This window comes from Heterocephalus glaber, unplaced genomic scaffold (genome assembly GCF_053883595.1).
Source record: "Heterocephalus glaber isolate CG9 unplaced genomic scaffold, H.glaber_assembly_v1.0 deba00000621, whole genome shotgun sequence".
In the NCBI taxonomy this organism is placed as follows: Eukaryota; Metazoa; Chordata; class Mammalia; order Rodentia; family Bathyergidae; genus Heterocephalus; species Heterocephalus glaber.
This window is the reverse complement of record NW_028258153.1, coordinates 33624528-33676845: the sequence shown is the minus strand read 5'-3', so window position 1 is coordinate 33676845 and position 52318 is coordinate 33624528. Positions and strand designations below refer to the sequence as shown.

At 37.9% G+C, this 52318-nt stretch overlaps 1 long non-coding RNA gene and 2 pseudogenes across 2 annotated transcripts; all 3 read left to right on the top strand.

Annotated features, from left to right (window-relative positions):
- Positions 1-248: 248 nt before the first annotated feature.
- LOC110346788 (uncharacterized) lies at positions 249-24715 on the top strand. The gene is made up of 2 exons (XR_002391014.2): positions 249-21204; positions 22264-24715. It is a non-coding gene; the product is annotated as an uncharacterized LOC110346788 (long non-coding RNA).
- An 824-nt stretch (positions 24716-25539) lies between these two features.
- LOC110346784 (E3 ubiquitin-protein ligase RNF220 pseudogene) lies at positions 25540-31443 on the top strand (annotated as a pseudogene). Its single transcript, XR_015449122.1, has one exon. The product of XR_015449122.1 is annotated as an E3 ubiquitin-protein ligase RNF220 pseudogene (transcript).
- Positions 31444-31610: 167 nt separating this feature from the next.
- LOC101722433 (RNA-binding motif protein, X chromosome-like) lies at positions 31611-34050 on the top strand (annotated as a pseudogene).
- Positions 34051-52318: the final 18268 nt, after the last annotated feature.

Below are 52318 nucleotides of genomic sequence, written 5' to 3'. Positions count from 1 at the left end.
TCTATATCCTTTTAAATTCTGTAAAATCTGTGGTAATGTCTCCTAGATCTTGATATTGTAATTTTAAAAATGTGTAACTGCTATTGTGTAACAGGAAGAAAAGGTCTAAAAGAGCAGGGGAATTGGGAGGGCTAGGGGAAGGGAAAGAAAGGAAAGGAAAAAATATGAGAAGAGGGAAAAAAATGGAAACAAGGTCTTTGCAAATAGGGAGGGGTGGAGGGGGTGGAGGGAGGGCAAGGGAAGGGGAAAAAAATAAGAACCAAGATACTCATGTAAAGGTACAAGATCCCAATGATGAATGTAACTATTTTATACTGAAAATGTACCAATAAACTTAAAAAAAAAAACAGCTCACAATGTGGGAAAAAATTTTCACCTGCTGTTCCTCAGACAAAGGTATAATATCTAGAATAAATAAAGAACTTTTAAAAATCAGAACTCCCAAATTTAAAGATCCTGTCCAAAAATGGGCATCTGAAATGAACAGACATTTCTCTGACAAAGAAGTAGAAATAGCAAGTAAACATATGAAAGAAATATTCAACATCACTGGTCATTTGACAGATGCAAATGAAAACAACACTGAGATTCCACCTCACCAGAGAAAGAATGGCTGCTATCAAGAAATCAACAAATAACAAATGCTGGCGGGGGTGTGGGGAGAAAGGAAACCTTCTCCATTGTTGGTCAGAGTGTAGATTGGTGCAACCACTGTTTAAATCAGTATGGAGATACCTCAAAGAAATAGGACTAGAGGTCCTATTTGACCCAGCTATTCCCCTGCTGGGTATCTTCCCCAAAAATTTTAAAGAATCATAACACAGTGATGTATGTGCATCCATGTTCATAGTAGCACAGTACGTGATAGCTAAAACTTGGAAACAGCCCAATTGCCCATCAACTGGAGACTGGATAAAGAAGATGTGGGGTTTTTTTTTTGGTTTTTTTTTATAAAATGGAGTACTACTCATCCATAAAGAATGAAAAACTAGAGTCATTTATAGCTAAATGGATGCACATTGTGGCCATACTCTTAAGTGAAATAAATAGGACACATATGTGTAAATACTGAATAGTTTCTCTGGTGTGAGAAACTGAAAGTGTAAAGAAGGATCCAAATGTATAATAGATAATGTGAAATAGGAAGAAAACGTGCAGAGGGGAAGGGGAAATGAAAGGGGTAGCTGAAAAGAAAGAAGGGAATGGAATTAACAGGAAAAAATGGAAACAAAGTCTTTGTAAATAGGGAGGGGTGGAGGGCTTGAAGGGAGGGCAGGAGAATGGGGAAAAAATAACCAGATATATCATGTAAAGTTACAAGTCTCCAATGATGAATGTCATATTGTATACCTAAAATGCACCAATAAACTTAATAAAAGAAAAAAAAATCTTCACTCTAAGAAATGTTAAATGATGTTCTTTGGACAGAAAGAAGATGATGGTCCTACACAGAAATCTGAGCCTAAGCAAATGAATGAAGGGATCCAGAAGGGATAACTACATGGATTCTTATTTAAATATCTTTAAGAGACCATTGTTTATCAACTGTTTATCAGAATATTTACTGTATTAGCTCAGGCTACCATAACAAAATACCATAGATTGGGTGGCCTAAATAGTAACTTTTCTCACAGTTTTGGAAGCCAGAACTTAGATCAGTGTCAGGTCAGGTGGATTGGTCAGGTTTTGATGTAAGCTGTCTTACCCTGGTTTGAATATGGATACTTTCACACTGTGTCCTCACATGTTGGAAAGACAGCGAGCACTTTCTGATGTCTCTTCTTATAAGGGCAGTATTCATATCAGGACCCTGCCTGGAGACCTAATTAAACTGTAATTGGCTCCTTGTAGGTTGTTTCCAAACTACAGTCAACATGTGTGGTGGTGTGACAGACATCCCTGCCCAGTATTAGCAGGCCATACCTGGCTCATGCTTCTTCCTTTCCATAATTTGGCTATATTGTTTTATAATAGGAGTCAGACCAAAGACTTATGTAACTCAAATGGGCATTTCAGATGGCAGACTGGGCCAGTACAGCCCTTTCCTCAATGGCTGCCACAGATACCTAAGACCTGTTCTGTGAAGTGGCAGGGCTCTGCTTAGTTAACGTGCAGCTGAGGTCAACTTGACCTCAATTCAAATCTTTTCTCTTGAATTATGACTTCTCACTGACCAGATGAGTTGCTGGTTAATTGTGACCCAATCCATTTGCATACCCCTTTGTTCTCTCCAAGCAAGATAAGCAGTGTCTCCCTTTTTACATCCCTGCTTGAATATCCACTATCAGGAGATGCTTCACACTCCATCACTATTTGTCTTCAAAGCCTACTCTGCTCACCTTTCCACATTTGTAATCAATACTGTATATCCTTGGTGCCCTTTGTCTTTGTTGCCCAGAGCAGTATAGATCAGTCCAAGGCCCAATTTTCTCTAAATCTTGTCTCTTTGTTCCTGTTAGCTTTCATTGCATTGCCTCATAGGAGACTGAGACACCACCACCAGTGCTCTCGGTGATGTTTCTTATTGGGGGGGGGCACAATTTAGTCCATAGAATGTGTTGTGGGGTTCATAATACATATATAAATAAACTATATACACATGAGAACAGCGCAAAGGCTTGGAGAAGAGAAACAAAAATACATTGTCATAAGATTCTTTTACATGTGAAGTAACATATCAATTGAAAGACTAGCAGGTGCTCTTGCCTTGTGCACTGCTTCCTGGCTACCATAAAGTGAGTAGCCTTTTTCTACCATGCCCTTCTGTCATTATGTTTCTCCCTCAGAGCCAACTGACCATGAACTCTCTGAAACTGTAAGCCTAATTAAACTTCTCCTTAAAGTTGTTGTTGTGAGGTATTTTGTACCAGCAACAGGAAAGTTGACCAATACTAAGATGAGTTAAAGATGTATGCTACAACCCTATGGCATTCACTAAAATAAGACCAAAGATGATAGCTATTAAAACAAAGAGATTGAACTAGGTCATAAAAAATATTTTCTTAATCCAAACACTTAGAAAAGGAGAGAAAAAGAAAGGATATACAACAAAGTAGGATAGTAGGTTTAAATCACACCACATCACATTTGGTCTAGGACAGTGGTGGCAAACCAGTGGCATGCATGGTGCAGCCAGCTTTTTATTATTACTGAAAGCTCTAAAAGATTTGCTATCTCTGGTCTACAACTGCTGAATCTAGAAAGATGGAGTAGAAATACTTTTCCTATTCCTCCTACTAAGTAGAACTAAGGCATTGAACATTGTGTATAGAAAAAACATGAGGCTTTGAAAGGTGGGGAGAAGAGACAGACTGGTAGGAAAAACACAGTGGTACCTTCTGTGGGCTTTCTTTCTGCCTCATATATCTAGAATATGCTGCAGAAGTTGGCAATGTGGAAATAATTGGGAATAGACAATAAAAAACTATAGTGGAAGCCAGCTTTCTTTCTAATTGAAGGATCAGGAAAGGGACAAGCCTAGCAAACAAAACAAGAAAACTTTTAGACAGTAACCACTTACCACTTTACTTCAGCCAAGCACCACACAAGAAACTGCAGCCAGATGCCCAGCCCCACCAGAAAAGTCTGACAGGGGAACCTAATCTTCCATGTATACCAGTCATTAAAGAGACCCCAATTTATCTATCAAGGTTATTTCAGATAAGCCCAAGTGGGGACTTGGGACTTTCATTCTTGCCAAGAGGTGGAGGATGAGGCCAGAGGATTGCAAATTTAAGGCCAGACTGGGCAACTTAGTGAGACTCTTATCTTAAAATATTAAAGAGGGCTGAGAATACAGCTGGGTGCAATGTCCTGTGTTCAACCTTAGTGCTGCCACACACACAAAATCCAGTGTCCTGTAACAAATGTATGTTTCAAATATCATTTATCATAAACCAAAGAAAATCTCATCCTGAATGAAAAAGACAATAAAGAGTTGCCTACACCAAAATGATAAGAGATGGTGTAAGTATTTGACGTGAGTTTTGAGCTGCTATCATGAAAATGCTTCAGTGAACATTCTTAAACACATGGAAAAACAAGTTTCAGCAAAGAAATAAGATATGAAGAACCAAATGGTTCACACAAAAGTGCATGAAAAAAATCATGACTGAAAAAGTCCCAGATTTGGCAAGACTTGACATAAGCCTACAGATAAAAGAAGCTGAATAAGCCCCAAAGAGGATAAACTCAAAGATATCTATAGCAAAATGTGGAATAGTCAAATTTCTGAAAACTTGACAAATCTTGAAAGCAAGAGAGAAATGAAATTTTACCAAAGGAAGAAATAAGTTAAAAAGACAATAGTTTTCTCATTAGAAACTACGGAGGCCAAGAGGAGGTGGCAAAATATTTTTCAAGTGCAAAAACAAAAGAACTCGGAATTCAGATTACTAAAGGAATGATGTAAGAATCAAGATATCTTCTTGATGTCTTGTTGGCACCAGATCTCCTCTGAAAGAATGAGTGAAGAGATTTCTCTAATAATAAAAGATGAAATCATAGAAATCATTAAAAGCAAATAAAAATGAGCAAAAAAATACATATTTCTCATATTGAGTTTTCTAAATAAGATATCGTGAATCAAAAAGATAATATAAAAGTGATATATGTACAGAAAATATAAAACAAATATTTAAGACAATTACCCTGTAAATGGGGGAGAACAAAGAGAAGTAAAGCTGTACATTTCACCTGAACTAGTAAAATGACACCAGTAGAGACTAAGTCATGTAAACAGAATTTAATACTTAGGCCAACCACTAAAGAAGGTATACAGGGAGTCACAAAAACATAGATACATAAAAGAACTCACAAGATGACCAAATAAGCAGACAGGGAAGATAAACAGAAAACAAGAATGAAAAATTAAGGGGCAAACTAAGTTCTAACATGTCGATAATTACATATAAATGGTTTAAGTACACTAATTAAAGACATAGTTTAACAGACCAAACCATATGGTAGTTACGAGAAACATTTCAAATACAATGATATAAGTAGGATGAAAATTAAAAATTAGAAAAATATGCCATGTAACCATTAATCAAATAAAGTAAGTTTTATTTTAATATTAGATAAATACGTTTCAGGAAGAAAATTACTAGAGACATTACATAATGATATAAGGGGATATACTCCCAAGAAGATACAGCAGTTCTAAAGGTGATACACAAAAAACAGCTGCAAAATATATGAATCAAAAGCTGATAAAAGGTCCATGTGGTGCCACGTGTCTTTAATCCCAGTAATTTGGAAGGCTGAGTCAGGAGCGTTGCAAGTTTGAAGACAGCTTAAGCAACTCTGTCTCAAAAAATAAAAAGGCATGAGAATATGTCTCCGTGGTAGAAGACTTACCTAGCATGAGCAGGCTCTGGATTCAATCCTCAGTACTGGAGAATAAAAGAGACAACTCCACAATTGCAGTTGGAGACTACTCTTTTCACAGTTGATAAACTAACAAAATCAGCAAGCATATTCAGCACCACTAACAAGATCTAGTCAACATTTATCTAAAACTACCCTGCACCAACAAAATACACATGCAAGTACCCACAGAACACATATCTAAAACACCATATCCTGGCAAATGAAACAAACTTCAACAATTTTAAACAAATTTAAAACATATGTGTTCTTTGATAACAAGAGACTCCAATTACTAATAACAAAGTAACATAAATCCCCATACATTTGAAAACTAAACAACATTGTAAGTAATGGATGGGTCAAAGAAATCCCAAGGGAAATTAAAAAGATATTGAGCTGAATGACAATGAAAATAACAACTTACTATATTAAAGTTTATGGGAATCAGGGAAGTGCTGAAAGGAAACTTTATAACTAAATTCTTACATCAGAAAAGAGGAAAATCTAAGGTCCCATTTCAAGAAACTTGAAAAACAAAGAGTTATAGATCTAGAGCAAGTAGAAAAATGGAGAAAATAATTCCCACCAATGAAACTGGAAACCAAAAATAAAGAAAAGAAAAAAAGTTGGTTCTTTGAAAAGATTGCTAAAATTTATAAACTTCTTGTAAGAATGACAAGAAAGAAGACACATATTACCAATATCAGAAATGAAACTGGCTACCACTATAGCCCTACAGACATCACTGGCTAAAAAGAGAATTACAGAAACTACACACATTAGTTTGGCAACATAAATGAAATGGACAAATTTCTTGGAAAGCACAGATACATTTCTCTCAATATGAAACATAATTTGAAGGGTCAGGGATGTAGTTCAGTGGCACAATGCCTGCCTGGCAAGCATGAGGCCCTGAGTTCAATTCCCAATATGAAAAAAAAAGAACGTAATTTGAATAGCCCAATAACTGTAGAGACTAACCTAAAAAGTTCTTTTAAAATAAATTTACAGATCCAGATGATTTAGTGAGAAAATTCTACCAAAGTTCTACAAATTTAGCATCAATACTACATAATCTCTTCTAGAGCATAAAAGAGAAGAGAATACTCATTATTATGAACTGAACATTAATGTCCCATTCTACTTTACTAATAGAGTGTCAGGACTTCCTAACTCTAACTTCTTAACTCTAGTGCCTTTCAAAGAAGAGGCCCCAGAAGTACCCTGCCTTCTTTCTCTCAGATGAGCATACAATGAGAAGTTGGCAGTCTAAAATAAGAGGGTTCTCACCAGAACTTAACCTGAGACTTTCAGCCTGCAAAACTGTGAAAATAATTTTTTTATTAAGTCATCTAGTCCACTGTGCTTTGTTCCAGCAGCTCCAAGTCAATTACCAAGAAATTTTATCACCCAAGCTTACCATGTTACCAAAAGACAGTATAAAAATGAGAAACTACACACCAATATGCTTCATGAATATAGATGTGAAATATTGAAGAATATATTACCAAATGGAAACCAGCAATATAATGAAAATTATACATCTTGACCAAGTGACATTCATTTGGAAATTTAGGCCTAGTTCAATCAAAATCAGGGTAAAAGAAAATTTACATGATTATATCAATTAATGCAGGAAAAAAAGACTGACAAAATTAAGGCCCCACTGATGAGAAAAACTAGAACTAGAGAAGGAACTTCTCCATCTTGATAATCTATCAAAAACAAAACAAACCACAGCATCTGCAGTTAATAATATATTTAATGGTGAAAGATTGAATGATTTTCCCCAAAGATGAAGAGTAGGGCCCCCCCCAAAATTCATTCTCATCACTATTATTTAACAAAATACTAGAAGTTCCAGTCAGCATGATAGGAAAGAAAAGGCACTCAGATAGGAAAGGAAGAAATAAAATTGTGTCATAATTTAAAAACTATAATGGCCAAGTGTGGTGGCACATGCCTGTAACCTCCTGCCTGGAGCAGGAGGATGAAAAGTTCAAGGTGGCCTAAACTACACTGTGAGACCCTGTCAAAGAAGAAAAGGAGTGGGGGGAGAGAAGAGAGTATAGAGGAGAAAAGAGAGCTACAACTATAAAACTCTTTCAAGAAAACATAGGTGTAAATCTATCACCTTGCATTAGGCAATAATTTAAGTACAACACCAAAAGAACAGGCAATTAAAAAGAAATAGATAAATGAGACTATTAAAACTTAAAATTTTGTTCATCAAAGGACTCTATCAGGAAAGTAGAAGACAACTCAAAGGATGGGAACCTATATATTGAAATCAGCTTTCTGGAAAGAAGGAAATGGAATTAATATGAGAAAATGAAAAAATGGAAACAAAGTCTTTGAAAATAGGGAGGGATGGAGGGGTTGAAGGGGAAGGGGGAAAAATAAGAACAAAGAGATTATGTAAAAGTGCAAATTTCCAATGATGAATGTCATTATATTGCATACCTAAAATGTACCAATAAAATAAATTTTTTTAAAAATCAGCTTTCTAATAAGTCATTAGTATACCAAATATATGAAGAAATTTTTTGACTCAAGCACAAAAAACATCCCAATTTAAAATTGTAAAGGATTTGAATATACACATTTCTCCAAAGATGGTATGTAAATAGCCAATAAGCATAAAAAGATACTCAACAGTACTAGCTGTTAGATAACACAATTAAATGTCATAAGACACATGCTAGAATGGCTACAATGTTTTGAAAATGGAAAATAACAATAATTGATGATGTGTAGACAATATACATTGCTGATGGGATTATAAAACATGGTAGCCATTATCAAAAGTGTTTTATTTCCTCAGAAAGATAAAAATTTAATGACTAGAAGAACTTGCCCAGCTCTCCACTCAAGTATGTGTATGTAAGGAATTTAAAACAGACAGTCAGACACACTAATGTTCATAATACCATTATTCATAAAAGTCAAAAGCAGAAGCATCCCAAATGCCTACTAAAAAATGAATGGATAAATAAAATATGGCATATCATACAATGGAATGTTGTTAGCTATAAAAAAGAAGGCCGGGGATGCAGCTCAGTGGTTCTGGACCCTGCCTCACAAGCGCGAGGTCCCGAGTTTGATCCCCAGTATGAAAAATAAAAATAAAATAAAATAAAAAATTAAAATATCAAGATTTAGAGGGCATTACCACAGATTTTACAGAATTTAAAAGGATATAGAAAGCATATTACAAAAATCTTTTTTGAAATAAATTTGACAACTTCTATGAAGTACCTTGGAAGACAAATTAATGAAACTGACTCTGGAGGAAATATAAAATTTGAATAGCACCTATTAAAGAAAGTATATCCCTAGCCTGAAAACCTACCTATATGACAACAGCAGGCTCATATACCTTTTAACTGATAATTTATTTCAAACATTTAAAGCAGAAAAAAGAAGGAACACTTCTCCCCTCATTTTAGGAAATCAACATTGTGCTAATACTAAAACTGGATAAAGATAATAGAAGAAAAAAGTATGAACATAGATAAAAATTTGTTTAACAAAACAAATTATTAGAAGTCAGATGTGGCAGTATGTAGTAAGTGGTATTATTATAGGGATGGCAATGTTGGTTCAGTATTGGAAGATCCACCCCCATAAGTCATCTTTTTAACAAAGGAAAGGAAAAAGCCATATGATCCTATCAGTAGTTGCAGGAAAAGTATTGGACTAAATTCTACAGCTGTTCATGGTAAAAGCTATCAGGAGACTAAAAGTACAACAGAACCTTCTCAACAGATAAAAGACATGTACTCCATACTTCCAGCAAAAACACCTTATATCAGTGGAAAAGACACAATGCTTTCTCCCTAAGGTAGGGAACAAGGGGAGATATGCCTATTCTTTATCTGTCCATTAAACTTATTATTATTATTTTTTGGTACCGGGGATCAAACTCAGGTCTTTGTGCTTGCACAGCAGGCGCCAAAACCACTGAGCTAAATCCCCGGCCCTTGTCCATTAAACTTTGAAACATAGGCCCAAACCAAAATAGTCTCACAATAAAAAGAAACAAATAGCATAGGATTGGCAAGGTATAAGTAAAATCTTTATATGTAAATGAAATGATCATCTACAGAGAAAATACTAAGAAATCTCTAGCAGCCCCTAGAACTTGTATTTTAATTTAGCAGGATTACAACACACAAGGTAAATATAAAAATTCAGATCTATGTCTACTTGCTATAAATGAAGAATTGGATATTGAAACTTAAAAGTTATGTAGGAGTACAAGGGACCTGGAAAATTTTTTTTTAAAATACAGAGTTGGAAGACATTTATTACCTAAGTTGAAGACTTCTTCTAAAGCTACAGTAATCAAGGCAATGTTGGTGTAAGGAAAGACAGATGAGTGGACTAGAACAGAATCTAGAAATAAAACCACACATTTATGGTCCACTGATTTTTGAAAGATTATTTAACATTAACATTTTATAGAAAATAACTCAAGATCAGAGGAAAAGATCTTTTCAATAAATGGTACTAGAACACCTGTTACCTGTATGTAAAAAATTAACCTCAACCCTTTATTTCCATGTATAAAAATAACTTGAACTTGAATATATGAACCTAAATATGAAAGACTAAAACTATAAAACTTTAAGAAGAACTTATAAGGGAAAATGATCATGAATTTAGGGTAGGCAAGAATTTCCTAGGATATAAGAAAACATGATGTATAAAAGCACAAAATTGATAAATGAGATTCCATCAAAACTTAGAACTTTAAAAGACATCCTTAAGAAAATGACAAATACATTCGAGAGATGCAGATGAAAACAACACTGAGATTCCACCTCACCCCACAAAGAATGGCTGCTATCAAGAAATCAACCAATAATAAATGCTGATGGGGGTGTGGAGAGAAAGGAACCCTTCTCCACTGTTGGTGGGAATGTAGATTGGTGCAACCACTGTGGAAATCAGTATGGTGATACCTCAAAGAACTAGGACTACAGGTCCCATTTGACCCAGCTATTCCCCTGCTGGGAATCTTCCCCAAAGAATTAAAAGAATCATACCACAGCGATATGTGTACACCTATGTTTATAGTGGCACAATTTGTCATAGCTAAAGCTTGGAAACAGCCCAAATGCCCATCGACTGGAAACTGGATAAACAAGATGTGGGTTTTTTTTATAAAATGGAGTACTACTCAGCCATAAAGAATGAGAAACTAGAGACATTTATAGCCAAATGGATCCACATTGAGGCCATACTCTTAAGAGAAATAAATAGGACACACGTGTAAATACCGAATAGTTTCTCTAGTGTGAGAAATTGAAAGTGTAAATAAGGATGAAAATGGTTAAAATGAATAATTGATAATTTGAAATAAAAGGTCCAAGGGTTTGGGGATGGTGGAAGGGAAAGGGGAAAGGGAAGAAGGGAAAGAAAAAAATTATGAGAAAAAAAATGGAATCAAACTCTGTGTAGATAGGGAAGGGTGGAGTGGGTGAAGGGTGCACAGGTAATGGGAGAAAAAATAAAAACTAAGATGCATCATGTTCTAGTACAAACACCCAATGATAAATGTAAATGTATTTTATACCTAAAAAGTACCAATAAATATATTTTTTTAAAAAAAGAAAATGAGAAATAGACCTTAACCAGAACATATTTATAATACATATAACCTATGACCAGAATATATAAAGAACTCTTACAGCTCATTAATAGACAACCCAATTAAAAAGTAGACACAAGAAGATGATAGCACAAGGAAAGGTGTGCAACACTAGAATCAGAAAAATACTAATCAGTACAATAACAAGATCATATTTTACACTCATTAGGGAGATTAAGTTAAAAGTTTTAAAAGAACAAATGTCAGCTTAGGTGTGAAAGAGTTAGAACTTAATCTTTTTTTCCCATTAAGTTTATCGATACATTTTATATATAAAATACAGTTACATTCATCATTGGGATCTTGTACCTTTACATGATATATCTTGGTTCTTATTCTTTTCCCCTTCCCCTGCCCTCCCTTCACCCCTGCCAACCTTCTCTATTTGCAAAGACTTTATTTTCATTTTTTTCCTTTTCTCATATTTTTTCTATTCCCTTCTTTCCTTTCCCTTACCCCTCTCACTTCCCATACTCCTTTAGACCTTTTCTTCCTATTACACAATATCAATTATACATTTTAAAAATTATAATATCAAAATTTAGAGGACATTACCACAGATTTTAAAGAATCTAAAAGGATATAGAAAGCATATTACAAAAATCCTTTTTGAAATAAATTTGACAATTTCTAAGAATCACCTTGGAAGACAAATGAAACTGACTCTGGAGGAAATGTAAAATTTGAATAGCACCTATTAAAAAAGATATATTCCTAGCTTGAAAACCTACCGATATGACAACAGCAGGCTCATAAACATTTTAACTGATAAATTATATCAAACAAAGCAGAAAAAAGAAGGTACACGTTTCCCCTCATTTTAGGAACTCAACATTGTGCTAATCCTAAAACTGGATAAAGATAATAGAAGAAAAAAGTATGAACATAGCTAAAAATTTGTTTAACAAAACAAACTATTGGAAGTCAGATCTGGCAGGATGTAGAAAGTGGTTTTGTTATAGGGATGGCAGTGTTGGTTCAGCATTGGAAGATCCACCCCTAAAAGTCATCATTTTAACAGAGGAAAGGAAAAAGCCATATGATCCTGTCACTAGTTGGAGAAAAAGTATTGGACTAAATTCTACAGCTGTTCATGGTAAAAGCTATCAGGAGACTAGAAGTAGAACAGAACCTTCTCAATGGATAAGATATATACTCTGTACTTCAGCACAAATGCCTTATATGAATGGAAAAGATACAATGCTTTCTCCCTAAGGTGGGGAACAAGGGCAGATATGCCTACTCTTCATCTATCCATTAAACTTTGAAACATAGGCCCAAACCAAAATAGTCTGGCAATAAAAAGAAACAATTAGCATAGGATTGGCAAGGTCTAAGTAAAATCTTTCTATGTAGATGAAATGATCATCTACAGAGAAAATACTAAGAAATCTCTAGGAACTGTAGAACTTGTATTTGAATTTAGCAGGATTACAAAACACAAGGTATATACAAAAATTCAGGTCTATGTATACTTGCTATTAATGAAGAATTGGATATTGAAATTTAAAAGTAGAAAAGTAAAAAAAACCTGTTGGAATACATTTATTACCTAATTTTGGGGGACGGGTACTGGAGATCGAACTCAGGACCTTGCACTTGCGAGGCAGTGGGTAGAACAACTGAGCTAAATCCCTGGCCATTATTACCTAATTTTAAGACTTCCTGTAAAGCTACAGTAATCAAGGCAGTGTTGGCATAAGGAAAGACCTATAGATCATTGGAATAACACAGAAAATCTGGAAATAGAACCACACATATATGGTCCAGTGAGATTTGAAAGATTATTTAACATTAACATTTTACAGAACATAAACTCAAGAGCAGAGGAAAAGATGTTTACAGCAAATTGTACTAGAACACCTGTTATCTGTATGTAAAAAATTAACCTCAACCCTTTATTTCCATACATAAATATAACTTGAACTTGAATCTATGAACCTAAATATGAAAGACTAAAACTATAAAACTTTAAGAAGAAATTATAAGGGAAAATGTTCATAAATTTAGGGTAGCCAAGAATTTCCTAGGATACAGAAAACATGATGTATAAAAGCACAAAATTGATAAATGAGATTCCATCAAAATTTAGAACTTTAAATGACATTGTTAAGAAAATAAAAAGTAGTCCTTAAACAGACCATATTTATAATACATGTAACATATGGCCAGAATATATAAAGAACTCTTACAGCTCATTAATAGACAACCCAATTAAAAAGTAGACACAAGAAGATGATAGCACAAGGAAAGGTGTGCAACACTAGAATCAGAAAAATACTAATCAGTACAATAACAAGATTGTATTATACATTCATTAGGGAGATGAAGTTAAAAGTTTTAAAAGAACAGATGTCAGTTTAGTTGTGAACCAATTAGAACTTTTGAATACTGCTAATGTGAATGTAAAATGATAAAACCATTTTGTAAAACAATATAGAAATTTCTTGTATTACTGTTAAGAACCAACAGTTTTGTTCTTAAGTTTTTATTTAAGAGGAATGAAAACACATGTTGACAATAGATTTGTACATACAAGTTGACTATCCCTTATCTGAAATTCTTGGGACCAGAAGTGTTTCAGATTTTAGTTTGAAATCCACTTGATCTGCAAAGAGGATAGCTACTCCTGCTTTTTTTCAGGTTCCTGTCACATGGAGTATTGTTTTCCACACTTTAACTTTCAGTCTATGAGTTTCTTTTTGAATTGTGTTTTTTGTATGCAGCATATTGTTGGATCTTGCTTCTTGACCCATTCTGTCAATCTATTTCTTTTGAATGGTGAATTGAGACCATTAACATTGATGGTTATAACTGATACTTATTGACTTATCATTGTCATGACTTTTTCTTTTGGATTCTCCCCCTTTGCATTTAATTTCTTGTCGTGCCCAATGGATTAATTCTGCTGGCCTTCCTGGGGTTGTGATTTTCATTGTCTTTTTCTAGGATATTGTCTAAAATTTTTTGGAGTGCTGGTTTGGTATTCATGAAGTTCCTAAGGTGCTCTTTGTCATGAAAGTATCTTATTTCACCATCAAATTTGAAAGATAGTTTTGCAGGGTACATCACTCTGGGTTGGAGGCTGTTTTCCTTTTGGGCTTGAAATACGTCACTCCAAGCTCTTCTAGCCTTGAGGGTTTGTGTTGAGAAGTCTGCTGTGATTCTGATGGGCTTTCCTTTGTATGTGATTTGTTTCTTTTCTCTAACTGCTTGTAGAATTTTGTTCTTCTGTTGGGTTTCTGGAATCCTAACTATTATATGCATATGTGTCGATTTTTTTTTTTTTTTTTTTTGGTACTAGGGATCAAACTCAGGTCCTTGTGCTTACATAGCAGGTAGCAAAACCACTGAGCTAAATCCCCAGCCTGATGTGTAGACTTTTTTTTGATCAAGGCTAGTTGGAGTCCTATATGCTTCCCTTATCTGTATGTCAAGTTCTTTTCCCCCCCTTGGAAAGTTTTCTGCCATCACTTCTGTGAACAGTTTTTTTATGTCATCTGCACTCTCTCCTGTTTCTTCATTGACTCCTATCAGTCTTATGTTATTCTTCTTTGCATCATCTGGTAGCTGCTGGTTTGATTTCTCATGGTCCCTTACTATTTTAAAGAAATTTTTCTTTTCCTGGTCACTAATTGAAATCTTATCTTCTATATCTGAAATTCTGTCCTCACATTGGCTCATTCTGCTGCATAACCTTTCAGTGGAATTTTTAATCTCCTGGAAATCTGTTTGCATCTGTTTTATGGATTCCATTTGTTTCCTCTGTTGGGATTCCATCATATTCCTCAGCTCCTCTATTTTTTTATCTGTGTCCTCTCTAGATTTATTAATCATGTCTTGCACTATGGGCGCAATCTCTGCTGTTATGTGAGAAATTATTTCTGATTTCATTTTTTTCTGTATCCTTTTTTGTTGCCAGTTCAGGGAGTCCAGGTGGTTGAGTATCAGATTTTTTCATCTCATTTCCCTTTGGGGTTGCCTTAGGTGGTCTGGAAGTCTGGTTTTGAGGCTTGTTTACTTGTCTCCTGATTTCAACAGATGCAGCCTGCAGTGCCTTTGTTGAGGCAACTTTTTGCTCACTCAGTGGTCTTCAATTCTCAGCAAGCCGCAGAGCTGCCTTTTCTCTGCTGATCACCAATACACTAATTTCTGGGTTTAGAAAGGTGGCCTTCTGGATCCCTGAGCTGACCTGTTGTCTGGGTGGGCTTTTGCCTGGGGCCTGTGCACACTTGGGATGATATCTAGGTGTGCCACTGCCTAGGGCCCCTATGTAGCTGTTGTCTGGGAGGGCTGTTGGCTGGGAGCTGAGCACCCCTGTTCCTGTTGTGTGAGCAAGCTTCTGGCTAGGGTCTCATGCATTTAGTGATGGTATTGGGGTGTACCTTTGGCTGTTGCTTGTGTGCCTTTGCAGCTCTTTTCCAGGGACACCCTTGCCTTGGGCCAATGTGCCCCAGCCTCTGAGGTCAGGACAGAGCCCTAGCTGGGATCTGTTTGCAGCCATACTGCTCTGGTCCACACCACTGCTCCCACAACTAAGGTGGTCTGGTGTGTCTTTATTGCAAAGATTTTCTTCACTTTTCCAGAGGGCTTTAATTTTCATCAGGGGGCCTCAGAGAGGCCCTCTTTCTGTTGTTCACTTCTACTCTATCTTCTCAAGCTCAGAACAATGTCCTTTATGACTCCTGCACCTCTGCGGTGTGGATCCAGGTAATGGCTCGGCACAGCCAGGGGTGGGGTGCTGGTACCCAAGAGGCTCACCTCCTTGCTGCTCTGGGGTGGTGGTATGGCAGCTGGAGAGGCTCACCTGGTCAGCCCTCTGGGGTGGTTTACCACAATTTTTTAAAGCTAAGATCATAATATAATCTTATAATTTAGTTTGTCCTTTATATAGGTGAAATATATTTAAATTATGTCTCAATAAAGCTGTTTTTGACATTTCTCAGACAAAGAAGTAGAAATAGCAAATAAATACATGAAAAAATGTTCAACATCACTGGTCATTCGAGAGATGCACATGAAAACAACGCTGAGATTCCCCCCTCACTCCAGAAAGAAAGGCTGCTATCATGAAATCAACCAATAACAAATGCTGGTGGGGCTGTGGGAAAAGAGGAACCCTGCTCCACTGCTAGTGGGAGTGTAGACTGGTGCAACCACTGTGGAAATCAGTATGGAGATACCTCAAAGAACTAGGACTGGAAGTCCCATTTGACCCACCTATTCCCCTGCTGGGTATCTTCCTTCCCCAAAGAGTTAAAAGAATCATACCACAGTGATATATGTGCACCCATGTTCATAGCAGCACAGTTTGTGATAGCTAAAACTTGGAAACAGCCCAAATGCCCATCAACTGGAGACTGGATAAAGAACATGTGTTTTTTTTTATAAAATGGAGTGCTACTCAGACATAAAAAATGAGAAATTAGAGACATTTATAGCTAAGTGGATGCACATTGAGGCGATACTCTTAAGTGAAATAAATAGGACACACATGTGTAAATACCGAATAGTTTCTCTGGTGTGAGAAACTGAAAGTGTAAATAAGGACTAAAAGGTATAATAGGTAATGTGAAATAGGAAGAAAAGGTCCAAAGGGGTAGGGGTAGTGGGAGGGGCAGGGGAAAGGAAAGAAAGGAAAGGAAAAATGCTGAGAAATGGAAAAAATGGAAATAAAGTCTTTGTAAATAGGGAAGGGTGGAGGGCGTGAAGGGAGGGCTAGGAATGGGGAAAAATGAGAACCAAGATGCATTATGTAAAGGTACAATTCCCAATGAGAAAGGTAATTGTGTTGTATACCTACAATATACCAATAAAAGAAATTAACAAATAGATAAATAAATAAAGCTGTTTTTAAAAACCTCAATGAGATACTACTATATCCCTGTTAGAATTCCTGCAGGGAGAAGACTCCTCATTTTCCAGTGCTGGGAAGAATGTGAGGAGCTGCAACTCTCATGCAATGCTTGTGGGAGAACAATCTGCAACACTTTCTTTAAAAGTGGAGCCAGAGAGAGAGAGTGTGTTCTTTTTTTTAGATACTTTTTTCTGTCTCTCATTCCTGACCTAAAGGGAACCCTCTTCATGGATAAGTACTGCAAAGGCCAAACCTTGGCACAATGAGCTGTACCTGTGAAGGGAAACCTGTCTTACCACTCAGAGGAAGCAGGAAGAAGTGACCCTGTGTTCAGAAGAATGTGGGAGGAATTTACATTTTTTTCCTGTTTTCCACCTGGGAGTAATTCTTTTGGAAAAGGCAGGGGGCATTAGAAAGGGGGAATATAGTACTCAGAGAGGAATTTCATCTTTCTAGCCAGAACACAAAGCAAGGAGGCCTACTGGGAGCAAAAGAGGCTGGGAAGATGCTGAGTAGAAGAGACCTAGGAAGGGGATTCTCTGCTTCTGTGCAGACTGGAGAGAGACAGAGGCAGCGGGCAAGATTTGCCTTTGCATTATTGGGTTCACAAGGAGCTCGACTAGGGAGTTCCTTGACAGGGGCAGTCTTTATATCAAACCGCAGAGAATTAAGAGAACAGAAATCTGGAAAACACATTCCTATATGCGTGGCTTCTTCATATTTTGACACCTCCTCTTCCCCTTTCCAATTCACTTGCCACTGATTACTTGTCAGAGTCCTCAGGAAGTCAATATTTAATTTTGTCCAGAATTTCTCCGATGAGTGGGAGAGATAAAGTGCTTTCACTCCATCCTGGCCAACATGAGCAGTGCTAAAACTTTACATATCTTGTAAAATTTAAGCTCGAGGGTAAACACTTTCTCTTTCCCTAGCAACAGGCATTTTAAGAACAGTTTGTTTGGCAGGTGAAGACTCTGCAATGTGATGGTTCTTTATGACAAAATGGGAAACTTCATTTTAGCTTTATTTGCTTCCCAGTCTAATAGAATTTAACATTAGAATTTTGTGAAGATTTTTGTTTGCTTGTTTGTTTAGTTTTGCAGTACTGGTGACTGAACCCAGGCCTTTACACTGAACTACGTCCCAGCCCTTTTTTATTTTTCAGACAGGGCCTCACTAGGTTGCCCAGACTGGGCTCAAATTTGTGATCCTCTTAGCTCAGTGTCCTGGAGTGCTGGCATTTCAGGTGTTGACTTTAAAGATGTTTTTTAAGTTTTTGATACCTCGCAATGTCATAGTACGATATTATGAATCCCAAATTGGCTTTCCCTATGTATTCAAATTTGATATAAGGTAATGTGAAGAATACTTTATCATTCTCTTTCTATTCTAAACACTGTATGAAGGAATCTATTTTGAAAAGGTATTTTAGAGGTTTTCTAATAGCTTAAATTGTGTCTATTTTCTTCATTTGAAGTTAGTAGAAAAAGATTCACCTTATTTCATTACAAAGAATCTTTTTAAGTAAAAGGATTGTTTCAAAATCAAATCAGTGTGCAAATTCTAATAAGAAATGTTTATTTCTTAAAAAATATATTTATTTTGAATCTTGCTGCAGTTTAAAGATACAAAATTTTACTGTCTCGCCATACAAGAAACTGTATCTGTATTTGTTGGATAAATACAAGTAGTGGATGCTCTGGTCAGCTCTTTTGTCATTTGCTACAGAGAGGAAGAACTTGTTAACCTGTCGCTAAGCAACAGTGTTTCATAGACAAGGACTTCTGGACACCAAAGAGAGGGCAAGGAGATGAATTGTCCAAATTTACAAAGGGAAAGAGAGGGTGCAGTGCACAAATGAATAGAGATCCAGGAAACCACCTTTTGAAAACTAAGCAGAGGCAATTCAAGAGAGTATTTGAGAAATAAACAAAAAGCTCAATTCTCAGTTCTTCCATGCACATAGTACCTATTACAGGGCCAAAAGATTAACCTCAATATAGCTCAATGAAATCAAAGTGAAAAATAATAAAGTGATTTTTATTAACATGTCTAATTAAGATTTTGCTAAAAGTACCATCCTCACAGGTAGTAAAAGAAAACACTAACATTTTACTAGGATCCTTAAATTTCAAATCTGAAGCACAAGTCAGGCAAATTAAGCTGCATTGTTATAGATTTGAGAACTGGAATTTCTCTTAAATTGTTAATCCTATAGAGAAAATGTTGACTAAAAAGTACAAAATATTTCTGTTTTCTTCAACTATGAAGAACTTATAATTTTCATATCTCCTTAGAAAATCTTAAGTGTGTAAACACAGCTTCTTTCAAGCAGAACGACCAAGTAGTCCTTAGCACAGCATTCCTGGCCCTAAAGAGAAACTGAAATGAAAACCTGGACAGAAGTTGGAATGGGAGATACCATTATCCCAAGTTTCTGTGGTTATCAAACAGTTTCCAATTCTCTCCAAATGAAGCCTACATAACCAAGTTTGTATTGTGGCCTAGCTCATGCTGCCCATCTTTGCCTCGCCTGATCCCTTTGCCATTCTCTGTCCTTCTCTGGCTCAGGGTCTGGGGCTGACCCCTGTGGGTTGCATCCCACAAACTTTTGCTTTTGGCCAAGTTTGGTCAACAGGTGTAGGTTAAAGAGCAAGAAGAGAGTAGTGCCAGGTTTTTTCTATCCCAGTCTTCTCTCCCTGTCAGGGATGGAATCCTATTATGTTGACAGCTCCAGTGCTCACTGGTAACAACACTATTCTTGCCCTTTGCTGTATCAGGCCATCCCTCCTGGCCCCTGGGTCCCCCCACATCCCTCCCTGGTTTCCTTTAGCCTGGCCCACATCTCTGTAAATAGCCCCATCATGGATTTTCTTCTCTTCTGAGAAGAGAACACGCTCTATTTTTTTGAAGAATTGTGACAAGTGCCTAAGAAATTAATTACTATTGAATAAAGGTAAAAAAATAAATCAACTGATACCTTTAAAAATAATTAAGTTTGCATAAGACAAAGCTAAGAATTTTTGTTTATATTCTTAAATGTAGAAATAAGTTTCTCAGAAATTACTATCAACCAAATTTTCATTTGTGCCTTTTAAAGGTAGGAAAGTTTTCCCTGGAAAGTTTGCTATCAACCAATCAAATTGTATTAGCAATCATGAGAGGAAAATAATCAGTCACATTAGGTTTCTTGTTATTGTTCATAATCTATCTTTTAAAAACAGGTAAAATAGGGCCAGAGATTCAGCTCAGTGGTTCCACCACCTGCCTCGTAGGCACAAGGTCTTGAATTTGATCCCTGGTACTGATGATAATAATAATAATAATAATAATAATAACAACAACAACAACAGGTAAAATAATCAAGTACTTCTCTATAAATAATGCTGAAAGAAAATCATATATTACTTTTCATATATTGTACTAAATATGATAGATACAAATTATATTGGAATTATATAGGCATGGTTATAATAGTTGATACTATATTACTTTTTCTAAGCAAAAACTAGGAATAGGCTATATATAAAGTCTAATAGAGGACTTCTGGATGTCAGAGCAGTCACTTTCCTTTCCTCTTCCTTCCTAGACTTCACTAAAATTAGAGCAGAATGAAGATACATTCATAGCTGCAGGTGTAGCTCAGAGATAGAATGCTTGCCTAGCTTGTACAAAGCTCTGGGCTCAGTCCCCAGTACTAGGGGGAAATATTTTTAAGAACACAGAAAAAGAAATATCAACAGTTATTTTTGGAGAAGAATAGTGCATAGAGCAGAGCTAACTGGCTTCATGGAATGGAAGGGAGAGCTACTGGCTTGCAGGACTACATGTGGCAGCACTGAACACAGGTTCTCCCTAACACACCCTGCACCAGGACTGGCTGGTGGTCTATAGAAAAAGGCTGGCCCCCTTGATCACTTCTCCAAATCAAGCAACCAGATTACCACTCACCTTGCTTCAAGAGAGAGCGTATAGGCTTATGTAGATACAGAAGGGTAGCAGCTCCACATATGAGCACCAGACACAAGGGGAAGTGAGGCTCTGAACTAAAGAAAAGGAAAAAAGTAAAAGAAAGAGAAAGGAGGGAAGAGGAGGGAGAAAGGGAGGGAAGGAGAGTGAAATTAAATCTGCATACTGAATGTGAAATCCTGTTGCTCTTCTTTCACCTGCTCATAGATCGTCTTTGTTACAATACATACTATTGTTACAGACTAGTGGGGACTCTTAGCCACATGTAAGATGGAAATTAGACATCAATTGATTCTTCAGACAGCTGATGACCATCATGATTGTCTACCCTTTTCATTAGGGGCCTCTAAAGGTGAGTTGGGCGGCGTCCTTGAATGTTCTAGGATATTACCAATATACTGACTTGTCAAGGTGTTTGAGACATCTTCAGAAAAAGTATCTTTTGTGGACCATCTTCTGTGTCACTGCCCCTAACTCTCCTGATCTTTCAAAGAGAAAAGTTTGGCTTTCTACTTGATCATCATGCAGCAAAGCCCACAACTGAGAAGCCCTGGTCATCCCCTGACACCACTCCCTTTTGAATGAGAAGGTACTACAAGTATCAGTACTATGTGAAGAACAACAGAACAGAATTTATCAGAAACAAGTGATGACTAGAACAGAGCAAAACTTTTTAAAAATCTTTGACATCTAACAAATAAGACATTACATTCACACAAAAGAACAGGTGTGGGCCAGGGATTTAGCTCAGTGGTTCCGCCACCTGACTCGCAAGCGCAAGGACCAGAGTTCGATCCCCAGTACCAAAAAAAAGGAGAAAGAACAGGTGTGATGATATAAAAGGAAACAAGAGAAAACTTAAAATCACAGCAACTGAACTGAAACATCAAAAGAAGGTTGGAATGTAAGAGTAAATTTCCCAGGAAATAAAACAAAAAGAAAGTACAATGGCACATACGTTCACAAACTTAATTCATTCTATGAACAAATTGGTTGCAAACTGAATCAAATTTCCCCATAAGGTTCAATGTAAATAAAGTTAATCTGTTCTGATCCCTAAGAATGTGGTCGTGAACTGATTTTGGTTGCAAACCAAATCAAATTTTCCCATAAGTTTCAATGTAAATAAGATTTATCCATTCTGAACCATATGTATTTTTTAACCACAAAAATATGAAACAAAGTACAGTATGGAGAAAGAACACTAACCTTGCTTGATGCGATGTCTGGTGTGGAGCACAGAAAGGTGAGTGGGGAGGAGGTTATTGTTTGGAGAGAGAATTGCCTCCATCAGGACAGCAGGGAGATCTTCAGGGGTTTACTCTCTTCTTCGTCTCTTAGCTGCAGGGTCAATTTTGATGAAAAATTTGTCTAATGTCATTGTTTTTTCCTGTGCTTCATAACTTTCCAGAAATGAGAGACCACATTATCATTCATCAGATTCAACACTGTTCATTACAAGTTATGTTGAGGTGGTGCTTCTCAATGAAATCCTGACACTTATTCCATTTTTCCACAATGGATTTGATCACATCGCTGCTAACCTCCTCCCTGTCTTGCTCTTCCTCAGTGGAATGCACCTCAACAAGCATCTTCTGTGTCAGTCTGGAGTTCAACAAGTTCTTCTGTCATCAGCTCCTCCTTATGGTCCTCAACAAGCTCCTCTATGTCTGCACTGTTGTAGTCCAGACCCATACTCTTGCCCATGGACACAATCTCCTCCATTACCTGTGCATCAGATCCTTCAAAGTCACATTCAGTGACACATTCTGGCCACAGTTTCCTCCAGGCTGAGTTTAAGGTTCGATATGTGACATCTTCCTGGACTTTGTCAATGGGATTAATGCAGTGGAGGACATTGAAATGTTTCTTCCAGTACTTTTTCAGAGTCAAGGACATCTCTTCAGTGACATTACAACATCTGGTGTAGAGTGCCTTTGTGCACAGCCTCTTGAAGTTGCAGATCACTTGCTGGTCCGTGGGCTGAAGAAGAGGTGTCATGTTGTGGGGAGGAACTTGATCTTTATGAAGTCATACTCAGCATCCATATCATCCACCAAGGCTGGAGGGTGTGCCAAGGCATTGTCCATCAGGAGAAAGCACCCTTCAGGCAGTTGGTTGTCAGAAAGATATTTTTTAACGGAGAGTGAGAATACCTCATGCAGCTATTCCATGAGCAATTGTCCTGTGACCCAGGCTTTTCCATTGGCCTTCCACATAACAGGAAGTCTGGCCTTGTTCACATTCTGTTCCTTGAATGCACAAGGAGTCTAGGAATGGTACACCAGTAGTGGCTTAATCTTCATATGAGTGCTTTTGTTCACATACACCAAAAGGTCAATCTGTTCATCATATACTTATGCCACAGCAGTGCCTTTTCCTTCTGCATGATATAAGTTCTATATGGCATCTTCTTCCAGAGGAACCCTGTTTCATCACAGTTGAACACTTGTTGAGTGACACATTCTTCTGCTTTCATGAAGTCTGCAAATTCTTCTTTGTAGGCTTCTGCAGCGGTCTTGTCAGAACTGGAAGCCTCACCCATGTCTTATCACAATGTGGATGCCACTTCACTTGCATAATTTATCAAACCACCCTACTGGCTTTAAATTCATCACTTGTTGCACTTGTAGAGAGGTTTTCTTGCAGTAAATCACTGTACAATTTTTTGGCTTTTTCTCAGATCATAGCATTACTAACACTATCACCTGTCAGCTGTTTCTCATTCAGCCACACTAACAAAAGCTTTTCCACCTCTCCCAGCACTTGTGTCCTCTGCTTGGCTAACAATGTATTCCTTTTGCCATATCAGCTCCCTTGATGGCATCTTTATTCTTCAAAATAGTTGAGATTGTCGACTTTGCCACCCTGTACTCCAAAGCCAGATCAACCATGTGAATACCATGAAAATGCTTTTCTTCAATTTCCTTCAATTCAATGGTTATTTTCTTTTAAACCTTTTTCTTACCATTCTTGCTCTGCACATTCTGGTTACCTTCATTATTGCCCTACACATTCTTGTCACCTTCATTACCACTCTACATTTTCTTTTTACCACCATGTTTACTCGGCACATTCTTTGGAGCCATGCTAGGTTGAATAATACTGTACAGTACTGTATGTGCTAAAAAGCACACAAGCTTCACAGCAGGTGTGCACAAGTCTGCCTGTGACTGTAATCTCAACTAGAGGAATCCACAACCACATGTCAGAGTGGGGAGGATGGTTGCATTTGTATTTGTGTGGGGAAGATGGCCATGGTTGTATTCATCACCTAATGTGGAGTTTGTGAATGGAAGCAAAATTTTGCCAAATACTTCTGTTGGTGAACCAAGACATACTGTAAAAAGAAAAGGATAATAGAGAAAGAATAATTAACTTAAAGAATCAATCCAGAAGGTCCAATATCTAACTCATAGGTGTTTCAGAAAGAGGAACTGAGAAAAAGATGGGAGGAAATGACATAATAACAATAATAGCATTATTATTATTATTATTATTATTATTATTCAAGACTATCTCTCAAAATTGCAGTGTGTGAGTCTCTGGATTGAATGGATGCCCAGCATAACAATGCAAACAACCCACATTGATTGACCTGCACCTTTAGTACATGAGAAGTCAAGAGAAAAGGTCACTCTGCCAAGTGTGGCAGTCATTTGTTACAAGTGACTGTGCAGCACTTGGAATGGGGCTCATCCAAGCTGAAATGTGCTACAACTGTAACAGACACCAGATTATAAAGGCTCTAGTATACACCAAAAAAAATTACAATGCTACACTAATAATTTAAGTATTGAGCACATGTTGAAATCATATATTTTTAACACATTGGTTTAAATAAAGCATGTCATTAAAATTAATTTCCCTTGTTTCTTTTTATTTTGTTTTAAGGTAGCTACTAGAAAACTTAATTACATGAATGGTTTGTGTCCTATGCATCTTGGAAGTGCTGACAGAAAGAACCAGACAGTTGGTGTGAGGACACAGAAGCCAGATTATGTATGACTTCCCCAGCAGTTCTAGGAAAATGAAGAGAAAAGATTCTTCGTATTCCAACGGGAATGATTTTCAACCTAGCAATACCCATTCAGCCAAACTTCTAATCAATCCAAAGACATTGCTAGATGTGCAAACATTCCAAAGTTTAAAGTCCTCGAGCGCTATTGAAGGAAATGCTCTGGAAAGGCAGTGTATAAACCAACAGGGAAGGTGGCTGTCAACAGAGCAAGCAGGTAGCAGCTCCAGGAGACACAAACCAGTGCAGAGCAAGTCGATGGAGGACCCAGGGAGAAGTGACTGAACCAGTGAATCTGCTGCCATAGAAAAACTTGACAGTTCATACAGCACAGAAAACTGCAAGGACAGGTTTGTAGAAAGCTGAGTTATTTTTAAAGAAATAATAATTCACTTTATGAAAAGAACTATACTCCACCTGGTTCATGTAAATAATATCTACAGGATATGAATAATAATGTAAACCCAAAGCTGTAGTTTAATCATCATGGAAGTATGGAGAAGGGGAACAAAGTGGCCTAAATCTGTTTTGGTTAAGAGAGGAAGACACCAAAGTGGTCAGGGCCAACCAGACTGCTGCCTGGGGACCAGACCACTGGGAGGAGCAGGAGACTGGGCAAGAAGGAGGAAGTAGATCTTCCTCCGAGAGTCTTCCAAGTTGGGAAAATGATTAAACTTTTTTTTTTTTTTTTGGTACCAGGGATCGAACTCAGATCCTTGCACTTGCGAGGCAGGTGGCGGAACCACTGAGCTAAATCCCTGGCCAGAAGTTGGGAAAATGAAACAGGAATCCAGATGAAGGACAAGTATGTCCCCTGTGCGAACGTTCCCTAGCAGGATGTGCACAGGAGATGAACAGGCATGTGGAGCATGGTCTTTTTAAGAGGGAAAGCTCCTGAATGGCTGAGGGTGATGCCATGGACATCAAGCGCTAGAACAGCTTGAATATACACCGTTACCCTCCTGGAAGGTGGTTCAGAAGCTCTGGTGTCACTGTGTGCAGCGGCCAAGAGAAGCTGGACAGTGATGCTGGCTTGGATGTGGTGGGGGGACACTCTAGGCACAGGAAGTCACACTACCCCAAAGGCTGGTGTCATCTCCTGCATGTGCAGGCAAGGAGCCTGGTGGCATTCAGGAGAGGCACTCCTACAGGTAAAGTGCAGTCCTAAATGGTGGGCTCCCAGTACCTGTGTCACACCTGAGTCCTCTAAATGGATCAGTGATGAGATGTCATCTACCAGCGTTGGTGAAAACAGGCCATGCAGAAGACCTGTAAGAAGAGGGACATTGAGAAAATCACCAAAGATTCAGCTGCAACCATGTTTGAGCCCTTGAAGACTCAGATCAGGGAGCTTGAATGGCAGCTGTCTGGGGTGGGGCATACAAATATCTCATCTGCATGGACCTGGAATGGATGCCCTTAATGTCCATCCAGTGTTGTCATGTGCACTGTGAGGAATGCTGGCTGTGAACCCTGGGTGCCAGGAAGCTCTGCTGTCAGTGCAACATGATCACAGCACCTGGAGATCTGTGGAGGGTGTACTTGTGAGCTAGCCACCCAGGCAGGCCTTGCCTGGTGCAGCCCTACCTGCCCCAAGCCTCTGGCTGTGACCCTGTCCTCTTGTGTGTACTCGCGCACAAGTTCCCCATGTACCTACCTGCACATACACACATGGACACATACACATATACACACAGGATGGTGGAACCAGAGTGGCCCTGCCTGCTGGCTGTCACCAAACTTGGGGACAATACCTGACCCAGCCTCTGTTCCCAGTATAGGACAGAAAGTAGCAGGTAAAGATCCTGAGATCCAGCTTCCAGATGGACACACATACAAACACCAGACTGAAGCACATGTAATACGGACTGTGTGTGTTTACAATGTCATGTGTAAGTGAGACAACACCTTCACCTCTAGCCCCTCTCCCACTGGTCTTACGAGCCTCTTCCTCTTCTTCTCCTTCTCCTTCTTCTTCTCCCTCTCCCTCTCCTTTCTTTCTCCTCCTTTTCCTCCTTCTCCTTCTTCTTCCCCCCTCCTCTCCCTTCTTCCCCTCCTCTCTCTCTCCTCGCTCATCCCTTCTCCTTTTCTCCCTCCTCCTCCTCCTTCTCCTTTTCTTCTCTTCCTCTTCCTCCCCCCGCCCCCCCCCGAAACAGTGCCTCCTCCAGGGATGAGCCCATCCACCACTTGGGTTTCTGGCCTCTGCCTCTCCAGTGGTGTCGCTTCCCTTTCCCATGTGCATAGTGTTCAGGAGTATATATTTCTCCCAGATGTGGGCCACCTCCCCTAGAGGGACACAATCGTCTCCTTAGTCTTACTTAGTTCATGGGCCTCTTTATAAGTAGTTAGGGTGGGGCAGGAACTGGGACCTGAGCTGAAGCAGAGGGTACAGTCCAGGCTGGCTGAGAATCCTGGCTGCCCAGGAGTGGAGCTGCTGTTCCCACAGGAAAGTTGTCTCCCTGCCCTTCCTCTGACCCCCATGGTATGTCTGTATATCCTATACAAATATACTTGTCCTATCCTATTGTAAACTACATTTTACATAGATTAAACCAATATAAACAGCTTTAAAAAGAGAAAAACATATGATAATGCCTGAAATATATAGATGAGGAAATAATAATGTGTGCATACTTCTTAGGAATATGGAAGTAAATGGCAAAAGAAATAGCTTACCAGGTATAAGACGAGAGAACAATAAGAGAAAGGAGCAGGGGATGCCATTTTGTTTTTGTTACTATTTCTTTAAAAACATTATGTATGAATTAAAATGATAAACCTTAAAATTAGTTTTCCTTAGAAAGAACAAAAAGAAATGCAAAAAATAACAACAGAAAAAACTCGTAACAGATGCCAGTGTGTTGACAGTACATATAAGTTGCTGAGGGAAGTAAAAAAATAAATTAGTATATAACCAGGAGGCTCATAAATAATGAAGCCATTGTGAAAGGTACAATTTTAAGGTTTAATAATAATAATATAGATGGACTCAAATAATACTTTTGCTTTTAATACTTTAGTTGTCTCATAATATCCATCAAACTTTCAAGAAGGACAAAAAGGATCTACTAGATTCTTTTTTTTTTTTTTGCTTAAATTCTTTTATTGGTACATTTTAGGTATATAATATGCTTACATTTATCATTGGGTGTTGTACCTGTACATGATGGATCTTGGTTCTTATTTTTTCCTCATTCCCTGTGTTCCATTTCCCCCCTCCACCCTTCCCTATTTACAAAGACTTTGTTTCCATTTTTTCCTTTTCTCATAATTTTTCCTTTCCCTTCTTTCCTTTCCCCTTCCCCTCCCACTTCCCTTACGACTTTGGACCTTTTCCTATTTCAAATTACTACTTATTCATTTTAATCATTTTAATCCTTATTTACACTTTCAGTTTTTCATAGTAGAAAAACTATTTGGTATTTACATATGTGTGTCCTATTTATTTCACTTGAGTATATCCTCAATATGCATCCATTTAGCTATAAATGTCTCTAGTTTCTCATTCTTTATGGCTGAGTAGTACTCCATTTTATTAAAAAACCACATCTTCTTTATCCAGTTTCCAGTTGATGGGCACTTGGGCTGTTTCCAAGCTTTAGCTATTACAAACTGTGCCACTATAAACATGGGTGCACATATATCGCTGTGGTATGATTCTTTTAATTCTTTGGGGAAGATACCCAGTAGAGGAATAGCTGGGTAAAATGAGACCTTTAGTCCTAGTTCTTTGAGATATCTCCATACTGATTTCCACAGTGGTTGCACCAGTCTGCACTCCCACCAACAATGGAGAAGGGTTCTTTTCTCCCCACACCCCCACCAGCATTTATTATTTGTTGATTTCTTGATAGCAGCCATTCTTTGTGGGGTGAGGTGGAATCTCAGTGTTGTTTTCATCTGCATCTCTCGAATGACCAGTGATGTTGAACATTTTTTCATGTTTATTTGCTGCTTTTACTTCTTTGTCTGAGAAATGTCTGTTCATTTCAGATGGCCATTTTTGAATTGGGTCTTTGAATTTGAGGGGTCTGATTTTTTTCAGTTCTTTATATATCCTAGATAGTAGTCTGAGGTACAGCTGCTAAAAATTTTTTCCCACATTGTGGATTGTCTTTTAGCTCTGTTAGTGGTTTCTCTTGCAGTGCAGAAGCTTTTTAGTAAGATGAAATCCCAGTTGTTGATTCTTTGTGCTATCTCCCATGCTACTGAGGTTTTCTTTATAAAAAGTCTTCCTATGCCAATGTCTTCAAGAGTTCTACCTAACTTATCTTCCACCAAGTTTAGTGTTTCTTTTCTAATATTTAGATCTTTAATCCACTTTGATCTTAGTTTAGTGCATGGTGATAGGTATGGGTCTAGTTTTAATCTTTGGCAGGTAGAAATCCAGTTTTTCCAACACCATTTATTAAATAGGCTATCTTTCCTCCAATCAGGGTAGTTGGCTTCTTTGTCAAAGATGAGGTGGCTGAGTATGTCTGGAGTCGTTTCTGCATCTTCTAATCTATTCCACTGATCCTCAGGTCTGTTTCTTTGCCATTACTATGCTGTTTTTATCACAGTAGCTTTGTAGTATAGTTTCAAGTTGGGGATTGTGATACCCCTGCCATGTCTCTGTTGCCTACAATTGCTTTTGCTGTTCTAGGTCTCTTCTTGTTCCAAATGAATTTTTGGATTGTTTTCCCTATATTTTTGGAATTTCAATCAGCAGTGCATTAAATCTACATAGCAGTTTTAGAAGTATGGCCATTTTCACTATATTGGTTCTTCCTACCCAGGAATAAGGGATGTCTTTCCATTTTCTTATATCCTCTTCGATCTCTTTTTTCAGAATGCTGTAGTTTTCAGTATAGACGTCTTTTGCTTCCTTTGTTAGATTGATTCGTAGATATTTCATTTTTTTGGATGCTATCTTAAAAGTAATTATTTCCCTAATTTCTCTCTCAGTGAGTCTGTTCTTTGTGTATAAGAAGACGATTGTTTTGTGATTGTTGACCTTGTATCCAGCTACTCTACTGAATCTGTCAGTGAAGTCTAGAAGTCTTTTGGCAGAGTTTTTTGGGTCTTCTATGTAAAGTGTCATATTGTCAGCAAATAATGACAGTTTAAATTCTTCCTTTCCTATCTTTATTCCTTTTATTTCTTTCTCTTTTCTAATTGCTATGGCTAATGTTTCCAGAACTATATTGAACAGAAGTGGTGATAGTGGACATCCTTGTCTTGTTCCTGATTTTAGCGTGAAAGTTTTCAGTTTTTGACCATTTAGTATGATGTTGACTGTTGGTTTTTCATAGATAGCCTTAATTAGGTTGAGATAAAGACCTTCTATTCCAATTTTCTGTAGGATTTTTTATCATGAATGGGTATTGGATTTTGTCAAATGCTTTTTCTGCAACTATTGAGATGATCATATGGTTTTTGTCCATGGCTCAGTTAATATAGTGTATTACATTTATTGATTAATGTATGTTGAATCATCCCTGCATCCCTGAGATAAATATGACTTGGTCATGGTGTATGATCTTCTTGATGACCCTCTGTATTGTTTGCCAGTATCTTGGGATCTGCTAGATTCTTTTTTTCTTTTTTTGGTACCAGGGATTGAACTCGGGTCCTTGCGTTTGCGAGGCAGGGGGCAGAACCACTGAGCTAAATCCCCAGCCCCCTTTACTAGATTCTTAACAAAGCAATTTACTGATATATTCCTTAATAAAACTCACATGTGAAATCACTGACCATCACATGTGCCCATAAAGACCTCCTCAAGGTGGGCAGGCGCTGACCAGACCCTAGAGTCAGAGGGAGGGTGGGGCTGGCTGCTGACTGGCTGCACGATCCTGGATCAGTATATTGCCAATTGTTTTGGATTCATCACCTATCAAGTTAGAAGGTCTTCAGAGTATGCAAGATCACTTTTGTCATCTTTTGCCAAGTCTAAATGTCTGTGGTTTTATTCATCTTTCTGCCTTGTTTCAGTTATGGCCTTATACTCATTTTAATGCAGTGTAAGCTAGGTGTGGTGGCACACACATGTAATCCCAGCATTTGGGAGACTGAGGCAGGGAGATCATCATCAGTTTGAGGCCAGCCTAGGCTACACAGTGAGTTTAAGGCCAGCCTGAACTACACAGTGAGACCCTGCCTCAAAAATAAATAAATAAATAAATAAGCAAGCAAGCAAGTGATGTATTGTCATAATTTTGTAAAATGTGGAGAAGTATGATGAAGAGAATTGGCATAGTTGGCCCTACCACTAAGAAGTAAGCACTGTTAACATTTGGAGATATATACTCCAGACTATGGGTGTTTGGTAAATTCTAAATAGAATAGCTATTAAAATAATATTTGCGATAAATATATCAGGGTATATAAGACAGTCACACTTTCATGTTGAGTTTTATATACTTTTTATTGTGTCATGGTTGGATAGTGGGGTTTTTTTGGTTGCATAGTCTTTTGTCCTATGAATGTGCCATGCCATATCCTATACATAGACAAAACCATTATTTTTGGAATTTCCCTTTGTTTTCAATTTGTTATTATTATAAATAAATTGTAACAAATACTGCTGAATATCAATATTTTTTCTCTATTCATTTCCTAAGGATAAATCTCAACAATAGAATTACTACTCTGAGGATTATTTTTAAAATATTTATTCATCCAGTGGGTCCAAAATGATACCTCATATTTTTATTAATATTGGGTTTTTAGAGTATCCTTTGGGTGGGCGGGTGGGGGCTGGTGAAGATGAGGCAGAAGTTGGCTCGAGCTGAAGATTTCTGCTACTGCTTAGACTTATTGGGAAATCCTAATGAGACGAAGGGGAGCCCTTGGAAGAAAGCTTTTGATGTGTGTAGAGGTTGTGTGTCTGGCCAAAGACCTTGAATGAACTCACCAGGAAAAAAAAATGGTTGAAGCAGATGGCCCAGGAAAGCTCTTTATTGGTGGGCTTAATACAGAAACGAATGAGAAAGCCCTTGGAGCAGTATTTGGAAAGTATGGATGAATCATGGAAGTACTCTTGATGAAAGACCGAGAAACCAATAAATCAAGAAGATTTGCTTTTGTTACATTTGAAAGCCCAGCAGATGATAAGGATGCAGCTCCGGACATGAATGGAAAGTCCTTAGGTGGAAAAGCCATCAAGGTGGTACAAGCCACCAAACCATCATTTGAAAGTGGTAGACGTGGGCCACCTCCACCTCCAAGAAGCAGAGGCCCTCCCAGAGGTCTTAGAAAAAGAAGTGGAGGAACTAGGGGACCTCCCTCATATGGAGGCCACATGGATGATGGTGGCTATTCCATGAATTCTAACATAAGTTCTTCCAGTGGACCCTTTCCAGTGAAAAGAGGACCACCACCGAGAAGTGGGGGTCCTCCTCCTAAAAGATCGGCCCCTTCAGGACCAGTTCACAGCTACAGTGGAATGGGAGGAAGAGCCCCTGTATCACGTGGAAGAGATAGTTATGGAGGCCCACCTCAAAAGGAACCCTTGTCTTCTTGAAGGACCCTAGTTAGCAAGACAGACTCCATATTGCTGCTTGACCCACCTGCCTGCCCTTTAGATGAACTCAGAAGGAGGAAGCTTAAAAACCTCCTCCCCTTAGAAAGTCTCTTTAGAAATAACAATTAATCAACTATTGTTTTACAAATGCTCTAACAGCAGGACGTTCCACTTCTGTACCTTTTGCTTGCTTTACTAGTTCTATCCCATAGGGGGGGGCTAGAAACTGTTGGCCTCAACGGTGTATAAAACATGTTTGTCAACCCCCAGTTGAGGCTTGAGTCTGATGCTTGGCTGGGGTCCCGGCCGGAAATAAACTCCTGTGTGGATTTAATATCGGTCTCTGGTTGGTTCTCTCTCACTGGGTGTAACACTCTCATAGAGATGTTTGTCTCCAAGAGACGATGGATATTCCACTAAAGACAGCTATTCAAGCAGAGATTACCCAAGTTCTCGTAATACAAGAGATTATGTCCCACCACCAAGAGATTATACTTACCTTGATTATGGTCATTCCAGTTCATTTGCTGACTATCCATCAAGAGGCTATAGTGATAGAGATGGCTATGGTTGGGATCGTGACTATTCAGACCACCCGAGTGGAGGTTCCTACAGAGATTCATATGAGAGTTATGGTAATTTAAGTTGTGCTCCACCTACACGAGGGCGCCCGCCATGTTATAGTGGAAGCAGTCGCCATGATGATTACAGCAGCTCACGGGAGTAGTGATCTCTACTCAAGTGGTCGCGATTGGGTTGGCAGGAGAGAACGAGGGCCCCCCCCTTCTATGGAAAGGGGGTACCCTCCTCCACGTGATTCCTACAGCTGTTCAAGCCGCGGAGCACCAAGGGGTGGTGGCCGTGGAGGAAGCCGATCTGATAGAGGGGGAGGCAGAAGCAGATACTAGGAACCAACAAAACTTTGGGCCAAAATCCCCATTCAAAGAAACAAAGAAAAAGTAGCAACTATTCTGTCATAACTACCCAAGGACTACTAAAAGGAAAACTGTGTTACTTTTTAAAATTTCCTGTTAATTCCCCCTTCATAATTTTTATGTTCTTGTGAGGAAAGAAAAGTAAAACATGTTTAAGTTTGATTTTATGACTTGCTGTCAACAAGCAAATGTTTAAGTGTGTAAGGCTTGACTTGTTGTACTAGTGTTGTAATTTTCCAAGTAAAAGAGTCCCTATAGGCCACTTCCTGAATTTTCCCAGTAAATAAAGCAAGCAATTCCAAGATCTTCCACAAACATCTGGTCATCTAGATGTACGTTGATCTCCTTTGAGAGATGAACCATTTTGCCTGTACAGATAAGCTAGCTATTAGAGGGTGGTCGGGTACACTCTTAGGATTTCAGGGTATCTTCCAACTGAAATCTCCATGTTCTCAGTATGGAAAAGCCTGAGATCAGATACCTATGTAAGGAAAGTGCTATTCGCCCAGTAAACCCAGAAAAGCAAATGGATAATGCTGGCCATAATTTGCCTTTCTGACATTTCCTTGGAAATCTGCAAGAACCTTCCCTTCCCCTTCCCCCAGTAAGACCATTTAAGTGTGCATTAAACAACTACAGAATACTAAATAAAAAGCTTGGCCAAAAAAAAAGATTGCATTTTTAAGTCATATTTTTTCAATTTATTTGTATTTAAAAATAAATTTCTCATTCATGTCCTTTGGCACTTCTTATATGGAGATGTTATTCTATCATTTTGTAAAAGTTCTTTTATTAATATAATATTTTATCTTACATATTGTACTATTTTTCCCAGTTTGTTGTTAGTCTGTTGAAAAGATTTTTTTGTTTTTGTTTTTTCATATTGAGACTTAATTTTTATAGTCAGATCAATTAATCTTTTCCTTTATAGATTTTTTTCCTTGTTTTCATGCCTATAAACAGTATTTTTTACTTTGGGATCAAACATTAATTTCTGTTTTCCTTTGGCTCTTCCTTGGTTTCATTTATACTGAATTCCTTTTTTTGGTGGTGGTGGTACTGGGGATCGATGCGTATGCCTCATGCATGCTAGGCAAACATTCTAGTATTTAGCTGCATCCCCAACCCTTTTTAAAAATTTTATTTGGAGACAGGGTCTAACTAAATTGCCCAGGCCAATCTTGTAATTCTCCTGCCTTGGCCTGTCAAATAGATGTGCCATCGCACCTGAGTATATTGAATTCTTTAATCTAGAATTTATGTTGGTGCCCAGTATGACATATGATTTAACTGACTTTATTTTTTCCATCAAGTTAGTCTATGCATGAATCTCCTTTACTTATTTTTAATTACGGAATATTTTAACCACATATAAAAATAAACCAGTTGGGCATGGTGGTGCATACCTGTGATTCCAGCACTTGGGAGACCTCATGAGGCAGGATGAATGGCGCAAATTTGAGGCCAGCCTAGGCTATATAGTAAGTTCGAGGCCAGTCTGACCTACATAGTGAGACCCTGCCTCAAAGAGAACAGTGGATTACAAGTGTGCACCACCATGCCTGGCTAAAAGTGAGATTCTCATAGTGAAAAGTTATAAAAATTAGAGAATGCAAATAGTTGGTGACCTGACTGGTGATGGAATGGGTCTGATAGGGTAGGGGGATCAAAAATGCAGACAGCAGGGCAGCAGAGAGCAGAGAATAGTGGCTTGGGAAAGGAACAGAGCCAAGGTTTTTTTCTCTGAAAGCAGAGTTTCATGACTGGGGTCATGGGAGGAAGCCAGACCAGGGCTTCCACATGATGCCAAAGCCAATGACCTTTATTCAGATGTGGACTGCAATGCAGGGGCTTGCTCACAAGTGGACAAGACAAAATTCTAGTTACCAGAGCTAGATTTCATCATCACAGTTGAATTAGAAGCAGGTCTGACCTAATGCTAGCTGAGCAAGGTCCTGCTCTCTTATGGACAAGACTAGTGTTAGAGTTGGAATTAACCAAACATATCAAATAGAGAAACATATACGTTTCAGTGACCTGAGCACATTGCCCATAAAGTTTTGTCTTCATTATTATGAATGTTCAGTTCACAGTAAGGAGACTTGTAATAGTAAGTTCATAGTAAGGAGACTAGCCACTTGGAGGACTTGAGGCTTCAACCTCATCCCATTCTCCCTTGCTCTGCTCCACACATATGGACCAGTTTACTCTTTGTAGAATTGATCAGGCATGGTCCTGCCAAAGATCCTTTTATTTGTTCTGCTTACAAATAGCCAAGGAACATGACCTTTCCTGTCCTTCAGGTCTTTGCTAAAATGTCACATTCTCAATGAGGCCTTCCCTGACTCTTCTATTAAAAATTCTAGCCCATTCTCCCCTTTTTTGTTCTACTCTAAAGGCACTGATCATCTCTAGGATTAGAGTACATATTTTACTTATTTTTGCTAACATACTTTGCTTATTCATGATAAGCAAATCATATATTTGCTTATTTTTCTCATCCCCTCCCCGTAGCTGAATATAAATTCTAAGGAAACAAGGTTTTCATCTGCTTTATTAACTGCTTTATTCTCAATGTTAAGAAGAGTGTCATAGGGCCTGGGATTTAACTCAGTGGTTCCGGCGTCTGCCACAAAAGCGCAAGGTCCCGAGTTTGATCCCCGGTACCCCAAAAAAAGAACAGTGTCATGCGTATAGTTGAGGATCAAAAATAAATTTGTTGAATTAAGAAATGAATGAATGGATGAATGGATGAATGGATGAATGAATGAACAGGTGGTTTGGAGAAGTTGGTATGCAAGTATCTTATCAGTTAGGTCCCAATAGGAAACAGATGGAACACCTCAAATGGGGTAATGAGGTAGAAAGTAATAAGGATTATTTACAAAGGTGTGGGCAGAATTAAAAGGCAGCACACAACTAAATATGGAAGAAGAAAGTACAGTTACCAGAATCTTCCAAGAACAGCTGTGGGAGACAGTCATATGAAAGGCCTCAGTAAATCACACAGTCAACCCATGTTGATCCGGAAGGGAGGAGGCAGGGAATAAACACGTTCCTCCCTCGCTTCCCACCTGCTAACCTTTGACTTGTACCTGCAACCTAATAGGAGACGAGAGAACAAAGGAATCCATTGGTGAAGTCCATAACAGGCAGCAGCCCTGTGGGGCACCTAGCAAGGCATAGGAGGGTGGGACAAGGACCAGGAGGGAAAAGAGAAAATAACAGAAAATATTTGTAGATACTGATCACACTCTTACGATAGTTAGGCCCTGCATCTTCTTTTGATAGGCAAAATTCTAGAACCATTCTCCATGATTTCCCACCTAATTCCCAGGAATGTGGAAACCCCCCAGAAAACCCCATACTCAATGGTAAATGACTGAAAACTTCCTCCCTAATATCAGAAACAAGACATGGAGGCAGGTTTTTACAACTTCTGCTCAACATAGTAAAGGATCTAACCAGAGCAATTAGGAAAAAAAGAAGCCAAAGGTATACAAACCGTAAAGAAATAAAATTATCTGTTTTCAGATAACATACTATATGTTAAAAAGAGAAATTAAAGAAAACCCTAAGGAGTTCATGAAAAAACTGCTAGAACTGATAAATGAATTCAGCAAAGTCAACGAAGACAAAATTGATATACAAATCAGATGCATTTTTTTGTTAGTTTTGTTGCAGTACTGGGGATTGAACGCAAGAATCTTATGCCATTGAAGTACCTCTCCAGCCAATTTTTAAAAAATTTTTGACATGGGGTCTTACTAAGTTGTTTAGTTGCCCAGTCTGGGCTTGAACTTGTGATCTTCCTTTCTCAGCCCCCCAGAGTGCTGGAATTACATATCACACTTGGGTTCAGCTACATTTCTATACATAAACTATAAAGAATCTGAAAGGAAATTAAGAAAACAATTCCACTTGAAATAGAATTTATAAATAGCATTTGTAATATTGTACTTAGGAGTAAACTTAACCAAAGAGTTGAAAGACTTATGATATAAAACAATAGAAATCCCATGTTTATAGATTGGAAAACTTAACATTGGTAAAATAATATTACTCAAAATGATACACAGATTCATTTCAGTTCTGGTCAAAATACAATGGCAATTTTTTCAGAAATAGAACATCACCCTAAAATTTATATAGAATATCAAGGAACTCCAAATAACCAAAACAATCTTTAAAAGAAGACCAAAGTTAGAGGACTCACTTCCTGATTCCAAAATATATTACAAAGTTTCAGTAATCAAGACAACATGGTACTGTTATGGCAGTACATGTGGCAGGCGTATGGATCCATGAAATAGAATATAGATTCCAGAAATAAACTTTCACACATATGGTTCATTGATTCTTTTTTTTTTGTACCAGAGTTCAAACTCAGGACCTTGCGCTTGCCAGATAGACATGCCACCACTGAACTAAATCCCCAGCCCCTAATTAATTAACAAGGATGCAAAGATCATCCAATGGGGAATGGCAGTCTTTTCAACAAATTGTGCTAGGAAAATTGGATACCCACATGCAAAAGAATGAAATTGGACCTTTATCTAACATTATATACAAACATTAACTCAGAATAAATCAAATTATATTAGTCCATTTTCCATTATTATACCAGATGCCTGTGGCTGGGTACTTTATAAAGAAAAAAGGTTAGCCGGGTGTGGTGGCACACACCTGTAATCCCAGCACTTGGGAGGCTGAGGCAGGAGTATCACTGCAAGTTTGATGCCAGCCTGGGCTACATAGTGAGCTTAAGAGCAGCCTGAATTATATAGTGAGACCTTGTCTCAAAACACACACACACACACACACACACACACACACACACACAAGAAAAAAGAAAAGATGTTTAGTTTTGGAGGCTGAAAGTCCAAATAACATATCACTGGCTTGTATCCCAGGCCCCTCGGCTGTACCGCATCATGGCACATGGCTTCATGGTAAGAATGTGTGCAAGAGGAGAGATCACATGGTGAGACAGGAAGCCAGAGCACAGGGAGGGGCTCTTTCAAAACAGCTAGGTCTCAGGAGAACTTAGGGTCCCATAGATAGTACCTTAATTTTTTAGGGTACCACCCCCCAGGACCTAAGGATCTCCCCCTAGGCTCCACCTCTTACAGACCCCACAACCTCACACTCCCCTACTGGGGACCAAGCTCTTAAATATGAAACCTTGCCAAACACACTCAAATCACATCCAAACCACAGCACAGAGGTTAATGAGCTTGTGGAGAAATTGGAGTCCTTATACATTGCTGGCTACAGTGAAAAATGGTGCAGTTACTGTAGAAAACAGTTTGATGGTCCCTCAAAAGTTAAAGATAGAATTATCATATGATCCAGAGATTCCACTTATTTTTTTTTGTATTACATTCTTTTATTGGTACATTGTAGGCATACAACACAATTACATTTTTCATTGGGAATTGTACCTTTACATAATGCATCTTGGTTCTTATTTTTTCCTCATTCCTAGCCCTCCCTTCATGCCCTCCACCCCTCCCTATTTACAAAGACTTTATTTCCATTTTTTCCATTTCTCAGCATTTTTTCCTTTCCCTTCTTTCCTTTCCCCTGCCCCTCCCACTACCCCTACCCCTTTGGACCTTTTCTTCCTATTTTACGTTATCGATTATTCATTCTAATAATTGGTACATTTTAGGTATACAATATAATGACATTCATCATTGGAAATTTGCACCTTTACATAGTCTCTCTTGGTTCTTATTTTTCACCCTTGCCCAGCCCTCCCTTCAACCCCTCCAGTCCTCCCTATTTACAAAGATTTTGTTCCTATTTTTCCATTTTCTCCTATTAATCCCATTCCCTTCTATCCCGACCCTAGCCCTCCCACTTCCTTCCCCTTTGACCCTTTTCTTCCTATTTCACGTGACCTATTATACATTTAGTCCTTATTTACACTTTCAGTTTCTCACACCAGAGAAACTATTCGGTATTTACACATGTGTGTCCTATTTATTTCACTTAAGAGTATCACCTCAATGTGCATCCACTTAGCTATAAATGTCTCTAATTTCTCATTTTTTATGGCTGAGTAGTACTCCATTTTATTAAAAAAACCACATTTTCTTTATCCAGTCTCCAGTTGAATGGCATTTGGGCTATTTCCAAGTTTTAGCTATTACAAACTGTGCTGCTATGAACATGGGTGCACATATATCACTGTGGTATGATTCTTTTAATTCTTTGGGGAAGATCCCCAGCAGTGGAATAGCGGAGTCAAATGGGGCTTCCAGTCCTAGTTCTTTGAGGTATCTCCATACTGATTTCCACAGTGGTTGCACCAGTCTACACTCCCACCAGCAGTGGAGCAGGGTTCCTCTTTCCCCAGAGCCCCGCCAGCATTTGTTATTGGTTGATTTCATGATAGCAGCCATTCTTTCTGGAGTGAAGTGGAATCTTAGTGTTGTTTTCATTTGCATCTCTCGAATGACCAGTGATGTTGAACATTTTTTCATATGTTTATTTGCTATTTCTACTTCTTTGTCTGAGAAATGTCTGTTCATTTCAGATGCCCATTTTTGGATTGGGTCTTTCAATTTGGGAGGTCTGATCTTTTTAAGTTCTTTATAGATTCGAGATAGTAGACCTTTGTCTGAGGAAGAGCAGGTGAAGATTTTTTCCCACATTGTGGGTTGTCTCTTCACACTGCTGGTGGTTTCTCTTGCTGTGCAGAAGCTTTTTAATAAGAAGAGATCCCATTTGTTGACTGTTTGTGCTAGTTCACGGGCAACTGAGGTTTTGTTCATAAAATCTTTTCCTACACTGATGTCTTCAAGGGTTCTACCTAACCTCTGTTCCAACTGGTTCAGAGTTTCTATTTTAATATTTAGATCTTTAATCCATTTTGATTTAAGTTTAGTGCATGGTGAGAGATATAGGTCTAGTTTTCATCTTTGGCAAGTTGAAGCCCAATTTTTCCAGCACCATTTATTAAAGAGGCTATCTTTCCTCCACTGAGGGTGTTTGGCTCCTTTGTCATAGATGAGATGGCTGAGTGTGTCTGGCATTGTTTCTGCATCTTCTAATCTGTTCCACTGGTCCTCAGGTCTGTTTCTTTGCCAGTACCATGCTGTTTTTATCACAGTAGCTTTGTAGTATAGTTGCAGGTTGGGGATTGTGATACCCCCTGCCATGTCTCTGTTTCCTAGAATTGCTTTTGCTATTCTGGGTCTCTTCTTGTTCCAAATGAATTTTTGGATTGTTTTCTCGAGGTCTATGAAGTATGCTGCTGGGATCTCAATTGGAATTGCATTGAATCTATATAGCAGTATTGGAATTATGGCCATTTTCACTATATTAATCCTTCCTACCCAGGAGCAGGGGATGTCTGTCTATTTTATGATATCATCTTCAATCTCTCTTTTCAGAGTGCCATAGTTTTCAGAGAAGAGGTCTTTAATTTCTTTCTTTAGGATGATTCCTAGGTATTTCAGTTTTTTGGATGCTATTGTGAAAGGAATTATTTGCCCTATTTCTCTCTCAGTGAGTCTGTCATTGGTGTAGAGGAAAGCTATTGACTTTTGTGTGTTGACCTTGTAACCAGCTACTTTACTGAATTTGGTTATTAAGTCTAGAAGACTTTTGGTGGAGTTCTTGGGGTCTTCTATATAGAGTATCATGTCATCTGCAAATAATGACAATTTGACTTCTTCATTTCCTATCTTTATTCCTTTTATTTCTTTCTTTTGTCTAATTGCCATAGCTAATGTTTCCAGAACTATATTGAACAAGAGTGGTGATAGTGGACATCCTTGTCTTATTCCTGATTTTAGTGTGAAGGATTTCAGTTTTTGACCATTTAGTATGATATTGGCTGTTGGTTTTTCATAGATGGCTTCTATCAGTTTGAGGTAGAGACCATCTATTCCAATTTTTTGTAGGGTTTTTATCATAAATGCATGTTGGATTTTGTCAAATGCTTTTTCTGCATCTATGGAGATAATCATATGGTTTTTGTCCTTGGCTCTATTGATATAGTGTATTACATTCATTGCTTTTCATATATTGAACCATCCCTGCCTCCCTGGGATGAATCCCACTTGATCACGGTGTATGATCTTCTTGATGATCTTCTGCATTCTGTTTGCCAGTATCTTATTAAGGATTTTTGCATCTATGTTCATTAGTGAGATTGGCCTATAGTTCTCTTTTTCAGTTGGGTCTTTCTCTGCTTTGGGGATCAAGGTGATGCTTGCTTCCAGGAATGAATTTGGGAGTATTGCTTCCCTTTCAATTTCACTGAAGAATTTAAACAGTAGTGGCAGCAGTTCCTCTCTAAATGTCTTGTAGAATTCAGCAGTGAAAGCCATAAGGGCCCAGGCTTTTCTTAGTTGATAAGTTTTTAATTACATTTTCAATTTCATTGGTTGATATTGGGTTGTTCCGAAATGTTAGGTCTTCTTCGTTCAACTTTGGTAATTCATATGTATCTAGGAATCTGTCCATTTCTTCTGTGTTGTCCATCTTATTGGCGTATAGGTTCTGGAAGTAGGTATTGATGATCATCCGGATTTCTGCTGGGTCCGTTGTAGTTTCACCCTTTTCATTCCTAATTGCATGGATTTGGGCCTTTTCTTTCCTTTTTCTGATAAGGTTGGCTAAGGGTTTGTCAATTTTGTTGATTCTTTCGAAGAAGCAACTCTTGGCTTCATTGATTTTTTGTGTCATTCTCTTAGTCTCCATTGCATTGATTTCTCCTCTGATCTTTATAATTTCCTCCCTTGTATGAGCTTTGGGGCTGTCCTGATCTTTTTCTAGAAGCTTGAGGTTCAGCATCAGGTTGTTTAATTGGGCTCATTCTGTTTTCCTAATATGTATATTCACTGCTATGAATTTCCCTCATAAGACTGCTTTCATTGTGTCCCATAGATTCCGATATGTTGTATTGTCATTGTCATTTAATTGAAGGAACTGTCTGATTTCTTCTTTAATTTCCTCTGTTAACCATTGGTTATTCAGAAGTGTGTTGTTCAATTTCCACGTGTTTATGAAATTTTTCCAGTTTCTTTTGCTATGGATCAGAGATTCCACTTTTTGGTATTTATCCAAAATAATTGAAATAACATATTTGCATGCCAATGTTCCCTGCATTATACCCAATAGCCCCACCAAAAGGAAAAAATGTCTATTAACAGGTAATTAGAAAAATAAGACATTATATTTACATTAAATGGAATATTATTTAATAAAGAGTAAAATTCTGAGACATGGTACTATATTGGTTAGCTTTCCATTGCTGTGACAAAACCACTGAGAAAACCACCTTATAAAGAGGAAAGATTTATTTTAGCCCATGGTTTCAGAGATTTTAGTCCACACTTGCTCAACCCTGTAGGTTTTACCCCTGCGGTGCAGCAGAGTAACCTGGCAGAAGTGCATGGCAAAGGAGGTCTGTCTTAGGACAGCTGCAAAGCATAGAGGGCAAAGAATGGCTAAGCATCCCTATATCCCCATCATGGCACACTCCCAGTGACTGACTTTCTCCAAGGAGGCCCCACTTCCTGAAGATTCTAGCACCCTCAGCTGGGTGCCATGCCTTCAACACAGGAGCTTTTAGGGGGACACTTAAGATCCCAATCACAATATGAATGAAATGAGAAAAAACTATGTCTAATTAAATCAGCCTGACGCAAAAGGACAAATATTGTATGATTTGATTTACTTGAAGTACTTAAAGTTCACAGAGATAAAAATTGATAGAGGTTAGCAGGAAATTGAAAGGCGGAATTAGCAGAATTTCAGTTGGGAATGATGAAAGTGTCCTGAAAATGAACACAACATTGTTAATGTCCGTATTGCCACTGAATTGTACAGTTTAAAAAGGTTAAAATGATACATTTTATGTTATATATAGTTTTACAAAATAAAAATATTTTAAAAAATTCCTGGCCTCCAGGAAGGGCACCCCTTGCCTTCAGCTGCCTTCAGCTACAGCCACACTCCCAGTTGCCCAGTTGTTGAAGTGACCCCCTCACCTTCAAAGTTCCCAGCTTGGGCAGTAGAGCTTTCCTGTCCACCATTCTCCCCTGCACAGCCTGTCTCCTCCACAAGGCTGTACTCCCTGCTCAATAATTGCTGGCTACTACCACCCTCCAATAGCTTGTCTGTTGCATGGCTAAGGATATCCTATGAACCAAAGATGGCTTTGGTATATTGCTCCTAGGGCTTTATTTCTGTGATTCCTTGGTCAAATGGCTACCAATACCAAACTCAAATTTTTACACATTTTAAATGTATCCCCCCCCAAATAAGCAAGTTTTAAGCCAATTAGAACCTACATGCTTTGTATACCCTGAAAAACTGTGCCTGACATCTGCTAGTCATAGCTAAGATTAATCCCAAGGCTATGAAGACACCAAGCCACTGTTACTGTGATGGCTCTGTGACCTAGACCACCCACCAGGTGCTGAGTGACATCACCTATACACATAAGCCCCTCCCTCTCTCTTTCCCTGGGAGTTCCCTTGAACTCCTCCCCTTAGGTAAGAGGTTCCCCCAGCTTCCAAAGCTTCTGGGGTCTCAAGCCTCAAGGACTTCCTTCGCGTGCCCTTCTGAAAGCTTGTGTGTGCTACTGCCACCTTGTGGTCATATCTCTCTTCTTAATCAGCCCTGGAATTCAGGGAACCCCCAACTGCATCCTGACTTGGGCCTATGTGAATAGAGGGATTCTATGGGGCAGTAGGCAACTGGAGGAGACATGGAATTAGCCAGGGCTCTGGTGTACTCATCCTGCCATTGACTGACTGTGAGCCTGGGCCTGGTATTCAATCTCCCTGAGTCCCTATCTATAAAGCAAGAGTCCTGGGAGTGCCTGCCAGGAAGGGCTGTAGTGAGGATTAAATGAGCTGTGTACATAAAGAGGTCAGCCCAGAATGAGCACTCGAAAGGTGATACATCCCCACTTTATATTATTATTATTTTCTATTTTGAGACAGGATCTCACTAAATTGCCCAAGATGGCCTCAAACTTGCAATCCTCCTGTCTGCCTTCCAAGAAGCCTGGATGACAGGTATGTGCCACCAATCCTGCCTTCCACTGTTCTTTATGTAAAAACATAGGTGGTAAATGTGTATGTATTTGCAATTTTTTATTTCTTTGCTTTATTTTTTGAAATACAACTCTAGAAATGGAATTACTGGATCAAAAGATATACATATATTAAGGTTTGATTCCTGTTAATGTTGGCACTTTTCTAAGGGAATTTTACTAAAACTAAAATTTTATTTTTACATGTGTTGTTTTTCCAAAAACTGCGGTGAAATAACATTACATAAAATTTACCATTTACGTGTACAATTCAAGCATTAAATACATTTACATTATTGTACTACCATCACTGCCATCCATCCACAGAACTCTTTAAATTTGGCATAACTGAGAAATTTTTTCGTATTAAAAAATCTCACAAATGAGTTTAAGACTTATGGCCACAAAAATACTCAAGGATGTTTATAGCATTTTTATTCATAATTCTCAAAACTTGGAAGCAACCAAAATTTACTTCAGGAGGTGAATAAACTATGACCCATCCAGACAATCGATTATTCCTCTGTGTCAAAAAGAAATGAGTTATCAAGCTGTGAAAAGACATAGAGGAAACTTAAATGCATATTACTAAGTGAGAGAACCCAACATGATTTCAACTGTATGACATTTTTGGAAAAGACAGAACCGTGGAGACAGTAAAAAGGTCAGAGGTTGCCAGGGGTTGAAGGAGGGAGGAATGAATAGGTAGAAGGAACACAGAGGATTTTTAGGGTAGTGAAACTACCCTGTATGACACTACAACAATGAATACATGTCATTACACACTTCAAATTCATAGAATCTACACCATCCAGAATGAACACTAACTTAAACTTCTTGACTTCTTGTGATAACCATTTACCAATGTCTGTCCTTCAGTTCTCTGAATGTAGCACTCTGTGATGGGGATGCTGATAACAGAAAATCCATTTGTAACCTTACAACCAGTCTAGCTACCTCAATTTTGGCTTTAAACCCTGAAATGGCCTTAATATTTAGTACTAGTCTCTGCTGTAGTTAAGGGTCAGTCCTGCCCACCCAAAGGACTGGCAGAAGATACAGTCATCAGAGCTACCAGTGACAGGATCATAGATATAGGTCCCAATTCAAGGAGCTCTGGGAATCAGTTTCATCCCTGCTCTCCCAGTCCTGGAGGCTGCCTTGCCCATACAAGGACCTATTGTGAACAGAATGGATATGCACCTCTGGTAACAGGTCTGCTATCTGTGGCCTCAACTTTGAACATGAAAGCAGCCCTGTAAGCCAAGTGTAGTGGCACATACCTGTAATCCCAGCACTCTGGAAGGTTGAGGCAAGAGGATCACAAGTTTGAACCCAACTTGTGGGATTTTGCAAGACTGTCTCAAAAATAAAATAAAATAAAATGGCCTGGGATGTAGTTCACTTCAAAGGCCCTGGTTTCAATCCCTGGTCACATGCATGCGTGCGCGCACACACACACACACACACACACTCACACAAGTGGCCTTGTGACATGACTCCAGCCCGGCTGGACTGTGATCCTGGAGGAAGTCCTTCCCATCTGGGAGTTTGGTATCCACCTATACCCACAGTAACAGCCCTGCCAAACATAGACCCAACTGTAATCTGCTCCAGCCCAGCCCAACGGTGATACTGGGGGGAGATCCATCAGTCTGGGAATCTGCTGGGAGAAGATCTTTACCTGGTAACACCAGTCTGTAAAACAGAATTTTCTCCTTCAAATGCACTGGGATTTGTAGCAAGGGTATGGATATAAAGAATTGGACAAGCATGATAACACCAAAAGAAACAAAGTTTCAGGAACTGATCCCAAAGAAATGGAAATCTAAAAATTGCCTAACATGTAATTAAAAATAATTGTCATAATGAAGCTCAGTAAGCTACAAGAACTCAGATAAATAACCAAAAAAATCATCCCCCAAATCCCTGCATGAACAAATTAGGAAATAAACACAGATAAGAAAAAACACTAAGTAGAAATTCTGAAGCCAAAGAATACAATTAGTGAAATAGAAAAGGCTTAAAAAGCATCAAGAGGAGATTGATCAAACCAAAGAAAGAATCTATGAACTTGAAGACAGGTCATTTGAAACTGCCCAGACAGAGGAGAAAAATGAAAAAAAAAAATGAATGAAGAGGAATGATGAAAGCCTACAGGATTTATGAGAACCATCAAAAGAACTAAAATCTTTAACTTTCAGAAGGAGAAACGAGAGAAAGAAGCAAAATGCCTAAAGGTATGGTAGCTGAAAACTTCCCAAATTTGAGAAGATCTCTAAAGAGGTTCAACCCAAAGAGGACTTCACCAACACACATTTTTATCAATCTGGCAAAAAGCAAATACAAAGAATATTCAAAGAAGCAAGAGAAAAGTGAATTGTCATAAACAAAGGAACCTCAAAAAGACTATCAGTGGATATCTCAGCAGGAACCTTGTAGGCCAGGAGAGAGTGAGATGATTTATTCAAAGTTCTGGTAGCAAAAGAAAGAGCCCAGATTACTTTTTCCTTGAAAAGTAAAGACAACATAAAGATTCTCTGTGACAAATAAAAACTGAGGGAGTTCATCATCACTAGACTTGATTTTCAAGAAATGCTAAAGGGAATTCTTTAAACTGAAATGAAAAGGCACTAAATAGTAACATGAAGACATATGAATGTATAAATCTCAGTGGTAAAAGTAAATATAAAATCAGAATACTCAACTAATAGAATACTAATACTGTGTACAAATATTTTAATTCTAGTGTATAGGTTAAAATACAAAAGTATTAGAAACAAATGTAGCTACAATAATTTGTTAATAGATACACAATATACAAAGATGTAAATTGTGATGTCAAAAACATACAAAGGAAGGAAGGGAGTAAAAGTATCAAAGTTAAGTTATTATCAGCTTTAAGCAGATTGTTATGAATATAGGTGGCTTACATAAGCATTATGATAATGGAAAAGCAAGAATCTACAGCAGACACACAAAAAAGAAAGGAATAGAGTTTGCCACTATAGGAAAAAAATTAAATCACAAAGAAAGACTAAGAAGAATAAAGAAACAATCTGTGGAACAACCGGAAAATAATTAACAAAATGGTAATAGTAACTTCTTGCCTATCTTTTTTTTTCTCATCTTCCATAAATTCATCTGGAATAAACTATCCCCTATGTCAATTCCAGTAGAATGTTTCCAGAAATGGATAATTTCCTCAGTACCTGTAACAGGATTAAATAAGAAGTAGTCCCTCCATTGATTCCAGTCCACTGTCATTGTCCCATCAGCATCAATACTTTGGAGAATCAACTCTGTTTGTTTTTCAGAAATAGACCTAGTATCTGGAGAGACTGGACAATTTCTGAAGCTTCAATCTTTCCATCATTATTTTTGTCCAAACTCTTAAATGCCAATTTCATTTTTTTCTGATGGTTTTTAAGGTACTTCGTAAATTCTTCAAAATCCAGCTTCTCATCTTTGTTGATGTCTCAAGTTGTAAAAATTTTCTCCTCTGCGTCCTGGCCCAGCAGATGCCCAGGTTTTGAGCCCTGGCTGCATCTCGCCGATGTTCACCATGCCGTCACTATTGCTGCCCAGGACCTGGAAGAGGGTCTCGTAGTGCGTGGGCGGCTCTGCAATCTGGCAGGCTGTCGTGGGCAGCACGAAGCCCCACAGCGCCCTCGGCCACTGGAGTCACCGGAGTCCGAAGGTGGCCAGGCACGCCCAGGACCCGCGTAGGGCTGGCTGGGAGGGGCTTTTTTTGGTCTTTTGAGACAGGGTCTCACTATGTAGTTCAGGCTGGCCTTCAGCTCACTGTGTAGCTCAGGTTGGCCTCTAACTTGCTGCAATCCTCCTTCCTCAGCATCCCAAATGCTGTGAGTACAGGCGTGTGCCACCATGCCCAGCTTTACCTATCAATTATTAAGTGTAAATGGATAAAATTTTCCATCAAAAGCTGTAAGTGTGGCTGGATGGATTATGCTGCCCACAAGAGTCTTACATTAGATTTTAAGATTGAAAGTGAAGGGATTGAAGATATTACATATACAAGGAAACCAAAAGCGAGCAAAGGTAGATATACTCATATCAGACAAAATAGATTTTAAGTAAAAAGAAGGCAAAGTCATTACATAATGATAAGAAGTCAATTTATCAAGATGCTATAAATAGTGTAAACATCTTTGCATCCAACATAGGAAGATTAAATATGTAAAGCAAATATTAACATAACTGAAGGGGGAGATAGACTATTATACAATAGTAGTAGTAGGGAATTTCAAACATTCATACATCAATGGACAGGTCATCCACATAGAAAGTCAATAAGGAAACAGTGACTTGAACTTCACTCTAACCAGACAGTCCTAACAAATATATACAAAACATTCCATTAAAAAGGAACAGAACACTTATTCAGACTACTTCCAAGATACATCATAGGTATCCATCAAACATGTCTTAGCAAATTTAAGAAAACTGAAATAATATCAAGTTATCTTTCCCAACCATAATGATATTTAAACTAGAAATAAGTAACAGGAAGAATTTAGGACAATTCACAAATGTGTGGAAATTAAACAACACACTTCTGGACTAATGGGTCAAAGAAGAAATCAAGAGGGAAATAAAAATCTATCTTGAGATAAACAAAAATGGAAACACAATATACCAAAACCTTGGTGTGCAGCCAAAATAGTTCTAAGATGGAAGTTTATAGCAATAAACACAAAATTAAAAAAAGAAAAATCTCAAATAAGCAACCTAACTTTATACTTCAAGGAACTAGAAAAAAAAAAAGAACAAACTATGTCCAAAATTAGCAGAAGGAAGGAAAAGTGATTGCAGTAGAAATAAATGAAATTCAAACTTGAAATAATAGAACAGATAAATGGAAGCAAGAGTTGAATTTTTGCAAAAATAAGCAAAATTCACAAACCTTTAGTTATACCTAAGAAAAAAAGAAAGAACATTCAAATAAATTAGAAATGAAACAGGAGACATTACAACTGATACCACTGAAATATACGGATGATATGAGACTACTGTGAACAATTATATGACAACAAATTGGAAAAAAAGGAAATTGATAAATCTCTAGAGATATACAACCTGCCAAGCCTGAGTCATTAAGAAATAGAAAATCTGAAAGACCAATTATGAGTAAGTAGATTGAAATAGTAATTTAAAATGTGCCAATGAAGAAAAGCCCAGGGCTTCATGGGTGAATTCTACAAACAGTTAAAGAATACCAGCTGGTTTTAATCTCTCCTCTCCTCCCAAAAAATTGTAGAAGGAGAATTTATTTTAAGTCTAACATTACTCTGGTAATAAAGCCAGACAAAGATATGACAAGAAAAACATTTACAAGTCCACATTTCTGGGTGAACATATATACAAATATCCTCTACAATATACTAGCAAACCAAACTCAGGATAACATTTGAAAGGTCATACTCATGACCAGACAAAATTTATCTGTGTGAGGCACGATAGCTGTGGGCTTAATATATGCAAATCAATAAATTTGATATATCACATTAATGGAATACAGGATTAAAATCATATGATCATCTCAATAGATGTAGAAAAGTCACTTGGCAGAATTGAACATCTTCTCATTCAGTGTTGATCATAATCCTGAAAGACACAGTACTGAATGCCATAATCTTAAATGCTGAAATGCCGAAAGATCAAAATCTCTAATATCTAAAATCCCTATGTTGCAAAATACTGAAAATCACAGTCCTGAAAGATTAAAATCCCAAATGTTGAAATTCTAAAAGCTGAACTCTTGAAAGTGGCAATTCCCACTGGGTGAAAAGAAGGATGTTTAAGAGAAGTAGAAAATCAATTGTGGAGGAGGAATTGGCCACCTGATATGGCAGCTATGCAAATGTCAGTTTAAAAAAACATGTGTCAAGAGATAACCTACAATGTGGGAAGAAATATTTAGCAGCTGTAGCTCAGACAAAGGTCTACTATCAAGAATATATAAAGAACTGAAAAAAATCAGACCTCCCAAATTCAAAGACCCAATTCAAAAATGGGCAACTGAAATGAACAGAAATTTCTCAGACAAAGAAGTAAAAACAGCAAGTAAATATATGAAATAATGTTCAGTATCACTGGTCAGTCGAGAGTTGCAGATGAAAATAACACTGAAATTCTACCTCACCCCACAAAGAATGGCTGCTATCAAGAAATCGACCAATAACAAATGCTGGCAGGGGTGTGGAGAGAAAGGAACCCTTCTCCACTGTTGGTGGGAATGTAGATTGGTGCAACCACTGTGGACATCAGTATGGTGATACCTCAAAGAACTAGGACTACAGGTCCCATTTGACCCAGCTATTCCCCTACTGGGAATCTTCCCCAAAGAATTAAAAGAGTCATACCACAGCGATTTATGTGCACCTATGTTTATAGCGGCACAATTTGTCATAGCTAAAGCTTGGAAACAGCCTAAATGCCCATCGACTGGAAACTGGATAAACAAGATGTGGTTTTTTTATAAAATGGAGTACTACTCAGCCGTAAAGAATGAGAAACTAGAGACATTTATAGCTAAGTGGATGCACATTGAGGAGATACTCTAAAGTGAAATAAATAGGACACATGTATAAATACCATATAGTTTCTCTAATGTGAGAAATTGAAAGTGCAAATAAGGATGAAAATGGTTAAAATGAATAATTGATAATTTGAAATAAGAAAAGGTCCAAGGGTTTGGGGATGGTGGAAGGGAAAGGGGAAAAGGAAGAAGGGAAAGAAAAAAATTATGAGAAAAAAAATGGAATCAAACTCTGTGTAGATAGGGAAGGGTGGAGTGGGTGAAGGGTGCACAGGTAATGGGAGAAAAAAATAAAAACTAAGATGCATCATGTTCTAGTACAAACACCCAATGATAAATGTGAATATATTTTATACCTAAAATGTACCAATAAATATATATATTTAAAAAATAAAAAAATAAAAATAAAAAATAAAACTCAAGATCCAAAAAAAAAAAACCCAGGTGTCATTTGTCTGCACTGACATCTCTTCTAGCTGATGAAATTCCAAGAGCTTTAAATAAATTAAAACTGCCTATGCCTAAATAAACCAGTGAAGATACTGATTAGTTTTTAAAAAAATAATGTGCATAATAGGATAAGAAAACATGCAACCTGTTGCTGTTTGATTATTGTATTGTTTCTGCTGAAATTTCTGTATGTATAGGAGTGAATTTTCATGTACTCCAAACAACATAGATGAGTGGTTCAGACTATGGGAAAATGTAATAGGGAATGATCATGTTGGTGTTTATGGAATTTTAGAAGAATTTCAAGAAGTATGATGCTATGTAGAAAATGAATGTGAACTTGTTCTCCAAGGACAGCCATGCCCTAAAAGAAAAAAAGCAGCTATTCATCATGTTGGAAGACTTCAAAATATAGTTAATACTTGTGAAAATCAGCCAGCTTTTACAGACCACCTCTGAACAACTGCTCATAATCCATCTCTGTAATACATTTTTTCACATGTCAAATTTTCGTTTTAGTTTTTGCTTTTTTGCTCTAAAGCTTTTACTATTATTTTAAATTGTTACCATTTTTTTTACAATTCACTATACTATGTATTTCATTACCTATTACCTATTTTATTGTACAAAGTTGCCTATAAAGTGTTCTATGTTTGTATGTTTCTTAAATAAATCTCTTTTGAAAATGTAAATGAATGTCTTTTAAATAATTTAAAAAATCATTATTTTCCAGAATTACATACTTGGGATTTTAATCTTCAGAGATTTTGATCTTTTAGGACTTTAATATTCAGGATTGTGACTTTTGGAATAAAGCTCCAAGCTCCCTTTCATTATAAAATTTCTCAACAAATTAGGTAAAGAAAAACACTGTTAAAACTAATTACAAAATGAGTACAGTTGTAGGATAAAAACATACAAAAAATTCCATG